Genomic DNA, 72,089 nt, shown 5'->3' with positions numbered 1-72,089 from the left:
GCAGGGAGTCGGCAAGACCGCAACCTTTGGCGGCCCTTAACAGTACCTTGTTGATCTTGGTGGTATCTGCCGAAGAAAAGCATGAAATCGTTAGTTAAATTTTTACAACTGAAATCAGAGCAACAGAAATAAACATTTGAAATAACGGACAAGTGTTCTTACTCGGCGTGCCTCTGCGTGTGGCTATTTCAAACTGACCGTATTCGTGTTCGGGGAATTGGAAATTTCCTCGAACTTCGACGTAGTCAGAGGCCCACTTCTCCGAGTCGTACATGCCCTCGGGAATGATCTTTTGCATCTTCCTCCGGGAGCAGAGGTAGTATCGAGAGTACCGAACGTTTCTCGACATCATATAATTTTCAAAAAAATGAAAGGCTTCTAGGCGGAACATCTTCACCTCAGCAAGGGCGATTACCGAGTGAATGATGCGGTAGGAATTGACGCTCAGCTGGCACGGAGTGAGATTGAAGCGGTGAAGTATCTCTCTCAAAACTCTGTGCATCGGGAACCGAAGGGCCCCTTCTGTGATTGCCATCAGGGGGACAGTGACATGTTCGTCACCATATATTATTCGGTTCCCTCGGACGGGTGTAATGATAACGTCGTTAGGGATGTCGTAAACGGCTCGGAAGGTGTCCAGGCTCTTTTTATCTTGGAAGCATTCCAAGTAAGGGCAGGGGTCCTTTCCCGTTCGGTCAGGGATCACATCGGGGTCCATCGGAACGATCTTCCTCTTCACCTTCGGCGGATGCGACGAGGATTCCCCAGCAAATCCGGCCCCTTCATTCGCTCGGCTTGACGAAATAAGCGGAGTCCCTAGTCTCGACTCGGCTTCGTCAGCTCCTTCAGCCCCCTCTTCCTCTTCTGCTTCGTCATGAGGACTTTCGGACGACGATTCGCCTATGTCTATAATATCGGGGTCCGGCCCAATTGTTCGGAGAGGAGCCACCATGGCGGGGTAGTCGACTCCTTCTACACCCTCGGGGATCCTTCCGCTTGATCCCGTTCGGTAATTTCGGGCGAAATCTCTTATAGCTTCGGATAACCCTGGATCGGATCTACCAAAACCCGAATCTTCGGAATCCATCGACCGATAAGATTCGCCCGAAGAAGGTGACTTTGCAGACTCCATACCTAGAAACAGATAAGTGCATGGGATAAGACCGTTAGCGATTTGCATGGCCAAGAATCTAAGTGCCTACGTTCGTTGTTCTGTGTCGTTAGGAGAGATATCACCTCTGTTCGGTTGTTTCCCGAGCGATTCCCCTCGGAAGAAATTCCGAAGGAAAGGCTCATACCGATCAGGGAAACGATGGGGAACCCTACGCGTTCCCAATGGGGAAACAGAGATTGAGAAGCTTCACAGGGCTTGTAAAGCTTCTTAAAGACTGCCCCTTTAAAAAAAAAAAAAAAAAAAAAAAAAACCTCACGCTTGAAGATGCCCTCGTGTTCGGAAGAACACAATTTCAAGGTGTTCATACGTTCGGAAGAACACATGAACACCTGGGTTTCAGGCGGTTGTCTCAGTCCAGACCAAAAGGAAAAAATCGACCAAAAAAGGGGGGAAAACATTCGAAAAAACACTCAAAATGCATCAAGAAACGGAGGGGCTCAAGAAATACCTGAGAAATCAAGAGAAATCTGTGATCAAAAGCCTTCAAATATGCAGATTTCTGGCGATTTCAGTCTGGAATGGTGCTTGAACAGTGAAACGATCGAGAGTCAGAGAGAGAGTAACCTTCTCTCTCCTTCCCTCTTCCCTTTTATACTGGGTGTAGCATTCGAAGCGGTATCTCACCCTGACCGTCGGATTTGGGCGGGAGACTGATGTGTCGCTCGATGAAGGACGCGTGGCAGGTATGAAGCGTGCCGTACCAGCACCCAATGAAATCTCGACACCTGGCATCGATTCAAATCGACGGTTACAGAAGCATTTAATGAAAGGCTGCGCGCGCGTCTCGAAGCGTTTCAAATAGTTTCTGCCCGTTCAACTTTGACGGTTCGTCTGGTCGATCGCTCTTCGGACTGATGGTTCTTCGGTTTTACGTCTTCGTTCGGCCAGGTTCTTATTCAACTCCTCTTTCATTTTCGAGCAAGAAAAGAAGGAGTTGAGGGGCTATTGTAGGGGGCCGAAATATCCGAAGGTTCACCAGGTCAAAAAGGGGCGATGAGGGTTCACACGTTGTTTGACCCATCATCCAAGCTATCACGGTTCGCCTTCAAATAAGTCTGGACGTCGGCTGGGCCGAAAGATAGACAGAACCACGAGTACTTCACCGAACAATTATAAGCAACATCCGAACGTACGACACATAAGTTCGCTCGGGGCTTTATCAAGCGCACGGATACGAACTTCCGTTTGTTCGGCCAGGGTGTGCCTCGGCCGGGATATCATACGCTCGGATAATTCGTATGCTGGACGTGGGTCCCGCCGAACCTAGACGATTGTGGAACCTTCCATAAATATCTACTGATATTTAGGCTGTCCTTTCTTACATTCGAAGTGACATCTCTGAACGATGTGACCCTCCTGACATCAGCCCATGTGGCTCTGAAAGACTAGGGAAGTGGTGTTCATTAACTGGCCCTGCTAGAAAGGCGCCAACCGAGCAGAACGCGACACGTGGAAAGTGTGGCCAACTTGCTCAGCACTTCACCTCTTTGCCTATAAATAGAGAAGCATGACCACTGAGAAAGATATAAAAAAATCTAGTAAAAAAGAACACTTCTCTCTCCTACATATTGTTCTTACTAAACTTTTTCTTCCCATCTACTGACTTGATCATCGGAGTTTCAAACCGGAGGAACAACCCCCTCCGGTTTTGCAGGTACATCAAGACCGGCCACACCAGAAGGAGCACGAAGGAATCACGCCCCCACACTAATCTCATGAGACAATTAATACTATATTTGGTAACTCAAAATGAGTAGGGATTACTCGTCCTTAGGACTAGCAAGCCGAGGATCAGGGGTTATTAGGAATATCTTGGGGGAGATGGTATTAGTAGTCCAAACCCAATCCATTTTTATTACAAATTTCTTATCATTATCAATTTTTTCTATTAATTTAATCTCATCATCTAATCTCATCTCAAACAAACATGATATTAATAATCCCACCATCCAATCCCATTTCAAACAAACATACTCATTACTAATATCTTCTCATTACCATTAATCCTTCTCATCACTAATCTCAATCATAATCATAATCCCATCTCCTTACGAATATCACCTATTACTGTTATCAAACAGGGCACTGTCTGTCTAATCCACTCTCATTAATTAGGGGTGTTTCCAGTAGGCCATAAATATTTGAGAAAGAACTCCATAAATATTTGAGAGAGAACTCTTTATTGACAAGTCGTTGGTTGGAAACAAACCAATAAATTGTTGCCAAACGTTAAGTTGTTTTCATCAATCCATAAGTTGTAGATGAGTATATAAGTGAAAAATTGTTAAAAAATGTTAAGCTGTTTCCACTAATCAATACTCTCTAGTCCTTTCGTCCCAAAATGTTTGTCCGACCTGCAAAACGAGTACTTAAAAATACTGCGTTTCTTCCCAAAAAATTCAAACTTCTTTCATAAATTTAAAGAACTCATCGATATCTAGTAGTAAATTGTTGAAAAAAGTTGGAGTATTTCTTGCAAAAATTGTATTTTTTTACGTCATCGTTTTGCGGATCGAACAAACATTATGGGATGGAGGGAGTAATTTATTACCAAATGTCAAGTTGTTTCCACTAACTAATAATGATGTAGGACAAATGGCCGAGATATTTGTAGAACAATTGGACCGTACCAAATCAAAGAAGAAATAATTAATTATTGAGTATTTTATTTGAAAACTTTTTATTTAGGCATAATATTAGGAGATCTTATGTACTGTCTGTTTTGCACGTTTCTAATTTTGCTATTTCCTAGTTTTTTTGCACGTTTCTAACTTTCCTATTTCCTAGTTTTGTTAAGATCTTATTTTCTTTCTTCTTCTAGTCTTGGTTTCTAAGTAATTATTTTGCTTAGGGTTTAGGAGTTCTCTCTATTTTCCTTGTGCGTAAGGTGTACTCGTGGATTCGAGTGTTTATTTCATTTGGATTAGAACGCAACTATTTTTTTCGTGAATTCCACTGCTTTAAATAACTTGTTACTTAGTATGAACAATAAGCTAAAATGTCACAACTTCTTGACCAAAATTATTAGTGGAATTAAACATGGCCTTTATTGTCATACAATTGAATTAATTTACAACACATCCAATTGGATTAATCATATATACGATATCTCGATCCATCGTTCGTTCCCGCCTCATCCTAGTACTATGTTAATGAGCTCCGTCCAGGGTCTAATCATTACCATGTGCGGTCAATAATTTTCGTACGTAGGCCACATGCGAGCATGCAAACATAGACCAATCACATCCGTAGCATTTAGCCTCATAATCATATGTGACGGATATCATCAACATACTCATAGAATCCAATAATAGAACACTGGATCCAATAAAAAGAACAATGTCAAAAACACTACGAGACAGGGACAATGAAGGAAATCCTCGGCTTATATATAACTGGACATATTCTACTTTTTCCATAGGAATGGGCCATATCATGGAATCTTCATATGTTTTCATCAATTTGTCCAAAAAGTATGGGACCCACACCCGTGTGAACTTTGTCTCGGGAAAGTCTAAACACATAAATTTGCACGCATCTTGTGGGCATGTGAGCATAGTTATAATTGTGTTCATAAACTTGTGTGTATCACAGCGATAATGTTTCGAAAATTGTGAGACTAATATTTCGTTGTGCACCACCGAAAGTGGTAGTTTAGTGGGTAGGGTGCCCTTCATTCTCAGGTGAGATTTGGTTTCGAGTTTTGCTAGTGGCAAGAGGGTATGAGGGTAAACATTTATACCGACTTGTATCTAGGTGGTGTTGTGCTGACAGCTCATGCTCTCGGATGTACAGTAGCTATGGCTCGAACGGACATTTCACAGCGGGTAGGAAGCCCATATGATCACGCCCAATGGGGGTTGCTATGCTGGTCGCCCCCTCCCACCCCTTTTGAGGATTAAAAAAAAAAAAAAATCGTTGTCCAATGACTTTAGCACCTGAATTCCTGTGTTGAATCAATTGGGGCTAGATGGACTTTTTCCTTTCTTTCTTAGTTTTTCCCTGGATGGGCTTATTTCTTTTGTTGGTTGAGTTGTTGATCTTGATTATCTCATGGACTATCGCAATTGATGTAGCGTTCCGAATTTGTACTTTGTACTTCATGCATGATGTAAATGATATCTTCTATTGAATGACAAAAAAAAAATCTGTATTAATGCATTATTCCAATTCCTAAAATTCCACATGAGCTATAATAATCTCACTTTTGTTTCCTGGTAATTAGTTGGTCCCAATAGGAGTTATTTCACGTTCATTGTCGCGTGTAATCCATGATGTATCTAATTTGGGTACCAAAATTCTGGTCATACCCGAAGAATTCAACAATTTGGTTTATTTTTTTCCGTCCGTTCAGAAAATTTTAAGGTACCGGTGAAGGTCCTAGCTGCCAAGCCTGCCATTGTCATTTTGAGCAATAGTTCTAGGCCTTTTTCCACATATTCTCATATGCTATTTTTTTTTGTAACACAAGTTAAATTATCCTTTTTGTATCAAAAAATGAATAATTTATTCTGATTATTTGTGATTCTTACACAAGCACTGATTTTGCCTGTTGAATGGACGGAAAAAATAAAACAATACCCAGTTTCTTACCCAGAAATTGGGTATAATTGTTTGCTAGGTAAATTAAAGAGATTTTGTTATCTCGAACAAAATATATATACAACGAGAAAAAAGAAGAAGGATGAACATAAAAGCAACAAGGTAAGAGAGATACACGCAATCGTAGGGAACACGCCGCCTTACCGGTCACCACTGCTAAGCCAACAACTAAAGTTTACAAGATGCCAACCCAAAACACTGAAAGATTCGCTTTATTTTTTGAGAACTTAATTATTCGGAACCCTATAAATGAATATTTTCAATCACCAAATTGGGAACAGGTAGGCTCAGTTAGTCGGTCAAACGAGCTCCCAACAATCTCTCTATAATCAGATCACCAATCGAAGAGCACCCATTCCCATTCTCTGAAGGAAAATTAATGATGGTTTGGATCTGTGTTCAGATATGTAAGTTCTAAAAGGCAAAAGTGATTTTTCATCAATTTTTTTCCTTTCAATTAATCAATTTTTTCCGCCACTAAGTCAGAAACCGATATACTTTTCAACATTTTTCTTGCGTAGCATCCATTCCTTAATTAATTTCTCTCAGGATGTCAAAGATATCATTTATCAATCCTTTTCTTCCACTCTATAAACTCTTCTATCATCAAGTTTGAAACGGGCAAAAACTGTGAAAATGCTGGCTACTTTGTCATAAGAAAGTGAATTTCATGGTTAGCGCGCTACTTGCATGTCCTATCGGGGGAGGTGTGTTTTGTGGCCTGTGGGTGACTTTTGTGGGTTTTGGGCGTGGTGTTTGATTTTGGGATTTTATGTCATGGGTTGGCTACTTGTCAACTTTGGGGTTGTCATTTTTCTTTTAGATCTTGGCGGCATATGAGTTTTAGAGTTAGAAGTAAAAGTAGAGGTGTCAAACAGGCCAGACTGGCACGACAAGACACGGGCACAACACGTTCAAATGTGGCATGGGTACAGCACGGGCATGGTTAATAATTTACCACCCAAAATTTAGCGACCTTGCTCCCCTTGTTAATAATTCCTAAATAAAGCACACAATCCATGATTTCGATACTTTTGAATTTAGGGCATTATGTATTATAGAGTTCCAAATAGTAAGTGGCGGCTAATTTTTGAATTAGACATCTCATTTCGCCGATGTAATGACATTGTTCTAATATGTGAAATGAAAAATTGAGAATGAAATGATACTCGAAATGTCTTAGAGTGATTAAAAGTATATTTATGAACTACAATTAACAAGACAAAATGTAAAATATGCATTTTTAAGTTTTGAATTAAAAAAAAGAAAAGAAATTCAGTGGGGGCTCGTTCTCCCGCTTGTCTCATACTACATCCGCCACTGGGTAGGATTGGTTCTTAGGGATAGTTAAGTTGCACGTAAATTCATCTAGACACTCTGAACTAAAAAAAAAAAACTAGAATCTTAATATTATTAAGGGTTGTTGATCAGTGATCACAAGGGTTCAACGTGGCATTTTTGTACAGTTTGTTTAGCCTAGGAGCCGACCATCTATGGGTTTTGTTTGTTTGTAGATCGTGTAATTTTTAAGGACACCCCTTCAACTATCACATTTTGTCAATATGTCCCACTTATGTTTAAAACTCATCAACCTCACCCCCTTATCTATCAAAACTCATCAATTACACCCCTTTCCGTCCAATTTTGTTAAGAAATGTTAACATTTTAGACAGCAAAGAAGTAACTTGGACGAAAGAAAAACCCTAAAATGCCCTTGCCTATCTCTCATCTCCTATCCCCTCCAAACCCAAATTTCAACCCAAATCCCCTCCAAAACAAGCACCACCTCCGGGGAAATGAAATTTCAGTTGACAAATATCACCATCGAAAAAAGAACTGAGGTAGAGCATCAACAACATTATCTCATTTAATTGTTCCATAAAATAGCTCCCCCGTGGCAGGAAAAAAAAATTAGTGCAAACTAAGCTTTCCCTCATTCCAACTTGAACACACCATCTGTTCTCATCGAGAATGATGGCGCGGTACGATCGAATGGCCCATGAGAACTCCATGCGACTCCGATCAAGATGGGTCTTGCACCGATCTCTTCGTCTCTTCGAGCCGCACAAGACTTACGGATCATATCAATTTTTTGGAACAGATTTGAGTTGCTGCAAATTTTGGTCTGAACCGGAAAGAACAGTGCATCAAATTCACTATACATGCGCCTACTATGGACAGCGCGTGATGGCTTATGGGACCTCCATCCGCGATGGTTCAATTGGCCTTCAAATCGTCTGGCTGAGAGGAACAAGCATCTTTATCCGTCTCTCTCTCTCTCTCTGGGTGCTTGACGATTTTCTAGTTCTAAATTAATGAGTTGTCTCAAGCGTAGGGCAGAGACCGACGTAGTACAATATTCGGTAAGTTCGGAATCGAATCCACAGAGACAGTAATATGTGCTAACTAAAGACTCGGGTTGTTATAATTTAAATGGTCTCTTAGGTAGCCTTCCCTTGTCATTTTGATTGAGATTAACTAAACTAAAGAAATTGATTGTATTTTCAAATAATTAAATGAGATACGGTCGTAGGGTTCATAGCACTCGCAATCAGTCCAGATTAACCTGCTCCATTCGGTGTTCTTAAAAACGTTTAACTTTAGATTGAAAAAGATACCCCGCAAGATGCGAGACCCTATAGTCGCCGTTTATCCATGCGCAGCAGAGAATGAGTTTTGCACTCCTATTCTCCCGTTCACATGGGCTCCGATAATACCCGGATTTGTCTACGGGAAGTATTTCTCCAATCTAAAATTGTCTTTTTAATTATTTGAAGAAAAAGGAGCAGCGCCCGAACTGACCACAGTGTGCTAATCACCCCGTGACCCTACCTAAACGTCTATTCACTGATCATTAAATAAGAAATAAAAGAAACCCTAAATTGAAACATACTTTTATTACGCGAGTTGAAAAACAAACAAGAAATATAAATTAATTTAATACCAGTGAATAACTTTTATGAAGAACAAAAATTAAAACGAGATACCAGAGTGCGAGTAATTGAACAAAATTTCAATAACTTGGTGGAAAGAAAAACTCATAACAAAAACAATATTCACAGCAGCAGCCTCTGTTCGTCGCTTCCTTCACGGCCGAACTGTGTTTCACAGCAAAAACCCTTATGTCCACTTATAAGCATTGCCGTGCAAAAGTTTCCTAAATAAACAATGATTCTATGTGAACCAAAACTCTCCAATTCCTTAGTATACATGGCCCACTAATGAATGCTTGAAGGAATTAACTACAATTAAACATCAGACCCAATTTTACCGTGCACAATTAGCCATTACCCCAATGCCAATTAACTTGGTCAATGTCTAGGCTTAATTGAGACGTACACAAACAAGTTGTAGACGATCAATTCCCATCTTTGTGGCAACACTCTGTAAGACCATCGAAATTGCATGTTTTTGCACCCATCGGTCTCTAAGACCTACAAACACCACAAAACAGTAAAATATATCAATTAACAATGTAAAACAGACCAGTAAAGCTTAGATTAAGTTGATTAAATGAGTGCTTTTCAGCACCTATCACTGGGCTTAAAGTAAAACTTCACCAATTGCAAAACCAGGTACACCTAGGTCAAAATCGAAGACGATTGGATTATTGGGTGTACAATTAATGAGCTCTCCTCCACGGGACAACAATGGCAACGCATCGACTGTTGACGAAGCCGCCGACCTTCTCTTGAGCGATTTTCCGTCGCTGCGTTACCCATGTATGTTGAGGCCGCGGACAACGCCGATGCGATGGCCCCGTTGTTCTTGTGGAAGCAGATGTGGCCGGGGCGATTGAGGGTACTAGCTCGCTGCTATGGTTGATCAGAGAGAGAGAGAGAGGTTGCGTTGAAAAAAAATTAAAGTCGAAAACCTAAATTTAACATTACAATGGGTATATTTGTGTTTTCACTCATTTCCGTCCAAGTTTTTAACGGATTTACCTCAAAGGGGTGATGTTGATGAGTATTGATTGTTGAGGGGGTGAGGTTGATGAGTTTTAAACGTGAGGGGGTGATGATAACAAAACGTGATAGTTGAATGAGTGTCTTTGGATATAACCCTAATCTTAATTGGTGGTGTCATATTTGTTTTTTTATAACCATGTGTTTAGAGTAGTATGCACGCACCTCAATTAATTCCCGGGGGTCTTAAATACATGATCGGGTAAATTCTCTAGTAGCCCTAAAGGTAGTGATAATACATGAGAATTAAATTTTAAACATGAGACTTTATGAGGAGCAAAACCTTAAATCTTAAGTCTTGACCACGACAACGGTAAGTAATGGGGTGGAGCCCTGCCCCCAAAATTAGTGCGGAAACTTTAAAAACAACATATATTTGTATCACCATGTAAAATTTCCTATCGAAATTAATTAATCCGGCCTCCCTTGAGTTAGTGGCGTCAATTCCTCTTGGACACCTCAAGCTGATCCTTCAAGTTTATGATTGATGTTTATGGTGCGTTAAATCATTTTGAAGATAACATCTCAAGAATTCATTCAAAACGTATGACTAATAAGCTCATGAATCTACCTGCTCATTGAATTTCTTGAGTGTACGTTCACAACAACTTCAAGTTTATGTGTGGCTCGAAACAATCCAGAGGAAGGACCGAGCTATCTCAACTCAAAGAATTACTAGCTAGATTTCCCATCGCGGATAGACCAAATTCATACAAGTAAAAACCTAGAACGTCATCACTGACGAATTCATGGAGTGTTGCAATCATTGGATACATTTTTTTCCAATTATTATAGCAACTTTTCGTTGATATATGCTTTCTACAACTACCTTCCATTTTTCTTTCCAGCCGTCTAGATTGGGGTTAAGTTCCCCTCGATACCCTTATTCTCCATACCTCACCAAATGAAACTATATTCTCCATACCTCACCTAACGAAACTATATTTGCACCATCTTGGACCCAAAAAAAGAAACTATCCAAACCGTTCATCTAATAGCTCTTGCCTTCTAGAATACGTACGTGTTAGTTCCACCATAAAACACAGCCTTTCATTGTTCTTTTAATTCAATTGGACTATATATTTCGAAACAAACACAGATCATATCCCGGGTTTTGGGGGTGCGCGCAATTGTAATCCAACGACCTAACTTTTTTTTTTGATTTTGTAAAAAGAGACGGAGGGAGTATATATCCAACTCTTTTCTAGATTGTCTTGCATCATTAATTTTTTTTTTCAAATGTACGATTTATTCATTAATATATTTCTCTTCTAATCTATCTCAACTTCAAAAGCCATATAATTGCTCCATGGTAAGTTTCAAACCGACTCCGGTACGTTATTATCACAATCAGGACGGAGTCTTATTCTGGACCCAAAGCTAATTAATTAAGTACTACTGTGTTACCAATATTTCACGGACTGGCGAGAGTGGGGTGGTGAAAGGGTCAGTTGGTTTACTTTGTTTTGGACAAATTCAAATTGATCATAATTTCAATTTCCAACTGCAAATACAGATATATAGCTTACACAAGTTGTGACCTCAGATATTTAATTTTTCGCCAAGCCCTTGAAGAACACAAGAATAAGAAAGGGCAAAGTTCACTTCATCTCTTGTGGTTATCACCATGTGCAGATACCTGTGGTTTTAAAAATGTGTGAATAGACCCCCTGCCATCATGTTTTCCATCCATATTAACGGAGGTGTATCTCACATGCTTCTAAAATGTAATTTAAGTCGTTCATAATGTATTAAATAAAAAAAATAGAGTATCTTTGTAAAAAAATCATCTCGATCATGCATCAATAACCCAATAATCTAATTTTTAGTAAATTCAAATTTGAAATTTTAATTTCATAACAAAATCAATTCGACCATGAGCTTTTCATTTTTTGATTGACTTGAATTTTGGCATAGATGTAGTACCCATCAAAATTTACAATATCAATGGTTTGGATTTAAGTTTTGGTATAGGGGATGGTGTGGTTATATTTAAAAAAGAAGAAGAATCAAGGGACATGATAAGGCTATATCGGTCTTTTAATGTTGTGTTCGTTAATATTGTTGGAAAACATGACATCAGAGGGTTTATCCGCACATGTCGATAACCACAGGGGGTCAAAGTGGACTTTGCCCTATAAGAAATTACATGAAATTGGAAACAATTCCACAATCACTAGCTATAAGCCCAACTCAATTACTAGTCCAAACTGTGTGAGAAATAATTTGAAACAAATCAACAATCAGTATAAGTCCACCCAACTACTAGCCACATTAATTAGGGAAGAAATAACCCCGACGAATATGAAGGGAACTTCTGATCTCCTAGTGAAATATAAGAGTTTATTCACCAACTGAGTTAGCTCCAATTGATTTTGACCCGTACTATTAAATGGAGTTTTGAATTAACTTAATTTTTTTAAGTTGGTTTTCTTCGTTGTGATTAATTCTGCGTAGGTTTTTCTCAAAGCATTTGACTTTTTAAATTTGTCTCAGAAAAACAAATTTGAATTTGACTTTTTTTCGTTGTGATTAATTCTATGTAGGTTTTTCGCTGTGCTAATAATTCCAACGGAAAAGTCTATGCCTACCGCTCATTTTCACCACTTCTTCCCACCTCACTCAATCTCACAGTTCAAAAGCGTTTTGGACTGTTTGGATTTTAAAAGACTCTTCCAGAAAAGAGTTAAACTCGTTTTTTGTTAATAATCCGTACCATTAATTGCCGAGACGGACAGCGAAATTGGGATAGCGGTGAAAGCGAGCGGGTGGGGATGGCAGAATGGAAACACAAACTAGAAAGAGACAGAGACTGTGGTAGCGACGGGACAATGCATGTAGAAGAAAAGGAAAACCCAAACAAATAAAACGGTGGTAATTAAAGTGGGAAAAAGCAAGCACCGAAATGTATTACTAGTACTGCTATGTGGTCAAAAATGCCTGCTTTTTAATCACATCTGCATTTTTTTCTTCTATTCGTCTTTCAAAGGTCTCATCTCATACGTCAACCCAAGTTTACTCGCTACTACGTACTACGTGTGATTTTTCAACGTCAAATGAAAGGTCCCTTTTAAGCAGTACAGTTTTTAATGATCCAAAATTTGTCACTTATTTTCAAGGGCAACTTTAGACCGATCGACCTTTTTGGACCACTGCATGCGCAAATAGTCTACTAATTCTTCCTTTTTGTTACGCCAGCGTGTTTCGGTCAGTTACACGTAGCTTGAATTTTTTTTAGGCATCACTTATGCTAATGTTTTTCATAATTTTGAAAATTTTGTACTATAGAACTAATTAAAATCTATTAAACAAGATTCATATTATATATTTTTCAAGATCCCAACTAAAAGATATAGACAAAAGACATAAAAGAGACATACAGAATAATGGACAATGAAAATGGAACGGAGGGAGTAATATTTTTTAGGAGCGATCCCAATTAAAATAGGAACGAAATTCCGTACGACATTGCCCCAACACATAAGAGATTTTGACCTTGTAGTTACATGCCAGACCATATTTAGCACTACATTTATAAAAGTTTTGTAAGCTCCAAAAAGCCGAGTCCTTTGGGTTGGCAATTTTATTGACAAAACACACATTTATATTTATCCCGTTTATCGAGTTGTAATTTTAATTTACTTTTATTTTTTTTCTTTATAAAGAGTCTGTTTAGGGTTCGTGTGAAGGAATCAATTTGATTTGCATTGCGTTTGAGTGCAGTAGTCATTAGTCAAGTGGCCGGTTTTTGGTTTAGGAAGGAAATATGGAGAGATTATGATTTAGAAAGAAATATGGACAGATTGTATGTGGTTTGGAAAGACTAGGATCATGAGGAAAAGAAAAGTGGGAATAAGAAAGCAAATATTGACGGAAGGGAATTTTGCTGAAGCAAAATATTTTCGAGTGCTGCTATCCGTACCGACAGATTTCCCACCGAAATCGTACCGACGGCCTCGCCGGGTAGTCTCCGGCCACCGGACGGCCGATCCGAACCATCCAATAATTCTAAAAAAAAAAAACCAAGGGGCCGTACGAGAGAAACAACGGCATCCGATGTGTGTAGAGTGTTGGATCAAGCACTCTTTTTTTCATATATACACGAAAAAAAGAGTACTTGATCCAACACTCTACACACATCGGATGCCGTTGTTTTTTGCGTAAGGCCCTTTGGTTTTTTTTTTAGAATTATTGGACGGTTCGGATCGGCCGTCCGGTGGCCGGAGACGGCCCGGCGAGGCCGTCGGTACGATTTCGGTGGAAAAATCCGTCGGTACCTATATATTTTCCGAATATTTTCAGCTATCTCTATATATACGCATCAGTTAGTTCATAATTACTGGTGACGTCATCCTCCCTCTCCCAAAGGCGAAAAAGACCTAGAAACATGTCTAGGGTTATTTGAGAATGTTTCTCCGTTTGTGCTTGGAATACAGATACAAGTTATTTCATCAACAACTACAAGATTGAGAGAAGACCTAAGGAGAATTCCTAGGCAATAAAAAGTCCTTCAGCGGATTTTTAGGAGGCAAACAGAAGGCTTGTGAATTTAAGACAACAGCAATCAAAGCAATGGGTGTGGTGAACGATGATTCAACAAGTAGAAATTAGAGCAATTGGTGAGAATTCATAATCGTAGGTAAATTTGCTTGTAACTACACATTGAGTATTTGTGGTTGTGGGGCGTTTTGGAAGGTGGAGGTTGGAGGATTTGCGGTTTGGCTGGAGTTTTGGGTGTTGCTGTCCAGTGGTTTTTATGGGCTGTGGTGGTGGCAGGAGTGGTCCAGTGGAGTCTTTAGGTTGGCTAAGTTTTAGGGTTTTTGTCTTTTTTTTGCAGGTGTAGGTTTTTGTTTGGACTGTGAGGTTTGGGTGTTTGGGCGGGGTTGGTTACTTTCCAACCCGGGCCGTTTTTGGATTGCCCTGGCTTGGACTCAGCCTATTGGGTCTAGATCAATTGGGAAAATGACGGTTCACGACGTGTTTTGATAATTAATACCCGACAAGAACAAGCTAAGAATATTTGTTAATACTAAAAATGTCATTGGCGGGTATTAATTATCAAAACACGTCATTGGCCGTCATTTTCCCATCAATTTTCCTCCGTATTGTTAGAAGATGAGGATCATAGATGGCCAGGCCGGTGTATCCATGACCCTATTAGTTTTGTACTTCGTGTTATGAGCTAACAAAATTTTATTTTTGCTGATAAAAAAAAACTACACGTTGAGTATAATATCTTGATTCATTCCCGTGATTTTTTTCCTATTTAAGGATTTTCCACGTATATCTCGTGTTCCTTTATTTATTGCTTTTTGTTGTGCGATTGGGTTGATATATCTAGGCGAGCTACTGTTTTTCAAGTTTGATATTGTATATACTCTTTACGGGCACTCACATGTGGGTATGTAATAGGGTCCATAAGGTGATATACAAAAATATCTATATAGATATACATATATAGATATACATGTTTTTATATATCTTGTACGTATGTATTTTCATGTCCATGACTCTTGAGGTGAAATCGTTAGTGTCATCTATTTGTCCAAGCCACATTTTTCCCGCTCCGTTAAGGTTCTTCTTTTTAAGTACTTATTTTCCGTTTTATGAGATATGTTATTCTCTCACAATACATTATTTTTAATTCAAAAAACCAGTACTTATTTTTGTTAACGGAACGGAGGTGCCAATCCCGCATTCAAATTAGTACCAAGTTACTCAAATAAAATCTAAACCAACCACTTTATTTTCATGTAAACCATCTACTTCCTCTATCTTATTCATCTCTCTCGGGCAATTAATAAATAAAATACATGTGATTTTATTGCTACAGAGGAGATCAGTACAATCGCTCAACTTATCCGAACTAAGCAACCGGGATTCGAACATGGTCCAAGCAGGGTTTCCCCTCAAGTTGACGCTCCATATAATCTTTATACGTCATCGGCAAATATGCGGCCCGATGGCCGGTTTCACCCCCTATCAGCTCCGGTGCAGGGCTAACCACCGTATCGAGCGACGGTCCAAGTGGTGAGGCTATCGATATCCTCGTAGCTTTGTTGTTGACGACTGCTCTGTGCTTGATGCTCTTGTACCTCCCATTGCTCAGTATCTAATTCATAACAAAACTCAAAATGTATGAGCTACATAAAAACAAGTAGCTTATGATGACCGGTATTGAGCACGTGCTGAGCTTGTGCCCGATGCAGCGATCGATGCTAATTTTGATTCTTTGAACTAGTACATACGAAAGAGATCGAATTTTACCTCGAGGTGATCGCCAGTGTTAACCAAGAAGGAGTTGGGAAGGGGATGCACATTAAACCACTCTCCATTGTGCTGAATTTGCAGGCCTCCTATATCGTTCTCAATGAGGAGGGTTAAAAGGCCATGATCGGTATGTGCCGGGATACCCATTGCGATTTCTGGCTGCGGACAAACCGGATAGAGGTTCGCGGCAAATATTTGCGAACCGGAGTCCAAATTCATTGCCTTCTCTATGTAGGACTCTTCGAATCCTAAGCTCTCTGATACCCCTTTCAGCAGTTCCTTAATCACTTCTCGGGTTCTTTTGCTATATTCTTCTGCAGCCTCGCTACAAAAATTTTAAAAAAAAAAATTTCACAAAACTTTTAACCAATATGTTTTGGTTCAATTCCGAGCTATAAAATGAAAACAAGTCACATTGTATTTCAGTAATGGCAATTATACATAGACAACTGTCAAAAACATAGAAGATAAATTTTTGAGTGCATTCGTAAGAAAGAGTCCAAATAAAAGCTATTAAGTTTTTTCTACAAAGGAAATAAAATGTTCATGTACAACACTTATGTGCACATGCATATTCAGATACAGATATGTCGATCTGTAAATCATCTGATACATATAGGACCGAAAAAATAGTAAGAGGTCCACGTAAATAAAAAAATGTGACCATTGATTGTTGACGCATATGTATTAAATGTACCTTAATTCTGACCATATTTGTACGTGCACAGACTACAATTGTTGCTATCAATGGCAGGCCATACCAGATGTGTTCGGAAATTGCACATGGATTTGCATTAATTTAGGTAACATGTCAATGTGATTTGTACCTGAAACCTTTGGGTTTGTTGGGGAAGTTGAACTGAGGGTGGACATAGCATTTCAAGAAATCCCTCCAGAAGAAGAATTTCTCGACCTTGACATCGACCCCGGTGCCGAACCTTATGGGCTTCCAAATGTCTTTCCCTTCGAATTCCATCTTCTTCTCCATCGGCAGATTGAAGAATTCGTTGCACCCTTCCAGAACTTCCTTCATCAAGCTCTTTGACACGCCATGGTTCACCAGCTAATCCCAGGAAAAAAATAAATAAATCAACTAATGTATGAACATACAAGCGCTACAGAAATGCACATGCAAAAATAGAATAAAATAAAAAAGATCATAAAATATGATTAATGATATACACCAACCACGTTAAAATCATTTGACGTGTTAAGCCAATATTGTTACATGAGTCGATCAAGTTTAATATTGATACCGGTGAAAAGGGTCTACATTCTCAAATGGGACGTAATCAATTATTCTCAATCAATATTAGTGCTTGAGTAGTGAATGTAAATGTCATAATTTATTATGAAGGTGAGCGTAAGCTAGTCTGGACACATGAGTTATAAAAAAAAAATTTATGCATAATACGAACAAAAGTTTATGCGCTTAGATACTGATGAAAATACGTCTGAAGTCGTTACATGTAATGCATGGGACTCTCATTATTCCGCAAGCCAGACGTGCATCGAATGCATTCAGACGCACTGTATATGAACATGTACAAATGGACTTTCTCCAAATTTTTTTTTTTAATTTTCTTGGTTGTAATTCTGAGACCGTAGTACTTCTCGAATAGCTATATGACATACGTAGTTAGAAAACGTGCATTTCATCATATATATATATATATAATGTGTACTAGCTAGTTACCATGAAGAAACCCCATTCTCGGCAGGCTCTGTCCAGATCTTGGATGATTTTGGAGCGTTGATGAGGATCAGCAGATGTGAGCAACGAGAAATCAATGATGGGGAATGTATCTTGATCGGGGTTAGAAGCAGCAGATTCATTAGGATTTGAAGAGTAGGAGTAGTTAGAAGGGATGGACGCGAGGCCAGGAGATTCCACCAGTGCTTGGACGGTCACTCGCTTTGATACTTGAGGAGGAGTTTCAGTTGGGTTTTCGACAAAAGTGTCTGGAGCCATTTGAGAGAGAGAGAGAGAGAGAGATTGTTCTATTGGTAATGGATGAGGGAGAAAGAGAGCGTAAGTGTTATGCTGTGAAGATAATAAGTGTATATCGTTCATGCATATGTATAGGTGTAAGTAATGTTGGAAAATGCACGCGAGTCAGTTATTTTATTGTCCTAGTCTCTAGGAAAGTCTATCTTTTACCTAGTCTTTAGGAGTAAGTTGGAGCTTATTGTACGATTTACTGAGCCTGTTAGCACTTTGTTAGGAATTAACTGTTGGTTATTAGCTCTATAAATGGAGCATGTTATCATGAGTCAATGTATTGAGTTTCAACAATAAAATTCAGCCTCTTGTTTCCAATATTCTATAGTGGTATCAGAGCCACCGAGTGAGAAAAGTGAGATAGAGAGTGGGTATAGCAGCAATTTTATTGCTTTACTTCTACTTCACTTGTTTTTCTGCTATGCAGCAGCATAGGAGAACGATGACTTCAGAAACTTTTGTGCAGCCAGCCATTCCACGCTTTGATGGTCACTATGATCATTGGAGCATGCTCATAGAGAACTTCTCAAGGTCCAAAGAATACTAGACGGTGGTTGTTTTTGGAGTAGCAGAACCAGCCGAAGGTGTTGTGTTGATAGATGCACAAAAGGCAGAGCTTGAAGGGCTGAAGTTGAAAGGTCTAAAAGCAAAGAATTATCTCTTCTAAACTATTGATCACTCAAAAACCATTCTTTCCAAGGACAACGCCAAGCATATTTAGGATTCTATGAAGAAGAAGTACCAAGGATCAGCAAGGGCAAAGAGGTTGCAGCTTTAAGCCTTTCGTTCGGAGTTTGAAATGCTTCGAATGAAATCAGGAGAGTCAGTTACATATTATTTTTCAAGAACGATGACAATCGTCAACAAGATGCGGATCCATGGCAACAAGACCGACGACGTCACTGTTGTTGAAAAGATTCTCGATCCATGGCAACAAAATTTAATTTTGTTGTTTGTTCAATAGAAGAAGCTAATGATGTTGATGAACCTTCAATTGATGAATTACAGAGTTCTTTGTTGGTTCATAAGCAAAAATTTAACCAACAAGAAAAAGAGGAACAAGTATTGAAGGCCTCATTAGAAAATCACTCTACAACAAGTAGAGCTGATAGATGACGAGGTAGGGACAAAGGTCGAGGAGGCAGTGTTACACCACCCCCGTCTTTTCTTATTCCTACTAACTATATTTTCTGTAATAAAAAAAAGGATTTTATAGTTTGGATCCTAATTGATATTTTCTCTCTCTTCACATAGTATAATTGTTGTCGGCACTATTATAGTGTTGGTGTACAAGTCTAAATAGTTTTAGTATTTCGTGTTGTATCGTATTAAATACTTTTATTAAGTGGTTACCTATTATTTAGGGGAGAACGTGGGTCAGTAATATGAAACTAGGGTTATAATAATTAGGTAACATATGACGTTGGGAGAGAGACGCAGTAAGAGAGACGCGGCGGCCAAAACTTGGAAGGAGATTTTCTTTGGATTTCACTTGAGGTAATATTATTCATCTCACATGTCTTCTTTTGAAACACAATCAGGTACATGGATCGAGCACTGGTATTGAGATAGTGCAATGGGTTTTATTTGTGGGTGTGGCGTGATGAGAGAGAGAGAGAGAGTGCGTGTGTGTGTGTGTGCGCGCGCGCGCTCGCTGTGCGTGGTTTGTGCATGTGTTGTGATGGCCGAAGTGGTAATTGGTTAGTGGAGGTGGTGCAAGAAATTGAATTGAGGTGCGATCTAGTGTTGTGATGAGTGATGGCATCTTTTGCTTATAGGATTTTATATATAGAAAATTACTCCCTCCGTCCATATTTAAGTGTCCCGCTTGCTTCGTAACTCCAACTTATTAAAAAAACATCATCATTACACCTCTCACATCAACTTTTATCTCCATTTTTCCTACTTACCCTCTATGGAGACATCATCATTACATTTTTACTCACTAACTTTTCAAAAAAGAATTTACTTTTAGGGGCAAAATGGGAAATATACCCACTTTTACCCACTAACTTTACAAAATGGACACTTATTAAGGGACAACCCAAAATGAAATACTGGACATTAAAAAGGGGACGGAGGGAGTATGTGATTTGGATGTATTGGATGAGAATCAGGTGGTGTACGTTAGAAATATTAAGTTTGGTTTGATTACAATCTGAGGTTGGGTTTTAGTTCTAGAGTTATTTAGTTATTTCTTTATTGGTAGACCTAATTAGCCTATATAGTTATCTCTATAGTTGATATAGCTAGTAATTATGTAATTCATTTTTCACAGGTTAGCCTTATTTCGTATTGTTCCATTGCAGTACGTTTGGATTTAGGTAAGTAGTTAAGTATGTTACTGATAGGTGCATAAATGTACTCATTTAGGCACCCTTATTTATACTTGTCGGTCGTTAGTTGCGCTTAATTGGAATTATTATTATCTTTTTGGTCATTCATGTCGAATTATTAATTTGCAAGGAAAGGATGATAACAACTATTATTTAGGCTGTCGGGTGCATAAAGCGCAAAGTCGAATTCTCTATGATCAAACAAAGTCCATGATCGAATTAACTCCAGTGGGCCGAAGTTCGTACCCGAAGAAACTACAAGATGCCGATCAAACTATGGGCATTTAATACTTATATTTGGGCATATAATTCATTATATTTTGGGAAAATGACGGCCAATGACATGTTTTGATAATTAATACCCGCCAAGGACATTTTCAGTATTAACAAATGTTCTTAACTTGTTCTTAGCGGATATTAATTATCAAAACACGTTCTGGATCATTATTTTTCCTTATTTTTTTGGTGGGCCCCAAGGCTTTTTGTATGACTAAAGGTTAATCAGATTCTTAAATCAATTTTGGGGAGTATGGGTGGCAGGCCCGCTTGTGATTTATAAAAAGAAGAAGGAAGGATTTTGCAAGGAATCTGTTTTCACGATATCACAGGACGAAAAGGCAGAGGAGGAAAGCTGCGTAGAAAGCTTCGAAGTTCGAACCTCAGCTACATGGAGGTCTCGCGACCCACGGCAGGAAACAGACCAATATTGCTTCAGTTGTTTTTCTTTTCAAATTTTGAAGCTTTGTTCGATTATTCGTACTTCGATAACTCGTATTGATTTTCATTATTTATCAAAGTTGTTCGTTGATTCTTGTTTAACTTTGATCTTTTGTTTATTTTCTATCTCAAGCAATAGAAGCGTCACTACAACACATATGACCTTTTATAGCATAAATGTATAGCGTTCTTTTACTTATGCTATCATAGAGAAGCAAGTATAGCGTTCGGTAGTGAGAAAGGAAGGAAAACCCTCGCGCCCAAATACAACAGCGTTTCATTAAAAGCCTTTGTTCCGCCAAAATTATCGGTGCTAAGATTAGTGCCCAAAATCGCACACCCCCGGTGAAAATTTCAATCGACTTCTCAGTGGCGCTAGAACTCCCAATCTTTTCGTGCAAACTGGTGGAAGATTTCTCAAGTTGGGCGAATTGGTGTTGGCCGATAATGGATCGATCGTGGTATTCTAGGGTTAATCGTGAGTAGTAGGTAATCCCCCCAATCTTTTCTACTTCGTTTATCCCCTGCGTGTTTTCCCGACTTTGCTAGGGTTCTCCTACTACAGGTTTTCATTCAACAAATCAAGTGGGTTCTTCTCCTCATCGAGAGATTTTGCCTGAACAGGTAGTGACATTCAGAAGCACGCCTTCCTTTGCTACTTTCATCTTCGTGTTCCAGTAAGAGAACAAATAACTCTTGATTTCGATTCTAGGATTTTATGATTCGTGGGCCCAGAAATAGTTTAGAACTAATTTATAGTTTCAGTTGTGTATGTATGTATGTATATCTTGCCCCATTAGTTTTAGGGCTAATTTTAACTGTTTGATCTTCTAGTTTCTTCATCTTACATCCATGCTATAAAAAATCAGTTGGTTATTAATGTTCATTTGTCCTTCGTCAATTTATAAAACATCAGTTGGTTCATATCTTAATGATTTCTTGTTCTAGGGTTTTGATTTGTGTGGTGGAATTGAGGATTACGTTTCATGGGTTCAGATACGTTCGTCGAGATTACATTGGTTTATGTATTTGTAGAGATTCCGTAGTTCCCTAGTCTGCTAGGTGTCTTCTACCAGTTTCCATCTGAGGAATTCTTGATTGGATTGTGGGGTTAGTATGTAAAAGGTAGGTGACAAAGTATCTTGTCCTCTCCCATAGGAATCAAGTGGGCTCTTCTCTTTCATCGACGTATTCCACCGGGAGAGTTTTTCATTTGTGTGGTGGAATTTGGGGTTTTATGATTTTAACTTTTAAGGCTAATTAATTTGATGTTGGAATTTTGATTTCAAATCAGTCAGATTCGAACGGACGAATAGAACTTACAATTGCCAATGTGGTGTCGAGAACGAAGTTCATTGAAGTTTTGTGTTTGCAAGGCTAAATTGAAAAATTAGATTTGTCACTTTGTGGGTCACTGAGGTGTATAGGAAGGCTCTTTTTCTCTTGTTTATGTGAAGGCTTGATAATCTGACCTTGAGAGACCAAGGAATCATCTAATGAGCATAAGGGAAACACTATTTGATGGTCTCTTGTGTTGTGTGAATTATTTTGTTTGATGGCCACTCGTGTAAAATTAACAAATGCTTGAAATGGTTAGTGAACTTAATAGTACTATCCCTTTTATCTTTCAGCCAAAAAAAGAAGAAGAAAAAGTGAGAAGTGTGTGGGACCACATCGTTGTCACCAATTGAAACATGAAAACCTTCCCTTTTTCAGCTGGGTTTTTGCATTTCACCTCAAATGAGTTTATGAGAGTTTGACAACCACGCTCGATGGCCACGTTACCTTATTCGTAGTGTATACAAATCTCCTAATGCTTGTTGATGACCAAAATGTGCTTGTATGTACTAAGTTATTGTATGTGCTGAATGATTATCTGCATCTATGCTTATATATACATGAGATGAGTAATAGACTTTTTATCTCAGTCCGTAGTCCTTGTTTGGTCTTGACAACATGGTTCATTGAATGGCTTTTTTGGTTGAAAATTTGTTGCTGGAATTGTAAAATAAGTAGCAGAGACTATAACTTAAGTGCAGGAACTTGATGGTAAATGCTAAAAATGGTTTTGTTACTGGAAATATAGGTGAACGGCTGGAATTAATACGATATTCTAGTTGCTGGAACAGGGAAATTAGTTGCTGAATTTCGTGTAGGGAAGTTGGAACGGTTATTTTGGGGAGCCTAAAGGTATTTGCTTGTTAAAAGGTTAGAAAGATATATTCTAGGTTGGATTTATAGAGCATGATATGAGTATGCCAAGTGCAGGATGATGGTGAAAGCTATATCTTAATTCCACTACCACATCGTGATGAACCGAATATTCTTGTGAATGGCATTGTGGAGCTAAATAACATGTTGTCTTTTGCAGGGCATTGCAATTTGACAGTTCTACTGTTGGCTTTTGCAGGGCACATTAATTCTGTCCTATTTTTTTTGGGCCATGTCAATCTTTGTTTATTCTACTATATACAGGTCAAACAATTGTAAGGCCATGGCTTCTTGTTTATTTTACTATATATTGCGATAGTCACCTTAATCATTTAATTTGGTTTTTGGTAATACAATTATGCGAAGGAATTGAAAAAAGTTGACTGATCCATGCACCATATTCATCTTCAACTAATCTGTTGTTTTTTTTTTTTTTTTGGTTATGGTCCATTCACCAAATGCACCAAATTCTCATTGATTTTTGACTTTCTCTTGTAGCTTTCACATTACTGTATAATGTATACTGAGTGTCCATCACCGTTTACCCTAAAGCCCAAACAACACATCAGCTGGGGTCAAATACTTAATAAAGAGCTAGGGATTTACCCCCATAGTCAGTTTTTAGTCCATCTTTGCTTTTGTATGAGCAAACTGATTTTGTCATAATCCTAGTGTAACATTACCAGTGGATTTATGCTAGTTATACTTCTTGAATGTAAAAGTTCAGCAAATTGTGGTCTATTGGTCGTTATTGCCTTAAATGGATAGGTGTTTGACTCTTTGTTGCCTGTAGTGTATAGCTGATTTTGATTTTCTTTCTTTGGTTCACCATTTGAAGTCTGTTTTTGGTTTACCTTGCATCTTTGTTCCACTTTAATTAATATTACACTGTTACCTTTCCTTGATTATTCCTTGAAGCTGAAATGGCAAGGAGACAAGCTTTGTTTCCTGGAGACTCTGAGTTCCAACAGCTGCTTCACGTATTCAGGTATATTTGTTAAGTGTTGGCTAGTTACTTGCTTTCCTACAGTAGAAACCCTGGTAGGCAGCCAGGCTGGTGTCCTGGCTTATATTTCTCTTAGATTTTGGTTATGGTCCTGAAGCAATTTGGTTCGGGCCTATGCTATGCTATTTATCCAAGTCATCCAGTGGTCCGGGCCTATGCTATGCTATTTATTGTGTTATTCTAGAACTGATTGGTACATAACATGTGGGTTGAAGTTATGTGGAGCAAAGGGTGTTTCCATTGTCGCTAGCGGTTTATTGGATTATGAGAATCAATGTATAGCAATTCGTAATGAAATTCAAGTCCAATAGCATCTGCTTTCGGTTGCACTTGTTTTTGTGGTCTTAAGTAGCATAGACATTGAGATCGGGGGGACACAAACAATAACAGAAGAGTTGATTTCTGCTCACATCTATCCCAATATTTTTTGAGTATTTGGTGTCCTGTAATTCGTCATGCACTGTAAGGACAGGTTGAGTGGGAGAGGGAGAGTTGATGTTCATTTACAAAGTTTTGGGTAGAAAAGGAAGCGGAAGGTCATCAGATAAAACTTTTTCTGAAATTTCTGTGGATGGAAGATACATCAATATAAGAGTCAGTAAGATGATGGTGGTTCACTTCTCTTTGATATTAGACACACAAATGGTCATTATTACAGCTTTTGTTTCATAGCATTACCTTCATTACAGTAGTAGCCACAGATTGCACTTGCACAATAGTGCATTCTGAATCCATTTCCGATTACCATTTACAAACGGGCTCTTGACCTCTTGTACATGCATTGTTGAAGGATGATGGGAACACCAACGGATAAGCAGTGGCCAGGAGTCAGTTCTCTACAGGACTGGCATGTGTATCCCCAGTGGGAGCCTCAGAACTTGGCATGTGCCGTTCCAGCATTGGAACCTGAGGGTCTCGATCTTTTATCGATAACGACTTAATGCTTGAATTTCGCTTCTTTTAGGTGCTTTATATCCATAAGAAGCTGGGACTTGCTATTCTTTTGCTTAGTATTGTTATAAATTTCTTTTTTATATATTAGTATAGATAGATTATAGTCATGCCTTGAAATATGAAATATGATGAGATTTTTAGTATTGTTATAAATTTCTGGCTAAGTGTTGAAGTGAAAGTCTCCAATGAAAACCACTAGTTTGATTCTTCTTTTGTGGTGACTAGTATGATTTTACGAGAAGCAGTTCAGTGTGTGTTTACTCTCTTTTCATTTGAGAAGTTTTATATGGAATCCCATACTCGACTAGAAATCCGTCAGAATACTCTTACATGATTCTAGTACTGTGGTTTCTTCCATTTTGGAAATGATTTTTGGAGCAGTTTATCTCAATTATTTTGGTTTCTGTGTTAACTGGATCAAATGTGGGCTACTGCCACCTCTTATTACTGATGAGATCATCTTTGCAATGTTGATAATTTCAGGAAGTACTAGCTGCCGATGTCACAGATCATATCTTTGCAATTGTTTTCTTCGGACTTCTACTACGTGCTACATCTTTTCGGGGATGATTTTTGCTGGTACAACTTCTAATACAACTTCAACCTACGGGCATGTTTCTCATATTTTGGAGGGTTTCTAGTAGCCCATTTATGTGGTTGGCTTTGGGAGCAGAAAGGGTATAACCTCGGCAAAGAAGCAAGCTTCAAGTAAAGAAAATCTGCGGAATGAGATGGTTGGCCAAGTGCATGATTACATTTTCAGGAAAATAGAATTACATTAGTTATTTTTTAATGAGTCCAATTAGTTGGGCTCTTTTATGTAGTTTTTTGTTGGGAAATTGTTTCCCAAGCTAATGTAATGAATCTTTATTGTATATTGACATTTGGATATAGTTGGTGTTGAATGGAATAAATCATTTTTGTTTCTTAAATAAAATTACCATGATTTTATTTGCAAATGCTAATACATTGGTATTTATTGAATTTTTCAAAAACTGCAAAAAATTGGCTAATATAGCGTTCCTAAGACGTTGTAGAAACTTAACATTCAATAGTGTTCTTAAAACGCTGTAAAAACTTTACATTTTATAGCGTTCTTCAAATGCTGTAGAAACTCTACATTCTATAGCGTTCAAAAAACGCTGTCTTATGTCTAAGACTTTTAACAACATTGGCTAGTACAGCGTTTGGAAAAACGTTGTATATATCATTTAATAGCGTTTTTCAAACGCTGTAAAATGTGATTTTTCTTGTAGTGCGTGTTTTAAACTAGGTTGTCTTTCGTTTCTTACTTAATATTGAGTGAATAGTCATATAGGTAGAGTCGCGAGGTGATTAGCACACTGTGGCTAAATCGGACACGTTCTGCTCCTATATCAAAATAATAATGAAAATGCAATTTTAGGTTAGTAAAGTACGTTCGTTAGACGAACCCGGATATCGTCGGAGCCTATGTGAACGGGAGAATGAGGGACCAATACTTATTTTCCGCTGCGCATGGGTAAACAGCGACCATTAAGGTTCGCATCTTTCAGGGTAGCTTTTTCTTTCTAAGGTCAAACGTTTTGAAGAACACTAAATGAAATAGATAAGTCCGAGACTGGTTACGAGTGCTATGAACCCTACGACCATACATTCTTTTTAATTATTTGAAAAAACCAAACAATTTCCTAGGTTTATTAATCTCAGCATCGAACGACAAAGGGTGACTACCTAAGAGCCAATTTAAATACAAACAACCCGAGTTTTTGAGTCAGTACACATCACCGTCTCTGTGGATTAGACTCCGATCTTACCAGATATTGTGCTACGTTGGTTTCAGCCCTACGCTTGAGGCAACCCATTATTTTAGGTCTAGGAATCCGTCAAACATTTTTGCGTATTTTCGAAAGATCTCTGTGTCCCTTAGAAGTATTTCCTTCAGAAATTTATATGAATGTTATTCGGAGACTCAAAACTGTTTATAAGTTCTATAAATTGGCATGCGATGAATTTTCTGATATCAATTGTTAATATTATTTTTGGGTGAGAACTTGGTGAATATTAATGGAAACATTTATTTCGGAAGTCCAGGAAAATTATTCTTCTTCGTGTTGGTGATCTTGGCCATTGGGAAAAAAATCGTGTTAGGCCGGTGATCCTAATACTCAATGACTTTCTTTCGCCGAATCGTCTTAGGGAAAAATACCACAGGTTGCTAACCCTAGTGACTCTAAGTTTGATAATATTGGATCCAATTTTGGTGAAATTTATTTTGGCCATGGTACTGCTTGATTGTGGTTTCCTATTATTGACGGAGTTCATGTTGTGATCACCTCTATGATTCTTTATTGGTTAAATGCTTTATTGATTAATTTATTATTTTGCTGGACACCACGTATGCCAAATTATGTTTAATGGTAAATTATTTTCATCATCGCTTTCAACTTTATTTAATATACATACTTGTTATTCACTGAGCTCGTCAGTTGACAGATTTTTATCCAACTTCTTGTTCAGACAAGTTGAGAAGTTAGGTAAGGACTTTAGCGGTATCTCGAGAATTTCTTTTTATTGACCTCCATAGGATATTGCATTTAGTATAGAGATTTTAATCATCGCTTCCGCACTTTTTATAACTAGCTTTCGAGTAAAATGGGATTACTATATTGGTGGTGGTAAATTTTTATTGACCGGTTCATGGGATGGTTTTGTCCCATATTTATGATTGAGATTTATTTGGCTATGGATTTATTTAATAAAAAAAATCATTATTGTTCGACAACTTATTTTACTCTAGGCTACATGTTTCATGAGTTGGCCTTATGGTATGTAATGACCCGATTTAGAAGGATTAACATAATCAGTCTTAATGAAAGCTTAATATCAACCTTAATGAAATTCATTCCATAAACGCAAGACAATGTCAACTAAGTAGATTACAACCGGCTTCCAAAATAAAATTTACAAGAGAACTTTACAAGATGAGTTGCATTCACAAATGTTACTACAACTCTCCAAAAATTTATGTCAAAATATGTACTATGCCAAGAGGACACCAAGTCGACCCTCGTCCTCGCTCCTACAGCCTGTCAGACCAGTAGTGGACCAAAACTCTACTTCAATTACCTGAAAGGATTGTAAGTGTTACTACTTCATTCAAACGGAAAGCATAAAATAATTTACACGAACAAACGTGGATCGAGTTATGCTTTTAATCATAATTAGCAAGAAACATATTATTTTTCACAAACCATTAAGTAAGCAACAATATTTTAAGAAACCATAGGGTTGCTTCCCTCGCAATTAGGAGTTATGACGGTACCGTGACCCTGTGAACAGAGTAATTCCAACAATTTAAACCCTGTTTGTATACAGTAAACGGACAATTTATACCCTTCTTGTGTACATCAAGAAGAAAATAATTCCAACCAATAATACAACTATGGCATGCTCTTGAAATAAAATCATGTTTTAAGCAACTTGATCCATATCCACAACCGTAAAAAATTCCCATCATTTGCAAAAAATATAAGTTTATTTTTAGCTAGCATCTTCAATGAAATAGCACACTCATCTTAGAGATCTAAAAAACAAAAGCAAAAAGCCTTCTTCTCAACCTTGAGGTGGAGACTCGCCCCCAGATCCTAGAATATGGATGACACTACACTTAGTATAATTTATACTCCAACTCATGTTAAAATGCAAGTAAAATGCATCAATAAGTCTAGCATATGATCTTTTTTTTACTCTCCATCCATAGTATGATACTGCATGAGACCAATGCAATAAAAATGATGGGTGATGTGCTTCAATGCTCAAAAGATGATTTAATGAGATTTGATATAAGAATCCCCAAGAATAAGGCTTAGGCCCCGTTCCAGAACACCTTCTTAAAAAATAAGTACTTATTTCACATTTTCAAACTAAAAAATAATGTAAATGAAAAATAATTTTTCAATTATTTTTGCATTGTATTAAAGATCTCAATGAGATCTATCAAACAAGATCCATATTGCATATTTTTAGATTTTAATAAGTCTATAATTTTTGAGCTTGAAATTGCCTTCTTAAAAAATAAGAACTTAAAACGCGTTCTGGAACGGGGCCTAAGTCCATGACCAACATGTACTATTCTGACCGTATCCAAAACATAATTGTGAATTGAAGAATGGCACTTTAACCATTGAAAAGTAAACTTCTTCCTCTTCGAATCGACAGATCATTCATAAAAAACGGAGTTCGGGTAACCTTACTACGGCCTCGCGATTATAACTTAACAAATACTAAAACTGGTGCAGAGACAGATTTTGGGTCAACTTTAACAGCAAATCTGTTATTGCTCAGGCATAACCACAGCGCACGAGTTGCATCGTTGGAAAGATCTATAAGTCTAATTTTCAGCAAAGCAAGCGGAATGTGTTTTCGAGTCTCAAGCTAGGAGATATGACTGTTTTTTCAACTAGTGTCGGTGCAGACTGCTCAGTTCCGAATTTGAGTGATGCTAGGTTAAAAATTTCTATAGAGCTCAATACTTTGAACTAGATCCTGAAATTTTTACTGTAGATAGAAGACTAATAGAGGAACTCTCAGAAAAATTCCCAGAAATTTCAGAACTTTCGAACTATCTCAATAAAATTCCCCAAAATCAGACAAACATGAATTTTCCAATTCTGCAGAATTCTAAACCAAGTAATTTCTGTTCTAAACCACTTTAACTACACAAAATCCATTCTCATATAACTTAATTAGGATTTAAACTACATGAATATGCAGGTATATATATGTTTGATCAATACCCAAAACATATATTAGGTATAAGATAGGGTTTATCTTCAATTAATTTCCCCAATTCTTTCCCCTTCTTCTTCTTCTTCTTCTTCTTCTTCTTCTCTCTCTCTCTCTCTCTCTCTCTCTCTCTACGTGATACAAAAGAAAATGGTGGAGGGGTAGAATGGTGTAGAATACCGTAGAAGGTTTATTAGGGAATAATTATCCCATGAGGTTGGGTGTATGGGTTCTAATAGGTCAAAACTCATCTTAACCCTTCATTCTCCCTACCAAGACCAATCCCTTTTTAATTAACTTAATTAAACCCTCAAATTAAATCTTGTATCGCTAAACAATTAATGAATAATAACACAACACATGTATCAAATAGCATGACCTATGCAACATAAAGTTAAATGTCGTATGCGATGCACATGCATGCTTGAAACGGGTCACTTCTTATTTTTGGGGTGTGATAATTGTGGTATCAAAGCCATGTTTCAAGGAAAAAAAAATATTTTCATTCTTCTACAAATTTGCAATATCTGCATTTAGTGGAGGTTCAAGTCTCCAGAGTCCTACAACCATTTGTGAGAACGTTTGTTATTTGAAGCATATCGGTACCCACATAGTATTAAGGAGTTAATAGTCATTGGGTGACACAATTGCGGTAACGTTATTTTTTTGTAGATTTTGGATAGTGTATTGGATAAGATTATAGCAAGTGAATTTATTTATTATTGGGATCGATCATCATACATATTTTACAAGTACCTTGGTGACTGAATGGAGTTGGACTATAATGTTATTGAATCTGAAGAATTAATATTGGTGGTAATATACTTGGAGATTGACTTAAGAATGTAACTTAGAAGACTGCTACAAGTTGGTATGGACAATGGGCTTGTTGAATTGTGGGAGTGTGTAGTAAGATTTTCTTATTTTGTAATGCTCTATACATTGTAGATAGCCAGATACTCTTGAATTGTTATTCTTTGATTGATCCTTTGTTCCTATCCTTAGTATCTTAGTAGAGATTTGGTTACTTTATGTTAAGAGAAGTCAATAATTTTGTTTATCTAAGAAAATACCAAATCAGTTTGTTGAAATTTATTAGGAGATGGATAAAGGTAAGATTGGTGAGGATTCCAATATTTCATCGTTTCATCAGATATAAAAAAAAACCTCAGATGATCCAAGTGAATATAAAGTGGGAGTAGTTAATTGTTGAATTGTGGGTTTGTCTAATTGTAGTAGTAGTAGTTCTATTTTAAGAGCTTGGCAATGGAAAGGTTTTGGTGAGATTACGAGTGTTTTTTTTTTTTTTGTAGTGGACATGCAATGGGCTATGACTATATCAGATGTAAGTGCTTGGGTTTGTAAAATTATATATGAAAGGAGATTGCTATAGTTTATTTGTTGATTGGAGAATAAAGTTATGGAATGCACCAGTGGTGATTTGAGAGTTTAATGCATTATGTATCGCTGTCGTGAAATTGTGGGAAGGTTTGGAAGGAGAAAATTTGTGTGGGCAAACTTATGTGATTAGAGTTATGGAGTTTTACCGACTTGATCATTAGTAGTTTTGAGGTTCTTGATTTTTTGCGATGAGAGGTTAAACTCTTTCTTTTGGTGATAATTTAAAGACTTGGTTTGAAGTGACGAGAGAAAATTTTAATGCAAGATTCGGTGGTATTATATTTTGGGTTAGTGCATGGAGTTAGTTTTCAATATGCGATGTGAATTTCAAAAAAAAAAAAATTGAGGTGGTAATGTGTATTATATGTTCTTTTGGCAAGTGAGACTAGGGGTTAGTTAGTTCGATTATTAGCTTTGAAAAGCATTGTTGAATTTGGGTAATTAATAAAGGCTGTAGATATATATTTTTTAAATTCGGTTGAGTGAGATTCTGTTTCGCAATGTCATTGATGGCTTGAATTTTGGTTGAGGTGAGAAATTAGATTGCATTTATTGAAGAATTCCGGTCTTACAGTTCTTTTTGGATATGTGGAATAAACAACGATATTTGTGAGGTGTTCTATTCTCCTCAAATACGACACCGTTCTACATAACTAAAGTGCGTTCAAGTTGCCAACTACCCTAAAAAGGCCCCGTTCCACTTTATTTTTATAACTTTTTTTTTTAAAAAGAAGGTAATTTTAAACTCAAATATAATAAAAATGAAAAATATTTTTTTTAAATTTTTTGTACCGTTTAAAAGATCTCAGTGAGATCTATCAAATAAAACCTATATTGGTAGGAAATTTATTTGCGTAAATACATGATTTTTGAGCTTGAAATCACATTTCTTTTCTAAAAATTCCTTTTTTAGAAAGTAGAACACCCCTTAACTCAATTTAACGGGGCACTTTTCAGCCGGTGCCTCGTCAGATACCTAATAAGTCATTCCTTTGTAAAATGCCCCAAGAATAGTGTAGCAAGAGGTCTATTTTGTTGTAGTGTACGTTAAGTTGAAATGCAATGCCAATATGTAAAAAATTAGCGCGGAAACTTTAAAAACAACATATTTGTATCACCATGTAAAATTTCCTATCGAAATTAACCCGGCGCCTATACTGAATTCCTGGTTTTCGTCCCTGCACTAGGCCAACCCCTTGGGTTAGTGGCGTCAATTCCTCTTGGACACCTCAAGCTGATCCTTTGAGTTTATGATTGATAGTTATGGTGCGTTAAATCATTTTGAAGATAACATTTCTCATGAAGCAGTAAAACTCATTCAAAACGTATGACTGATGTAGCTCATGAATCTACCTGCTCATTGAATTTCTTGAGCGTACGTTCACAACAACTTCAAGTTTATGCATGTGTGGCTTCAAAGAATTACTAGATTTCCCGTCGCAGACAGACCAAATCCATACAAGTAAAAACCTGGAACGTCATCGCAGACGAATTTACGGCGTGTCGCAAGCATTGGATACGTTTTTTTCCAATTATTATAGCCACTTTTCGTTGATGCTTTGTACAACTACCTTCCATTTTCCTTTTCAACGTCACCAAACGAAACTATATCGGCACTATCTTGGACCCAAAAAAAGAAACCATCCAAACCATTCATCTAGTAGCTCTTGCCTTCTAGAATACGTACGTGTTAGTTCCACCATAAAACACGGCCTTTTATTGTTCTTTTAAGTCAATTGAACTATATATTTCGAAATAAACGAAGATCATATCCCTGGTTTTGGTGTGCGCGCAATTGTAATCCAACGACCTAACTTTTTTTCTTGATTTTGTAAAAAGAGACCGAGGGAGTATATGTCCAACTCTTTTCTAGATTGTCTTGCATCATTCAAATTTTTTTTTTTTCAAATCTACGATTTATTCCTTTAATATATTTCCCTTCTAATCTACTACAACTATTCAACTTCAACAGCCACATAATTACTCCATGGTAAGTTTCAAACCGACTCCCATTACGTTATTATCACAATCAGGACGGAGTCTTATTCTGGACCCATAGCTAATTAAGTACTCTACTGTGTTACCTATATTTCACGGCGAGAGTGGGGCGGCGGTTCGGTGAAAGGGCCAGTTGGTTTACTTTGTTTTGGACAAAAATTCAAATGGATCATAATTTCAATTTCCCACTGCAAATACAGATATAGCTTACACAAGTTGTGACCTCAGATATTTATTTTTTTGTCAAGCCCTAGATCGAAGAATACAAGTATAAGAAATTAAATGAAACTGGAAACAATTCCACAATTACTAATTCCAACGGTGTGAGAAATAATTCGAAACAAATCAACAATTAGTACAAGTCCACCCAACTACTAGCCGCATTAATTAGGAGAAGAAAATAATCTCAACAAATACGAAGGGAACTTTTGATCTCATAGTGAGATATAAGAATTTCTTGACCAATTGAGTTAGCAGTTAGCCCCCAGTTGGTTTTGACCTGTACTATTAAATGGAGCTTTGAACTTGTTGTAACTTAATTTTTTTAAGTTGCTTTTCTTCGTTGTGATTAATTCTGCGTAGGTTTTGCTCAAAGCATTTGACTTTTTAAATTTGTCACGGAAAAACAAATTTGAATTTGACTTTTTTTATTCTACGTAGGTTTTTCGCTGTGCTAATAATGTCAACGAAAAGTCTATGCCTACCGCTCATTTTCACCACTTCTTCACACCACTCTCAATCTCACCGTTCAAAAGCGTTTTGGACAGTTTGGATTTTAAAAGACTCTTCTAGAAAAGAGTTAAACTCATTTTTTGTTAATAATCTGTACCATTGATCGCCGAGACGGACGGCGAAATTAGGAAAGTTGTGAAAGCGAGCGGTGGGGATAGCAGAATGGGAACAGAAACTAGAAAGAGTCAAAGAGACTGTGGTATAGGGACGGGACAATGCATCCTCTCTTTTTTTATTTTTCTTTTTTATCGAAGATGGACAATACATCTAGAAGAAAAGGAAAACCCAACAAATAAAAAAAACCCTGGGAATTGAAGTGGGAAAAAGCAAGCATGAAAATGTCTATTCGTTTTGCAAATTAAAGGTCTCATTTCACACGTCAACCCAAGTTTAGCCGCTGCTACTACGTGTGATTTTTCAACTTCAAATGAAAGGACCCTTTTAAGCAGTACTGTTTTTATTGATCCAAAATTTGTCACTTAATTTTCAAGGGCAACTTAAGACCGACCTTTGGACCACTACATGCGCAAATAGTCTACTAATTCTTCCTTCTTGTTACGTCAGTGTGTTTCGGCCAGTTTACACGTAGCTCGAATTTTTTTAAGCATCACTTATAATGTTTTTTAAAATTTTTAAAATTTTGTCTTATAGAACTAATCGAAATCTATAAAATAAGATCCATATTGCATATTTTTTAAGATCCATACTAAAAGATATAGACAAAAGACATAAAAGAGACAACCAGAATAATGGATAATGAAAATGGGACGGAGGGAGTAATATTTTTTAGGAGCGATCCCAATTAAAATAGGAACAAAATTCCGTACAATATTGCGCCAACACATAAGAGATTTTGACCTTGTAGTTACACGCCAAACCATATTTAGCACTATATTTATAAAAGTTTTGTAAACTCCAAAAGGCCGAGTCCAGCTTTGGTTGGCAATTCCATTGACAAAACACACATTTGTATTTATCTCGTTTATCTAGTTGTAATTTTAATTTACTTTTATTTTTCTTTATAGAGAGTCTGTTTAGGGTTCATGGGAAGGAATCAATTTGATTTGTATTGCGTTTGAGTGCGGTAGTCATTAGTCAAGTGGGTTTTTGATTTAGGAAGGAAATATGGAGAGATTATGAATTAGAAAGAAATATGGACAGATTGAATGTGGTTTGGAAAGACTAGGATCATGGGGAAAAGAAAAGTGGGAATAAGGAAGCAATAAAATAATAAATATTGACGGAAGGGAACCAAAATATTGGTGACGCTATCCTCCCTCTCCCAAAGGCGAAAAAGACCTAGATACATATATAGATATACATGTTTTTATATATCATGTATGTACGTATTTTCATGTCCATGACTCATGAGGTGAAATCGTTAATGTCATCTATTTGTCCAAGCCACATTTTTTCCGTTTCGCTAAGGCTCTTATTTTTTAAGTACTTATTTTCCGTTTTATGAGACACGGCATTTTCTCACAATACATTATCTTTAATTTAAAAAATAAGTACTTATTTTTGTTAGCGGAACCTACCAATCCCACATTCAAATTACCAAGCTACTCAAATAAAATCTAAACCAACCACTTTATTTTCATATAATATAAACGGTACAGAATCTGTAAATTACCATCTACTTCCTCTGTCTTATTCTTCTATCTCGTGCTAAAAAATAAAAATACATGTGATTTTATTGCTACAGAGGAGATCAGTACAATCGCTCAACATATCCGAACTAAGCACCTGGGATTCGAACATGGTCCAAGCAGGGTTTCCCGTCAAGTTGACGCTCCATATATTCTTTATACGTCATCGGCAAGTACGCAGCCGGACGGCCGGTTTCACCCCCTATCAGCTCCGGTGCAGGGCTAACCACCTTGTCGAGCGACGGTCCAAGTGGTGAGGCTATCGATATCCTTGTAGCTTTGTTGTTCACGACTGCTCTGTGCTTGATACTCTTGTACCTCCCATTGCTCAGTATCTAATTCACAACAAAAGCCAAATATATGAGCCACATAAAAACAAAGAAGCTTATGATGAACGGTATTGAGCATGTGCCCGATGCAACGATCGATGCTACTATTGAACAAGTATATACGAAAGAGATCGAATTTTACCTCGAGGTGATCGCCAGTATTAACCAGGAAAGAGTTGGGAAGTGGATGCACATTGAACCACTCTCCATTGTGCTGAATTTGCAGGCCTCCGATATCGTTCTCAATGAGGAGCGTTAAAAGGCCATGATCGGTATGTGCAGGGATGCCCATTGCAGTTTCTGGCTGCGGACAAACCGGATAGAGGTTCGCGGCAAACAATTGCGAACCGGAGTCCAAATTCATTGCCTTCTCTATGTAGGACTCTTCGAATCCTAAGCTCTCTGATACCCCTTTCAGGAGTTCCTTAATCACATCTCGGGTTCTTTTGCTATATTCTTCTGCAACCTCGCTACAAAAATATAAAAATAAAAATTCACAGAATTTTAACCAATATGTTTTGGTTCAATTCCGAGCTCGAAAATGAAAAACAAGTGACATTGTATTTCAGTAATTGCAATTATACATAGACAAAAGTTGTTTTGAGTGCATTGGTAAGAAAGAGTCAAAAAGTTATTAAGTTTTTTCTACAAAGGAAATAAAATGTTCATGTACAACACTTATGTGCACATGCATATTCAGATTTAGATATGTTTGTAAATCATCCGACACATATAGGACCGACAAAATAGTGACAGGTCCACATAAATACAAATGTGACCATCAATGACGCACATGTATTAAATGTGCCTTAATTCTGACCATATTCGTGCACTGACTACAAATGTTGCTATCAATGGCAGCAGACCATACCAGATGTGTTTAGAAATTGCTCATGGATTTGCATTAATTTAGGTAACATGTCAATGTGATTTGTACCTGAAACCTTTGGGTTTGTTGGGGAAGTTGAAGTGAGGGTGGACATAGCACTTCAAGAAATCCCTCCAGAAGAAGAATTTCTCGACCTTGACATCGACCCCGGTGCCGAACCTTATGGGCTTCCAAATGTCTTTCCCTTCGAATTCCATCTTCTCCTCCATCGGCAGATTGAAGAATTCATTGCACCCTTCCAGTACTTGCTTCATCAAGCTCTTTGACACACCATGGTTCACCAGCTAACCCCGGAAAAAAAAAAATTGAAATCAATAAATGTATGAACATACAAGCGCTGCAGAAATGCACATGCAAAAATAGAATAAAATAAAAAGGATCATAAAATATGATTAATGATATACACCAACCACGTTAAAATCATTTGATGTACGTGTTAAGCCAATATTGTTATATGAGTCGATCAAGTTTGATATTGATACCGGTGAAAAGGGTCTACATTCTCAAATGGGACGTAATCAATTATTCTCAATCGATATTAGTGAACCTAAGCACATAACCTATGGTTTAGATTTACTTGAGTTGTGAACGTAAACGCCGTAATTTATTATGGAGGTGAGCATAAACTAGCCTGGTTACTTGAGTTATAAAAATATATATTTTTTATGCACGGGCAGTTCTGGGAACAATTAATTAGACACTTAAAAAATACTTCATAGTTTCTGATCAAATTTTAATGATTTGAGCTTCTCAATGTCATCAGAACGTGATTTTAAGGGTATCCGTAAGAAATCGGCAAAAAAATTGACCATCAAGGTCTTGATTTGAACAGTTCTGAACAATTTTTTATTGAACAGTTCATATAAAAATTGCTCAAATAAAGCCTTTTTCGGTCTTTTTTTTTGTTAGATTCTCGTGGACACCCTTAAAATCACATTCTGCACATATTGAACGGTTCGGATCATAAAAATTTGATCGGAAACTATGAGATTGAGATTTGGGATGTTTTTTTAGGTGTTTAATTGGTTGTCCGCGGAACCACCCAGTTTTATGCATAATACGTACAAAAGTTTATGTGCTTAGATACTGATACAAATACGTCTAAAGTCGTTCGTTGTAATGCATGGGAGTCTCATTATTCCGTGAGCTGCACGTGCATCGAATGCATTCAGACGGTCTGTATATGAACATGTACAAATGGACTTTCTCTAATTTATTTATTTTTAAATTTTCTTGGTTGTAATTCTGAGACCGTAGTACTTCTCGAATAGCTATATGACATACGTAGTTAGAAAACGTGCATTTCATCATATATATAACGTGTACTAGCTAGTTACCATGAAGAAACCCCATTCTCGGCAGGCTCTGTCCAGATCTTGGATGATTTTGGAGCGTTGATGAGGATCAGCAGATGTGAGCAACGAGAAATCAATGATGGGGAATGTATCTTCATCGGGGTTAGAAGCAGCAGATTCATTAGGATTCGAAAAGTAGGAGTAGTTAGAAGGGATGGACGCGAGACCAGGAGATTCCACCAGTGCTTGGACGGTCACTCGCTTTGATACTTGAAGAGGAGTTTCAGTTGGGTTTTCGACAAAATGTGAAGTTGCTGTAGCCATTTGATAGAGAGAGAGAGAGAGAGAGAGAGAGAGAGAGAGAATTGGTAATGGATGTTAGAGAGAAGGAGAGTGCAAGTGTTGTTATGCTGTGAAGATAAGTGTATATCGTTCCATGCATATATATATATAGGTGTAGCCGTGTAGGTAGAGGTAGTCTGGCATGCAGATGAGTACTTTCCCAGATTAAATACTCCTACTCCATTGGATTTTCACCTAATGTAATTAAAAGGTGCACGTCAGGAGAATTTTGTAGCGTGAGCACATTATTTTAAGCTGTCGATTGCATGACCATATTTTCTCCATTCGTTCACGAAATGTTTTTATTGACCTCAGCGTAATTACTTCTAGATAGACGTGTATTGAATAGGTCTCTAACACTAGACTGGAAGAAAGCAAACCCGTAAAACTCACGCTTTTAACCCCCGAGTAGTTCTAGGACCCCCTTCTCACACACCCAAATACACACCCACACATACAAGTGTGTGGGGGGCCCACACACTTGTATGTGTGGGTGTGTATTTGAATGTGTGAGAAGGATGTGGTTGTAGAATTATTGTTTAACCCCCTGGGAATTGCTTGTGGTTGTTCTAGACTAGGTAATACTCCGACACCTTTCCTGCACGCGCGGGATGGTTTGTGGGATCTCAAGATGTATTGTCGGTGCCATTAAATGGAGAATTTTTTTTGGCTCTGGGGGGGTATATTTCATGTGATATGTGCTCGGCACATTCGAGTCTTCTAATGTATTTTTGGATAACTCGGATTGAAATCCTCTCTTTCTTCTTACTCTAACAATTTTTTCTCTCATTTTTCTCTTTTCAAATCCGAGCCATCCAAAAATGCAATGGACGGCTCAGATACGCCGAACAAACAACACGTGGTACCCACGTAGCATTAAAAATTTTTCCCATTAAATAGCAAAAAACAACGCGGAAAAAAAAATTAAAAAAAAACCAAAAACAATGGATACCATGTAGCGGTTTCCATCCGGTAGATGTACACTATCTTCCCTCAATTTTTAAGGAGGTCAAATTCTACACAGCCCCTCCGTGTAGAATGGGATGAGTGGCAAACGAATTTACTTGCTCATGCTCTCCTCCTTCTAGGATTATGTAGAGTAAAAACTTAATTATGAGTGCCCTAAAAATAAAAATTAATTATCATCCTTTAGGATAAAATGATTAAAAAAATAAGATATTTGCAGCAGTTTAAAAATTAAGTACTCAATTTTCAATCCGTTTGAATCGGTGTGAAAATTTGTTTTTTTCAATCCTTTTATCCTAAAGATCATAATTTATTTTTTTCTCTAGCGTCTCATAATAAGTATCTACTCTTCATTTAAGACCCTGTAGAGCAGATACTGAATTATGAGAGATTAGAGACAAAATTTAATCATGACCTCTTTAGGATAAAATGGTCAGAAAAATAAGATCTTCGCAGCGGTTTAAACATATTGAAAATTGAAACACTTAATTTTTTTAGACTGATATGGCGAAAAAAATAAAATATTTTGATTTTTAATCCGTTTGAACCGATGTGAAAGTTTTTATTTTTTTATCATTTTATTTAAAAGATCATAATTAACTTTTATCTCTACAATTTTTATAACCAAAATTTTGCCCCATAGGATCCTAAAAAAGAGAGGGCATGAGCAAGTAACCACTAAGGTATGCTGTCATCACGAGGTCCACCATAAATTTTAAATGGGCATTAAGTTGACGTGTCAGTTGTAAATTCATTTGCGCTCATCTCATTCTACACGGAGGAGCCGTGTAGAATTTAAGGTATGCCGTCATCACGAGGTCCACCACATATTTTCCTCTCTAGAAATTGATGGCGTCAATATTGCCATCGGTACCCAAAATTCTAGAAGTGCCACTTGATCCCTTTTATGGAGATGGTACAATAAAAGAGAGACAATTAGTAACAGAGGAGCCGTGAATAAATAGTTTATGGAAGTGGCAGTCGTCCAAAAAACTTTGGACTCGCGGAATTCTGCTCCGTAAACACTTTTTTGTAAGAAAATCTTACTTCAACAATTCATTAGATATCGATGAGTTTTTTTAATTTATAATTTTTTTTTGAAGTTTTTCTTGAAAAAAATGCATTATTTTAAAGTTCTCGTCTTGCGGACCAGATAAACATTTTGGGGCGGGATAGTATTTATTGCAAAACATCTCTACTTCTAGATCACCGTTCTCTAGTCTAGTCTAACATTGGCATTCGGAACAACCTCGTTGAGTTAAGAACCTTAAATTTGTTCTCCTCCATCTTTATACCGTTGTCACGGTTTTCAACCAACCTGGCCTTGGTCGAAACGAAAATGACAAGAAGAAAACTATTTTTTTAATTTTAAAACCTTCACAGAGACAACATATAAATTGGTCTCCATACTCTGATCAAGTCTCTTTGACCGGCCGGCCTCGAGTCAAAAATATTGAACTAGCAGTAGCCCTCGTGCGATTCATTTTACACACCCAGGTTCATACATATATAGAGAGAGACAGTGAAACGAGTAATTATTCAACAGTTCAGGAGTACCCCACAAAAATTTGTGGTTGTAAAATGGTCCAAAACACCACGTGGTGGTATCCCGGAACTAACTTGTTTTTTGGTGGAGAGAAAAATGTAAAACATATACAGAGGCATGTCGAGAGAGATGAGTACTGCCCGGCCAGATAATTCTGTCCCACGTAATGAGAGTATATTACTCCCTTCGTCCGAATTTGTTTGTCCTCTTTTTTACTTATGTATGTTCCAAATTAACTGTCCAATTTCAAAATCAATGGATTAGATCATGTAAATTTTCAAATCAAAGGATATGATTTGGTTTCATTAATAAATTGAAAACCCGAGTTTGGATAAACAAATCGGGGCGGAAGGAGTATTATTGTAACTAATTGTCGATCAGGAGAATTATGTAGTCGACATTGACTAAATATTGCTTTGACAATGCATATGTAATCCCGAACGTGTAGACTACGTTGTAGGTTCTCCCGAGGGTCCCTTTCCAGATTTTCCTTCCACTTGGTTCATGCATGCATTGCTCGGTTCAAAAATTCTAGAATTCCCAATTTTTCACTTTTTCCTCCCCTAGGTAATTAGGAAAATACTAACAACCAACACCTGGGCTTAATCGGGGTCTCTGCTAGTGGACGGTGAGATTTGTTCTTCAAAATCCCCGGGTACAGGGGAAAAAAAACATGGTTTATATGGTACTACTTTGAAATAGTTGAGGTTCATATTCCACCATTTGGTCGCGATTGTCTAATTAATCAACATTCTATCTACCAATTGTGGGACAATCACAATATGTGCCATGTGCTGTGTGAGCAAAAGGAGGCAATGACTAGTATTTTATACACAATTAAGGAGAGTCCACGCTGTGTTCATATTTTTATTTGGAACGACAAGTATTTTTTTTTTAAATTCTGGTATTTTATAAGGGCTACCACAAGTACGTAATTCTATAACAACATATCACTGCCAAATTAATCATGCAACCAAGTTAACACATTGGCTTTGATTGTGCATATGGGTCGTCTACTCTGATGTCCGATGGACAACTACCATCCAAAATCGATGCGTGAAATCCTTTTTTTGTTTTTGTTTAAGACAAGTGAGGATAATTGGGTGAATTAATTATCCAAATAGGAGATATCCAACGTTCCTGAATCACCATTCAAAATTACCATCCAAAATTAATTATTCAACGTTCCTGAATCACCGCCACTTGGAACCCTAGGTCCTTCTACCATGCATCACAAGTCGGATGTGGAGTATCAACGTTTGGTGGTGGAGATCTACCCCTGGGGCACTAAGTCGTGGTGCCTCTATGCAGCGAATAATTTTTCTTAATTAAAAGAGATATTAAGGAAAAAGTTTGCTCTTGGGGCTCGTGGAGATTTCCTTTTGTTGGTTTTCTTCCCACGGGATATGCCCATTTAATTTGTTCCTTATTAAAGATGTCGGAAATTATCAAACAAATGGAAAAACAAAGAAATTAAAAGTAGTATATTGGTTGGGTCCCATCTTCTATCCTCATATCTGAAAACCATTATGGTCCTATGGAGTTATTAAAAATTGGTTGGTTCATAAATCAGTTTTCAGTGGTTGAAACGTTCAGCAACAGCTTGCAGAATTCAGAAAGGAAGAGCCTTCTTCTTTCTTTCTTTTGAAGAGTCAATTTCATTTAAGACAAAGCCAACGCATTACATCAGAATCCAGTAAGAATTGAAAATTGGGCGGAGTACAACCGAAGAGAAAATACAATTCCTACTAAGACAATTACTAGCGAGGCAGTGCGCAACTTTGTTGTTCTCTCTACAACACCAAACAAAGGACCAATTCCTAGAGCTAGCCCACTCTGATGGGTACCTTATCTCCATTTGAGCAATTGCAATGGTCCTGGTATCAGAACTAATTCTGGTTGTAATATTATTATTTTATTTATCAGCAAATAAGATTTTATTCAAATTGGACAAAATGGTACATCGAAGCAGCTACAACTCTAGATACAAGAAAGATTTGAATCATATACAGAGAAGGCCAGAAAGAAAATGAAAAAGAAATAAGAAAATACATCCAATTAGAAATTATTGTTTGTATGTGAGGTTGAGTGATTGTGAACTTGTTCAAAAATAGCCAATTCGCAGCCCCCGACCCCTGTGGATTTACCCAATTGCACGGAACCAACTATGTTCGTTTTGGATCTCAAAACCCAACTCCAATAAATTTTCATTTTTAATTATTACTCTCATTTCTCTATCGGTCTCTCTCCACTCATTACTCCAAAAAACTTACCTTAAATTTCTTGCGTTCTATCTGTGATTGATCTCGTTTCGTGTCCTGTTTTGATGTGCTATGTGAAATTGGAATCTGAAAAACCAAGATCGGATCACCTCGCGATTTACTAAATAAGGAACGTACATAATCCAACAAGTGCATGTATCTGTTTATATATAGAATTACGTAATCCAATAAAGTTAATTAATTTCAAACCGACCCCCATTATTCTCACTATCAGGACCAAAGCTAACTTAAAACGAGGAGGTGAAAGGGCCAGTTGGTTCACTTTGTTTAATTGGGAAGGACAAAAATCAAACTGATCATAATTTCAACCGGAAATACAGGTGCGTCCGTAAGGACCGTAACCATTAAAAGTTATCTGCGCCCAATACAAGAGTAGTACCAAAGGCAGCACCTTCTGCTTCAATAATGAAAAATGGAAAATTGGCTAGGGAGATTTCATGCGCTTAGAAATTAATGCTGACATAAAGGGCGTCGACAGGAAAATCGTTTCGATCCAATCCATTCTTGGGGGGATTTTTTTATTTGAATGGCAAAGAAAAGTTTTGTTAACCAGAGATTAAAAGGATAAAAAATACAAGACACCATAACGTACGAAACAATCGTGATGTCCCCATGCTATTAAACCAACTTATGATCAATTTAAAGCTCCCCTTAACAAAACAGTTGGTTTATTGCGCTGTGATTAATGATTTTACGTTTTTTGTCAAAGTATTTCATAATATTCCCTTCAAAAAGATAAATAAATAAATTTTAGTTCAAACTTCTAGAGAATTCAGAATAGTAAAAGATATATTAAAGGATTATTTATTGCTTGTTTTGTATTTAGTCAATTTTTTTGTGAAAAAAAAAATCACATTTTTTGTTTTGTCTTTCTCATCATCAAATTACAGGAATAATTCAAAAAATTGACCTATAACTAACGAAAATTCAAATAAATAGAATTCATAATAAATAAATTAAGCCAAACCTAACCTAACGGTGCACAATGAAAGCTAGAAGATCATAATCAAATCCGCTGACTAAAGATCTGTCGATGTGGAAATCACTATAACTTTTTTGTATACTCCTTTTGGCTTTTTTTGCATGCATTTCAATTTTCAGTATCACTCTTATAGCTGACGTTTCCATTATTTATTTTATTTGCAGGGCCGGCCTTGGGCGTAGGCCCACCAATCGACTGCCTAGGGCTTCCAATTTTTGGTCCAGTTATAATGCTCCAAAATATGGGAATATACTAAATATTATTTATGTATAACATTCTATAAACAGGGTAATGTAGCATGGTGGCAAGTACTCTGTTCTCCAACCGGTCGCAAGTTCAATCCCTACTTCTTCTAATATTTTTGCGAACAAATGTTCTAGTTGTACAAAAAGATGCTTTCAAACAGCAACCTAGGGTAATTTTGTTTCTCGTATCGAACAATTTATATTATACAGAAAACATGAGAGACCCCATTTTCTAATCTCGTTCAGGGCCTTGAAAATCTCAAAAGGGCCCGTTCTGTTTATTTGGCCAGCAAATTACTAATGATATATACTACGCCCTAGCTCTGTCCCAAAATGGATAAAAGAAGATCTATATTGTATATTTTTAAGATCCATTTTGAAAAATATAAAAAATTGAAATTAGAACGGATATCAAAAATTGACATCCAATTTGGAACGGAAAGAGTACTATGTTGCGTCTGTGAACAGAAAACAATGCATCTAGAAGTAGAAAGGGGAACAAAACCCTGGGAAGTGGGACACTCATTAAGATCACAATGAAAGGAACCTTTAAAAAAGATTTACTTTATCTAGGGCCCACAACTACACGACATCAAACGATTACTATTAAACTCCTCAATTTTTTCAGGAAAATTAATTTATTTCGTGTCGTTCCTCCTAGGACACAATCACATGGGTCCTCAATAATGTCCCTTGTCGAAAAGAAAACCGAGTGGCGGAGCATCAAAGTCATTGAATTCTCTTATTGGTCACTTTAAGGGAAACAGTAATATCCGACCTTTGGGAGAAATTTTTTAGCGCCGGTGGATACCACGTAGTATCCGTTCAGCACATTCAAATCGTTCGGTGCGATTTTAGATGGTTCGGATTTAAATAGAGAAAGATGAAAGGAGTGATAGGAGAGAAAAAGGTTTCAATCTGAGCCGTACAAAAGTACATGGGACGGCTTGGGAGTGCGAGCGGGCATCATATAGAATATGCCCGCTCGGCACTAAAAAAATTCTCGACCTTTGGACCAACAACATTTTTCGGGAGCATATATAGACTTTCCGGATAAGTGATGTCACATATATATTTGTCCAAACAACTTGTTAAGATTGCGCCGGCATTCAAATTAGTACAACGTTACTCAAATAAAATCTAAACCATGCATGCAACCATTTTATTTTCATATAATCATCCAATACACAAGACAAAGTACATGTAATTTTATTATATGGAGGAGAGTAAACTACTACATAGGCTAACTAGCTAGCTCAACATCCGAACTAAGCAACTGGGAGTCGAACACTGTCAGATACGGGTTTCCCCTCGAGTTGGCGATCCATATATTCCTTATACTTCATCGGCAAGAACGCTGCCGGGCGATTTTCGCGCTCCATCAGCTCTGGTGCTGGGCTAACCACCGTATCGAGCGACGGTCCAAGTGGTGAGGCTATCGATATCCTTGTAGCTTTGTTGTTGACAACTGCTCTGTGCTTGATGCTCTTGTACCTCCCGTTGCTCAGTATCTAATTCATAACAAAAACCCAAATATTGTGTGAGCTATATAGAAATATAACCGATTGACCGGCATTGAGCACGTGCTGAGCAAGTACCTGATGTTGCTTTATCTATTAAAAAGAGAGTGAATTTACCTCGAGATGATCACCAGTGTTAACCAAGAAAGAGTTGGGAAGTGGATGCACATTGAACCACTCTCCGTTGTGCTGAATTTGCAGGCCCCCGATATCGTTCTCGATGAGTAGGGTTAAAAGGCCGTGATCGGTATGCGCAGGGATGCCCATTGCAGTTTCTGGTTGCGGACAAACCGGATAGAGGTTCGCTGCAAATATTTGCAAACCGGAGTCCAAATTCATTGCCTTCTCTATGTAGGACCCTTCGAATCCTAAGCTTTCCGATACCCCTCTCAGCAGCTCCTTAATCACTTCTCGGCTTCTTTTGGTATATTCTTGCGCAACGTCGCTGCATAATCAAAATTTCCACACAATTTTAACCAACATGTTTTGGTTTAATTCCGTGCTCTGCTCAAACAACATAGAAGTTACTGTATTTTAGAGTGCATTCATAAGAAAGAGTCCAAACGTTATTAGATATATATATCATCCGATATACGTAGGACCTACAAATTAGTACATAGGACCTACAAATTAGTAAGAGGTCCTCAACGACGCACATGTTTAAATGTACCTCCCAACCGAGAAATTTTTGGGTGCCAGGTGGGTATCACGTGGCTGTGCCCATGTGCTGCCCGAGCAGCCTATCCGGGTCATCCAAAAGTGTGTTGGATGGTTTAGATTGAAACTCTCTCTCTCCTCGCCCCACCACTCTCTCTCTCCTCTTTCTCTCTCTGAACCGTCCAAAACTGAAATGAACGGTCCGGATGCGCCGAGCAGGACGGCATCCAAAAATTTCTCCTCCCAGCCATATTCATGCACTGACTACGAATATTGCCATCAGTGGTGGGCCACACTACTAGATGTGTTCAAATTTTGGACATACGGAGTAGTAAATTTGAATTGATCATGATAGAGAAAAACGTGTTGTACTCCGTTTAATTAGGTAAGACGTCAATGTGATTTGTACCTGAAACCTTTGGGTTTGTTGGGGAAGTTGAACTGAGGGTGGACATAGCACTTCAAGAAATCCCTCCAGGAGAAGAATTTCTCAACCTTGACATCGATGCCGGTGCCGAACCTGATGGGCTGCCAAATGTCTTTACCTTCGAATTCCATCTTCTCCTCCATCGGCAGATTGAAGAATTCGTTGCATCCTTCCAGTACTTCCTTCATCAAGCTCTTTGAAACGCCATGGTTCACCAGCTGATCCCAGAAAAAAAAAAAAGAACAGCAATTAATGTTGATTAGCACTCACAAAGGCTGCAGAAATTACGGAATAAAATAAAAATATTATATATAAAAAAAAATATGTGATTAATAATATACACCACTCACGTTTTAAAATCGTTTGAAATGTCAAGTGAATGCTACATGAGCCAAGTTAGTCAACAGTGCCGATGATTTAGTGCTCACAACACGTCAATCGATTTGACACCCAATTGAACCGTGTAAATAAAGTACTAATTTATATGGAGATTCACTTGCGTGAACGTAAATCACATAAATTATGTACAATGACAGAGATAATTATGTGCACAGAATTGGACAAAAATGTCATCGATATCTTCCAAACCACATATATAGGGCTTCCCATTATTTTGTGGGCACTACTTCGAATGACTTTAAATATTACTTTATCTAGATCTGTACCCACCAACGTTCTCTTATTTATCTCACTAATTTTGTGGTTCAAGTAAGTGTGGGCTACCCCACGAACGCTCTCTTATTTATCTTACTAATTTCGTGGTTCAAGTAAGTGTGTGGTAGACCAGATTTGTCATCTATATCCGCTGACAAGGACGTGCCGGCATTTGGTTCTTTAAGTGCTAGACGTTTTGCCGGCCTGCATTTGCAGTAAGCTCCTGTATCTAGGATTAGTTAGTTTTGATTCTCTGCTTTTCTTTTGATAAATTCTGTAATGTCTTCGAGCTTTGAATAATTTATGGCATTGACCAGTTAAAAAAAAAAAAGTGTGTGGTACTCCGTATTAGACAACGTGCAATTTACGAATTCATCAAATACTATGTATTAGTTACCATGAAGAAACCCCATTCTCGACAGGCTCTGTCGAGATCTTGGATGATTTTGGAGCGTTGATGAGGATCAGCAGATGTAAGCAACGAGAAATCGATGATGGGGAATGTATCTTCATCGGGGTTAGAAGCAGCAGATTCGTTAGGATTCGAAGAGTAGGAATAGTTAGAAGGGATGGACGCGAGACCAGGAGATTCCACCAGTGCTTTGACGCTTATTCTCTTTGATGCTTGAGAAGGAGTTTCAATTGGGTTTTCGACAAAAAGTGAAGTTGCTGGAGCCATTTGAGAGAGAGAGAGAGAGAGAGAGAAAGAGAGAGGGAGAAGTTAGATTGGTAGTGAATGAGAGAGAGAGAGAGAGAGAGAGAGAGAGAGAGAGAGAGAGAGTATGTTTTTTTTTTTTGATCAGCAGAGAGAGAGTATGTTGTTTTGTGGAGAGAAGCGTGTATCCTTGCATGGATATATATAGGCGTAGAGGGATTAAGAGGCCAGAGGAGAATTACCCAAAAAAAGAAGAAGAGGCCAGAGGAGTACTGCTCTAGATAATACTTTTATTGTTTCCTCATAATAGTAGTACGTACACCATACGAACTAGTAATTATTATTGGTTTTGTTTGGTTGGGAGTTTAGTTTAGTTTAGTTTTGATAGTGGGTGGAGAGAGAAATATGATAATAATTGAAAATAGGGATAATGATTGGAGAGAAATAGAGAGAGATGAGAAAGTAATAATTGAAAAAATGGGGTAATGATTCGAGAAAGAAGTAGGGTAATAATTTGAAAACTAAACTAAAACTAAAATGAAATGGGAACCGAACAAAGCCATTATTTTTTTACTTTTATGGGTGTCAAAATATTTATCGACTTGTTAAAATTCCCTTAGTACCCTCTCTTTCAAAAAATTCATACACTATCAGAGGATGTGCACTCCCATTTATTGCAAGCAAAATGAAGGGCATTCTTAGAAAATCAAAACTCTTCAAAGGTAATTATTGTGATCACCAAAGCTTTGATTTCTCTTGTGGTGGCACTCTTATGGTGTTATTTGTCATGTCAAAGGTTCGAGCCATGGTACACACTGACACCCCCAAAAAAATTATTGTGTTCTCGTAATAAGTTAGAATTTTAAAAATGTGCAAACAAATTAAGACGAAAGGAGTAGTAATTTAGTACAATTAATCTTCAAGAGAATTTTGTATTAAACATCCGTCTGTCGAAACTATCAATTACGTTAACAAATATTTGTTCTTTTTTTGACGAAGTGTTTTAGTTGGGGGTCCGATCTCATCTGTCCCAAAAACCTATGTGCCTCTGTATCGGAGGATTTTTCAATCGTTAGATTGTTGTTTTTATGTTTTTAATAGTAGAAAAATCCCTCGCCACAAAGACACAAGGATTTTCGGTACAGAAAATCCGGGCTCGTTTTAGTTAACCGAATGCATTTACTGCTACATGTGTATTGATTAGGTCTCGGATAGGTTAGGTTAAACTTTCCGGATTTCCATCCAATCGATTCATGATGCCATTAAATGTAGTAAGGTTCTAGATGAGCTACCTTTTAGAAAAAAATGTAAAAGTAAAAGCAAAAAGAGTTCTAGAAGAATCACTTGAGAATACACCTTTCTCGTCCCAGAATCCGTGTTGTGGGAGTCGTCGTTGTGTTCTCATCTACGTCTCGCAGTATATATATATATATATATATTGAAATCCATTAATAACTATAGGTAGGATTGCTAAAAGAACTAAACAGCTCGCACTTGGCTCAATTTTGGTTTGTTCAAATTTGTTTAAAAAAATATAAGACAATCTCAATCACATTTTTCAATTTGTTTTATGAATTCAAGCCCAAGTTTGAACATATGAGTGTTTGATTCGATAGGTTCGTGAACAGAAGGATCATTTCATCATAAACACTACAAATATAGTGTTAGATCGATTAAGGGGGTGTTTCTACAAATAAAAAATACTAAAAATTTAACGTATTTTACCATCTCGTTTTTACGAACAAAAAAGTTTCAGTATTTTACCATTTTTTTTCCACTAACAAAAAAGGTGTCAACACAAAAAAAATTGCTACAGTAACTCTGCTTACAAATTTATTAACTTATTTACTACCAAAACACCTAATAACTTCTCAATTACAAATCAAAATCTACAAATTTTTCACTACCGCAAATACCCCCTAATAAATATCCCAAAATATGATATCTGAATCCACCTTTCGTATAGATATTTTTCCCAATTTTACAGTATTACTGCATCTAGATAGGAAACCCCCAATGTGAGATGAAAAATTGAATCTAATGAGCTTCAGCTTCAGCTCAAGCTTGAAAGCAAGAAATTTCACGAGCTTAAGCTCAAACTTGAAAAACTTAAGATTGATTTGCATATTGCATGAGCCAAGCAAAGCTTATAACAAACACAAAACTTCAAAAGTGAGCTAAGTTTGAATAATTAGTCTAAAACAAAAAAATTCTCAAGATCAAATCAAGTTTAAACACATGTAATAAGGAGTCTAGCCAAGTCTAAGCAATTAAAATTGTGCTTAGCTTGTTTAGCCCGATTGGCACTCCTAATTGTGAGGAGCAAAGGTCTAATGGAAAAGCATACTTCATGTTAAAATCAATTCCTCTCCACGTTCCATCTCTCCATACTCCGCTTGTGGTTTCACTCCCAACCCAATGCCAAGGATCGGGATTATCCTCTTGGCGGTTTTTCTTTCGGTTCAAAAATCTGGAGAAATTTTTTTGGGAGTGTTGTTTTTACGCTACTTTTGTGGTCTATTTGGATTGCAAGAAATGATGCTATCTTCAACAACAAAGTTGCTGATCCCCACCAATTGGTTAATTTAATCAAAACAAGGGCAGCCTTGTGGATCAAAGCCAAATTCGATTTTAAGGTGTATACGGTGGAAGATTTTAAAAGGAATTTTGATGGTATTAGAAGGCTCACGATTTAGGTGTACCCTTGGGTGTATCTTTTGATGTAATTTTTCTTCAATTTTGTTTTTCCTTGGGGTTGTGGTGAACTTTCTGGTTCTCCCTTCCCTTTTACTCGATGTACCCTTTCAAGTTTAATAAAAAATTTCCTTTGCCGAGAAAAAAAAAAAAGGATCGGAATTGTTTATGTCACAGAATCTGCAATTATCTACATCTAAGAAAATCAGATTCATTATACATTTATAAATAAAAAACAAACAAATCGTATTTTGTTTCTTGAAATGAAAAGTTTTGTGACTATATAAACTTAAACCGTCCAATGTTTATTGGCTCGGGAGTGGTAGATGGAGTATGGAGTACGAAGGCATTTGTGTGACTATATCTCAGTTTGGTAATTGGAAGGTGCTATTTGTTCTACATACGTTTAGAACAAAAATACGGAATGCCGGTGAAAAAGAAAGACTGCTGATTATGCCACTTTCTTTTTTGTTAACGCCACTCTCCTGAAAGGGTATTTTTGCACACAAAAATACACTTCCAGGGAAATGGCGTTAACAAAAAAGTAAGTGGCAAAATCATTTTCCAAAAAAAAAAAGGAACAATTATACGGCACAGAACAATGCAAGGAGAACATTTTGTGATCTTAAGATCATGCGTTTATCTCAGCAAAACTCAGAATGTGTTTGTGAACGTGCAACTTTATTTCTTTATTTTTCTGACCGTGCCAAGCACCAACGGGTGAATTGAGAGTACTCCTCCACCCGTCTGGACAGCGTGATTACGACATTCTTTCCGAGTGGGTTGAAACCTTGACCGTTGCTCTGTACCCACTAGTTCATCGATAGAGACGGATCTAGGTGTGAGCCTATGGAGGTCAGGGCCCCTATGTTGTTTCGGGTTTTTTTTTTTTAATTTTATATATCAATATCAGTTACGAGTAGTTTTTTGTTTGTTAAGAACACCTATATATGTTATTTTGTCTTGAGTGTTATTTAGACATTTAATCTTTTAAAAATGAGTTCGTTTTGAGTCCCAAAACCCAATTTCTCTCTATGCGCAACGGTCTCCCATAAGTTTTTTGTTCAATTATTTATCTCATTCCTCATCTGTCTCTCTCCACTTACTATCCAAAAAACCTTCCTCAAAATCTAAACCAAACAAACCATTAGATTTCCGAATCTCAAAATTTCAAAATCTTGTTCATAATTCGGCACCCGTATTTAAAAAATCCTGATTCCGTCCCTGTTCATTGGGTAGGGTAGATTGTCGATGCATTTTTTGTCCCAAAATTTTCAGGTAAACTGTTATCATGATTCCATGAGATCAGCCACCGATTAATTTCTTCTAGAAATTGCTGCGTCAATTATGCCAATAATACCCACGATTCTAGAAGCAGTACCACTTGAAAAAGTGGGAATCGCAACGAAAACAATGACCCCACGCGTTGCTGAAGTGATCCAATTCCGAAAGTATTTCTCTTTACACCGCCTATTTACTTTCTCAAATTTTTCCTGAGGGAATCTTACTTTGTGGAAATTAATTTTGACACTCTATTTTTAATTATTGACTTTTCACTTTTTGTTTTTTTTAAATTTGAAATTAAAATAATATTCTTTTATGCGTGAAAATGTGGATGAATACGAACAAAAGAAAGGATAATTTGATAATTTCCCTTAGAATAAAGAAAGAAAAAAATGGAATGTCAATGGCTAATTTAGAGTGCTAAAATCACTTTCCTTCATTCAGTGTGAACATGAAACATACATGAAAATCAAGTTCGGCAATGCACCTTAATTTAGATATTACACTCCACTTTTCATTTTTTTTCCTATTTGAAATTATAATAATATCCTCCTATTCTGTTAGCATTCATCCACTTTCTCACACATGAAAAGATATTGTTGTAATCTCTTCCGATCTTTTTCTTGGGTGGTTTTTTTAATTTCTCGCACTGTTTGGTTAAGGACGGGGGACAGCTTCTAGTCTCTACAGGGATTGAGAGGGTTAAAATAAATTTTCTAGACTTAAAAAAAAAAAACAATAATTCATTATCATGTGTCAGTTGATTTTCCTTTATTATTTGTTGCACAGACAGTACATGAAAATTCACTTAAATTTGTGAGTAAGTTGATAGTATGTACCAACAAAAATAAAATAAACGCATCCCAACCGTTCATACTAAAAAATGACCATCAATGTGAAAGCGCAACGTCGCGAATTCTTGCCCGTGTTCTGCCGAGCATTTGATGAGTATAAAGATCCCTTTGATGGGGAAAGTGGACATGCACATGGCAGTGCCTGGTGCAACAAGAGAATTAGTGGTGTAATCGGCTAATGATTTGCACTGAAAATATCCAAATGGATAGACGTGGACATCGATCTCTGCTCCTGCGAGCAATCAAGGTTCACCCACTGATAAATCGAGAATTTCTGTTGAATATGAATTGTTTCTCCATAGAATTAATTGTAGAATACAGTCATACATATATAGGACAGAGAAGCCACTAACTAGGAAAGGATAAGTATGGAATGTAGAATAATAATTCAATAATTATGGGACTAATCATAATCCTAATTGATTGTTGCCGTGATCTTTCCGTGATATCCGCTAATACCCACCTTGGTTCACCTGCAATGGTTTCTCCTCTGTAAAAATCAAGAACCAAAGGAGGAAAAAGGGTCCCCGACCACACAACTCTCACATCAGCTCGCTAGTTTATCTCTCAATTCCTTATTCCGGTATTCGTAGTCTAGTACTATTTCCTTTTCTGCAACTTCGTAGTTGTAACCTTTATTTCGTTAATGGAAATCCTTAGCATCTTCCATTTCTACGGTTTTCTTTTCCACATCGCTTGTGAAAATTTGAAGTCCACTTCATTGTGCAAAGGACCCACAATTTCTTGTTCGAAATCAGATTTTCGTGCACACGCATCAATTTTCACAACGGACCAACCGTAGTCCGGGCACGTCCGCGCATTTTCTCGATCGCCCGCCAACTTGCGTTGGGGCTCTTTTTCTCCTACTTCTTGGAGAAAAGCGTGTCAACACCCAACTTGATTTTTACACAAATAAAAAACATATTAAGTATTGTATCATAAACAATTTCTATACATTTATGTCATTGAAGAAGTAAATTTTTGGAGTCGTCCTAGTTAGGAATGATAAAAACTTTATATCCAACACAAAAATTTAAGCTTATTAGGTGGATTAATTGGTTCCAACATTATATTAAGGGATCATTCATTCTATACTCAAACAATGTAAGATTGTGTTTTCTTAACCTCACGTGCAGCTCGTTTTGAGGTATGTTGCATGTACTGTAACATCTTTTGTGTTTATCACTGTGCCCTTTTTTGTGGGGTGTGAAATGTAAATTTCTTCTTAAAAATGTAGGGTGAAATGGGCGCTGATACCATATAGAAACTATATATCTAACCTCAAAACATAAATTTACTACGTGAAAGAGATTTCAATATTATATCAAGTGATCACTGATTGAAAACAAAACTATGTTCATTTGCATATGCAAGGTCCCTATATTGGTTTGGCTTCTTTTGGGAATTAGAAATCCTACAGGGACACTCCCTGTAGTGCACTCTGCTCGGCACATCCAAATCGTTCATGAGTACGTGTTTTCAACAGTTTGGATTTACTCTTCCCTTGAACAAATTATTTTTAAATTCGGACTGTTGAAAGTATTTTTGAACGACTATAATTGTGCCCTACAGGGTGCCCGAATCCCTTCTTTTGAACCTTTGTCCGTTTGCGGAATTATTTATTAGCTTATCGCATATCTTGTTTATTATTTTAGGAGAGACTCCAGTCAAAAAGTCACAGAAAGTAGGAGAAAATGTGGGAAAATTAGCTTAGAAAATACTCCTAACCAAAAAAAGGGTGAAGACAAGATCTCTGCATCACCAACGTTAGAACCTTCCGAGGAGGAGGCTTGACAGGTGAAGCGACTAATCTACCCACCGACAACGTGACTGCTACTTTAGCTTCTTTTTTTTATCTTAACTAGAAAAATACTGGCACGATTAAATAGTTAGAAAATACATTCTGTGGTGTCGGTCCGTAGTCCGTACGGAACTTTGTTTTGGTTTTAATTGGGGCCCCACAAATGAGTGGTAGTATTAGTTCTAGCCCTAACATTAGTCGAGGTACATATAAACTAGTCCAAACACCTGAGTTATTAAGAAGTAGTCCATACTTTGATCAACGGGTTTGGTGAGGTGTTAATTACTTAATTTATGTGCACTTTTTTTTTATATGAAAATGGTAGATCGAAGATTCATTGATGAACATTCAAAAGAACTGAATACATCGAAGAAGACAGTTATCTCTCCCGAATGAGTCAATAACAAGTCAAAAGGCCTAACTTCTCTGATGCCAAAACCTTGTGACACTGATCTTGCTAATGAACGTGCAACCGCAATAGCCGATCAATAGGCAATAGATCGAGCAGATCCCATGAACACCAAACCAACCAACACCCAAAAAAAAAAAATCCAAAAGCCAACACCAGATCTTGGAAAACCAAAGTCCGGAGTAGAGGTAACCGAACTGAAAGAAACCTCACTGGAGAAAAGAAATAGAAAATGGCGAACAAAAAAAACAGATCCACCAACCAAGAACCAAATCGCAAGCTATTACAAGAAACCTCGCAATCATCATCCACGAACCATCCTTATAAGGGGAAATTACGGGCGTTGATATACACATGTGCGAGGAAAAAAAAAAATATTGCAAGCAATATATAATGTTTAACAGTATCCTTTTGAGAAAAAAATTATAGGTATTTTTTTTTATGCATTATTCACGTCTTAATTACTGCACGTTGGTCCGTGCTTAACTGTATCCTTTTGGGTCTCTCTCTTTTTTTTGGTAGTCAATAAAAAAAATAATGTTGCTATCTTTCCAAGCAATGTTTGGTCCTTGAAAGGTCAAATTTCCGAACGTTAGTCCAGGATGAGATCAGTGGGGTCTAGTGGCGGCGACCGCCACGACAAAAATTTTAGAAAATGCAATTATTATATTTAAAAAAAAATTATGCCCAACTTATATAGTCTCGCCATTACTAGATTTTTTTAGTATACATGTCGCCACTGCTTGAGTAAAATCCTGGTTCCGTCCTTGCCTTTAGTCCCATCTACTCTTTTAATTTAAGGTTGTCAAAAGACTCAAAACCATTTCATTGATTTTCATTTTTCAGCAGTCATTTCCTTCTAGATTCACCATTGAAGTACTACTGAATTCGTCGAATGAATAATTTTAAACTGGTGTCATCCATATATTTTCACTGGTTTATTTTTACGTCACGTCGTTCGTTTCGATGAGAAAAATAAAAAATATATATAAAGCCATAGACCAAAGTTTTAAAAAATGCATGTAAGATAGCACCAAAAAGACACTAAAAGATTGTAGTACTATATATTTTTCTTCTTTTCTGAATTCTTTTAAACTTTGGTTTGTTTTTTTAAATTTTTCCAATTCCTTCATCTCGTCAAGACAAATGATTAATTCAATAATAAAAAAAAATAGCCCCAATCTATTCCAAAAAAACTTTGTCCAAAAGACAAAAAATTTAGCCCAAAAGGCGCGCAGATATAGCTTTGTTACAAAAATATGCAGGTGTACGTAATTTCTTGGAGTCTTCATTTGTTATATTTCCTAACCCAGAATCGGAAAACGTGATCGATTGGCACTTCTAGAGTTTTTTCAAACTTTGCATTGCATGAAGTAGAAGGAAATCTGGAAAGGGACCCGCGAGCAGGAGAGCTGCCTGCTACCTACGTAGGTTCGTGATTACACACATGAAATTAATTCATTGAATTATTCAACATGTCATGTAAACATGAACTAAGATATATATATATATATATATATATATATATATATATATATATATATATATATATATATATATATATATATATATATATATATAAAACTGTCAAAGCAAGTAGTCAATGCTGACTACATAATTCTCCTGACAATTAACTAGCTAGCTACGACATATTATATATTAAGTCAGAGAAGAAGGTTTTATCTGATGGTTCAGTCAAAGGCAAGAAAATTCAAAAAAAATTAAAAATTATTTTCTTGCGATCTGACCCTTAGAATTGAACCCTGATCAATTGTGTGAGAAGCAATCGCCACCCTTCCAGACACCATAGTCATCTCTCTCTACATGCCTCTATATATGTACGTGCTTGCTGTGTATATATGCATATTTCTATCAACCTAAGAATAGAGACCTGTTTATTCTTTCATTTGCAGGTTTTTCCCGCACTTGAATGGGCAATTAATGTGATAAATTCTTGATGTAAAATGACAAAATAAAGGAAAAAATAAGGCTGCTGATTTTGCCACCAAAAATACACTTGCAGAGGGGTGGCGTTAACAAAAAAGGGAGTGACAAAATCATTTCTCAAAAATAATAATGTAAATTTTAATTACCTAAAATTTAATGGAAGTAGTCGATCTCCTGAAATTTGTAGGCGGCGGAAGAAGTTTCTTCCCTACCATGCATTGCAAGTCATCTAGCTCTAACAATTTTTCTGCAGGGGGCTAAAGTCAGATACTTTTGACTTCTCTAGAAGAATCAAATTAATCAAACTTGAAAATTAATTACGCAGCGTAACACTTTCTTTTTCTTCTTCTTCTTCTTCTTCTTTTTTTTTTGTCAAACAGAAGTGATTAGATTACGTTACGCTAGGAAAACAGAGTCATAAAGACTAATTAGTAGCATAATACAGACGATGAGTTCAAGGGAATCAAGTTCCACCACTAGATCCCAATGTGCCCCACACCCATAGCATCAAGTATCACAAATTCCCTAGCAGCAAAAGGGACGCCTACTAGTAACTATCAGCTCCTCCTCTTGCTGAGACCCAAGACGAGCCAAACAATCTACGGTTTGATTTGCTTGACGAAAGATATGGGATATGGTAGAGTTGGTTCTTGCGTAACACTTTTAGCTGAAAATAATTTCGTTCAAGGAATTCAACTTTGTTCAGCTAACAAAAAACCGACGAATGACTAATTCAAAAAAAGATAGCCCAATCTAGTAAAAATTGATAGTAGAAAAATACGTACCAAAAAAAACTTTTGTCCAAAGGACCAAATTAAAAATTTTAGCCCAAAAGGCATATATAGCTTAGTTACAAAAATTTGCAGGTGTACGTACTTTAGGATTTCAACTTTTACACGAGAACTAACACATGGAGTGGAGTAATCTACAAACTAGAAAGTAGTCAAGCATGTGATGCATGCAACTTTATTTATTGAGATCAATTCGTGTGGACCAGGCTGCTGTTTTTCTCTTCGTAAATATAATTAGTATTAAATACTCGTAAGTAGTACTCCATCCGTCCATTTTTAAATATCCTACTTCGTAACTTCAACTTATTAAAAAAATATCATCATTATATCTTTCACATCAACTTTTTTCTCCACTTTTCCTACTTACCCATCATCATTACACTTTTTACTCACTAACTTTTCAAAATGGAATCTACTTTTAAGGACAAAATAGATAATGTATCAACTTTTACCCACTAACTTTACCAAATGGATACTTATTAAGGGACAGCCCAAAATGGAATACTGGATTATAATAAGGGGACGGAGGGAGTAGTACTTTTCTTGTACTAATTAGCAGATAAATGGGTCCATAGATAATGCAGAACACACCATGCACGTTTTCGTGCCATAATTTGCTTAAATATAATTAATGATCCTTAACCAGAGTTTTAAAATATCGATCCCTAGATATGACCTAATTAAAAGTTTTATGTTACATTAATATAATTGGTGCGGTAAGTTCTCGGAGTGTTCGTTTGCTATAATTTCCTTAATTACCTAGAATAAGAAAAAGTGATCAATTGGCACTTCTAGAGTTAGTTTTTTCAAACTTAACTTTGCATTGCTTGAATGAATGAGTTGAAGTAGAAAGAAATCTGGACAGGGACCCGCGAGCAGGAGAGCTGCCTGCTACCTACGTAGGTTCGGGATTACACACATGAAATTAATTCATTGAATTATTCAACATGTCATGTAAACATGAACTAAGATATATATATATAACTGTCAAAGCAAGTAGTCAATGCTGACTACACAATTCTCCTGACTATTAACTACGACATGTTATTAAGTGACGTACAAGACGGTTTTATTATCTGGTGGTCTAGTCAAAGGCACGAGAATTCAAAAAAAAAAAAAATACTTTCTTACAACTCGACCCCTAGAAATATTGAATCCTGATCGATTGTGTGGGGGAGGAAACTCGATCACCACCCGACCAGACACCATGCAGGTCATCTCTCTCTACATGCCTCTATATGTGTATATGCATATGCATGCATGTGTATGCATATTTCTATCAACCTAAGAATATAGACCTGTTTATTCTTCCATTCGCAGGTTTTTCCGCGCTTGAATGAACGATGTGATAAATTCTTAGTGTAAAATGACAAAATGAAATACGATAAGGAAAAATAAATAAGAATGTAAATTTCAATTACCTAAAAAAAATTAATGCAAGTAGTTTCCTGAAATTTTTAGGCGGAAGAAGAAGTTTTCCCTCCTACCAGGCATGCAAGGCATCAATTAATTTTACTGCAGGGGGGCTAAAGTCGGATACTTAATTTTGTCTTCTCTAGAAGAATCAAATGAATCAAACTAAAAAATTAATTACGTAGCGTAACACTTTGATCAGTTGAGCATAATTTCTTTCCTCGAATTCAACTTTGGTCGATCAGCTGACAAAACACCGACTACGAATTCCCTCAAAAGTCATTGAAAACGTCTTGAAGAAGTTCAAAATGAATGTCGTACGCGTAGGCTTCGGATCCTCTGGCCTGTCATGCCCTTCTTTGTGTGCCACTTACATAAAAAGCAAAAAAAAATACATTGAAAGTTCCAATTTACTCTTCTTTAACTCTGTTAACTACTAAAAGAAATTAATTAACTGGAGCTAGCTCAATCGGTCGGGATTCTCGCATCTCACTCGGAGATTAGAAGTTTGAATATTCCTACTTGCGTGTGGGTGCTCTTCTCTTAGAGGAGGGACTTTTTCTTTTTTTCTTTGTTTCTGCCCTAGTTTTGTTTCTTGTATTGGTTGAGTTATTGGGTTTGATTTTTCCGTACGTGGACTTTTATAATTGATGTACTGACCCGAGTTTGTACTTTGTACTTCATATATGATGTAAATGTAAATGATCTCTTCTATCGAATGAAAAAAAAAAAAAAAAACCTAAAAGAAAGTGCACTTCTTAGTCCTTAATTTACACGCGTTCTTCAAATCTCTTCAAGAAAATCAAAATTTTCAGAAAATTTGATCCACAAAATCTCATTTGAATCCACAATTTGAACCTGGCAGCAAAACTGAATTGGGTTAATCCACAATTTCCAAAATCTCATTTGAACCTGGCAGCAACTAAAACTGAATTGGGTTCCAAGTTCACAAACTAATAAATAAGTTTGGTATATATATAGATATTTAAAATTTGACTATGATTTGGTTTTTGCAAGATTTGCTGGAGCAATAGTACATTTCATATCTAAACCTTCAATTGTTAATTATTTGAGAAATTTCCTTGAGTTCCTTTCAAATTTTTATCTTCCAAATTAGTCCAATTAATTCATTTGTTCTGTAAGACCTTTTAAAAAATTGTCAAAATCCAAACCATCCCGGCCCGGCCTATAGTGCATTTTCTTCTTCGTGGTTGAAAATTCTAGAAATCAAGGCATGTGTAGCCATTCTATTATCCCTAATTAAAGTATTTTACTACTACTGGACTAGATAAAAAAGAGTTATGCTACTAACATAATTTTTTGTAAACCAATGTGCAAAATATGTTCGTATCGTTGTCTAATTGGCTATTGAATAAGATGTGTCATTTTGCAATAATACATAAGTTCATTTCTGCATCATCCTATTCTGCGCAATGTTGTCCTAATAGACATTTTCGAATAAAAATCTTGTACGCAATTCCTTATGGTGGCCACCGGAGTGAGTTTCTGGAGGTATTCCCAAGTTCGGCCCATTTATTGAATGGATAAAACTGCAACCCAAATCCAATTATGGCCCTTCAATATGAATTGCAAATCCTAATAAAAGCAGGCCTGGTTGGATGGGCTGGGCCCTATCCCATGTCAACCTACTAACTGGGTTTCGATTTACAGTAATAGTACTACTCCACTAAATTTCTAACACCCGGTCCGTTAAATGATACCCACCCGTTTTCACTCCTAGCGGACTAGGGTGGACATCTCATGTCAAATTCGTGTCTCGTAATAGAACACCCGATCAGTTAAATGATGGGAGCTGCTACACACACAGCAAATTGTGCACAGATTTCGTTGTGGGGTCCATTACGGGTTTCACATAAATCATCCGAGCCGTTCATTAAATGTAAAATATTTTTCAAGGATCTCCGTAAAAAATAAGATCAATCCGATATCTATAGGTGCTTCATCCAACCATCTAACTTTTCATTCAGATTTTCGGATAATGAAAGTTATATGGTTGGATCGAGCACCTGTAGGTATCGGATTAAGCTTATTTTTAATGGGGGCCCTTAAAAAATATTTTACATTTAATAAACGGTTCGGATGATTTGTGTGAGACCCGTGATGAACCCTACAACAAAACTATGCACAATTTGTGCACAGATTACTGTGTGTATAGACTTTCTGTTAAATGATACCCACCCGTTTCCATTCCTAGCCGACTAGGGTGAGCAATGAGCATCTCATATCGTATTACCAAATCCATTAAACGAAACCTACTTGTTTTCACTCCTAGCGGACTAAGGGTGGGCATCTCATGTCGTGTAATTTTGGGTTCGTGTCAAAATGCCAACAAGTTTTTGGGTGTAAATTGGGTATTATGTGACGGTACCCAGAACGCATTTGAGTGTCTAAACGTATTTTTGACGGCCTAGATCCGAGTTTTCTTTTTTACTCAGCCGACTACTCTCTCTCCGCCACTAAATCATGACCGTTTAAAATACATTTGAACGGCTTGAATACGTGCTCAGATACCACATAGAGTATACCCATTTGCACCCAAAAATTTCTCCAAAACTCCTGTTACCGTAAATCGAAACCCGAACCACCAATATCTGCCGCCAACCGCCACCCGATGAGCGAAACATTCACACTTGGTAACGTCGTAAAGCATACACGCATGACTCTGTGAAGAAACCAAAGGTAAAAGGTCACCGTTGTCGACCGAGCAATCCTCTCTCTCTGGAATCAGAGGCGAAAGCTGCGCGATTATCAGTGACGGGTACAGCTACTTTTGTCCATATATGTTTTCATGTTGAATACATATTTTCTTTCCCCGTTTTTTGTGTGGGAAGTTGGTTTCTGGAGAAAATGTTGATTCAAGATCTAGTCTTGTTATAATTTTAACGAGTTAATTGCTTGGATTTCACTGTATTCATGAATCATGGTAGTACCTGGTCAACAAAAACCTATTTTGTTTTCTTAGAGCATCTCCAATGCCCTCCTAAAATGGCTCCTAGTTAGGCTCAAAATTACAGTAGTAATTATTTCTTCATTGTAGTACTCCAATGGACTCTGCACATTAGCTGCTAAGATAGTGTTAAAGCATCCAACTCCAAACTAATTGGCAAAGAGTGGAGAGGCCGTCCAGGCTCATATACTAGTTTTGGAGGAGATAATTAACCGATGTGGGACAAATCCCAACAGATAGGCTCTCAAGGTTGGCTGTTGGTTGAGGATAAAAAATAAAATAAAATAAAACGTTGGTTGTTGGTGCCCTAAGTTTAGGGAGGGAGTCGGGAGTCAAGAGAAGAGAAAAAAAGAGAGAAAGAGAAGAGAGTGCGGGGAATGGGGGACTCGTTTACTTCTTCTTCTTTTTTACATTAATAAACTCGAGGACTCACTTTATGAGCCAATTTTAGAGAGTCCATTGGAGTACCCTCCCACTCCTAAATTAGCAAATCCTTACACACAAAATTGGACCCCACTTTTGGTTATGTGTCAAATTTAGGACTCATTTTAGGAGCCAATTTTAGGGAGTGCACCAAAGATGCCAGGCTGTTTTGGCTGGTTCTAGTCATTTCTCAACTATGTTGACGGCAAAGTTTTAAATGACGGTTAGCGTGTAGTCACCCCAAAACTTTTGAATCATGTCTGGCGCCAAAGCACGTAAAGAGGTTGTAGCAGTCAAGTATCACCCATAGCGGCCGTGAAGCAGGCTACAGGTCAAATACGAAGTGATATGTGTTGGGTATCAGCCTATGCAGGTGCAAATTTTTGGTAGCACCAGTTTGTCATATTGTGTCGGTATCCAAGACCGAGTAGCCGATACTTAAACCAAGAATGAAATGGAGACCACCAATAGGCTGAATGTGTTAAAAGATACTATGGTACTGTCTGAAAGATGAATTGGACTGCATTCACATTTGCAAAAAGATAAAATGAATTGGACTAAATAATAAGGCAGAAATTTAACTACTTGTTGCTTCTGTAACATGAAAACCCCCCCTCATATTTTGGACACCTGTTAGGTAATGGAGGTTTAGGGTTCAAAAATACTGAGAATTTAAGTGTAAAGACAACAGAATAGCATTGTATGTAACTAAAAGAGAAAATGCAGAAGCATAGTGAATTCAAGAGGAGGAGAAGGCGTATAACAAGAAGGAGGGAACTAGGATGTTAAGAAATGATATATTTTTGCAGACAGCAGCACGACTGAGTAATCACTCTTTGTCAAGCTGATTGGACGGTTCCTTTATTTTATTGTTCCTATTGCATGGTCGAGTTCACATTTCATCACCCAGGAGAGGCTAGAGATGGTTTATCAGTAGACACATTAGTATGATCTATATACAAGATGGCATGGCCAATCATACTATAGCCTTTTTAGCCCTTATACTTTGAATGAGTGGATCCATGTTTATGGTAATAGCTGTGAAATTTTACACTTAACTGTAATAACTTGCATAGAAAGCATTGCTCACAACCTAGTTTACTTGCTTGCTGGTATTGGCAATTAGATTGCCGAAAGTACTGTTTCTTCTTGTCCATTTAAATCTGGGTTATTGAAGCATAACTATGTTCATATGACAACAAAATGATTTCTTGCCTCTTTGTGCTCATGTGTTAAAACTTAAAGGATCACAGCTCACCCAACCACCTGACCTTGATGCCCTAATTCTCCATGTCAAGGTTTTTGATACTGGGTTGTTTATAACCCTTATGTGTGTTCTTTCACTTTATTCTTAATTTCTTGTGGGGTGGACATGGTATTTATCGCCTTTTGTCTCATCCCGAATGATCATGATATGATTAGGAGGGAATTGAATTCCAGTACTGCATTTAAGTAGATGTATAGATGGGGCTCTATGAAGCACCGACACCTCTAGAGGTTGACGTATTGCAGCGTCGGACACGGGGACACGTATGGGACACACCATGTGGCGTGTTCCATAATTTAATTTAAATTTTTGGGAGGGACACGGCTAGGGACATGGGGGGGACACCGATGGGGACGCTGCAGGGGTCAAAGTGTAATTTTAAAAAAAATGGGGTCAAACTGTAATTTTTCAATTGGGTAGTATTGAACTTATGAATGTCTTGTTTTGTTTGAAATGGTATTGGAACCATGGATTTTTCGTTTTGTCCACATTTTGCCATTTAAACTTGGAAAAAAATTGAAAATAAATAAATAAATAAATAAATATACACGTGGCGTGTCTCTCGCCATGTCCATGTCCCCATTTTTTTAAAATTTCGTTGTCCCCGTGTCCGTGCATCATAGATTATTGGGGCTTCTTCAGCTGCCAATGGGCAGACCTCTATTCGAGTCCTTCGGCTTGCCGGAGCAAGTTGTTCTTCCCCCACCCACCTTTAGTCTTCATTTAGAGTTCTGAGTCTTTTGACTCTGGCAAAAAGTAATCTTATGAACATGAAAATGTGAACATATAGCATGATTCTTGTAAGCCCCCAAACTCTGGGGATGTTGTGTATTTTATCATTCAATTTGTTTGTCTTGCAGTTTATATGTTGATCACATAGCAATAATTTGGGGTCTTTTGGTATACAAATTTTTATTGAATAGACAAATTTGTATTGAATAGACAAAAACGTTCCAAGTTGATTAGAGCCCTTTTTTGCTTCTGCATATTGGTGGTAAGAGAATTTAAAGCAGACTCATTTCTGGAGGGACATTGCTGGCAATAAGTTACTCACTCTGTATGTCCCTGTTGGACATGGATTTCTGAGTTTGTATATCAATACAAGCTTAATCTGGCTGAGCGTCACTCACTGAAAATAGCAAAACGGAACTATATCGTAACTTATTGAACTACCATGCATGTGCTGCTGTGATGGGAGATTATATTTGGTTTTTTAGATATCTTCGCACATGAGATTAGCAGCTTTAGACGTTCAAGTGTGGATTTCAAACTGCTAGTAATTGTTTTCACAGAAGTAATGGTTTTGCTTCTTGGGAGCTTGATCTCTTGTTTGCATTTATATTTCTAGCCCTTCTTCTTTTTATCCCATGTTTCCTTCTAGTCTTTTCTCTCATCTAAGGGAGTGACTCCGCCTTCCTATTGCCAGATCACTCTTCCAGATATGCCATCATCCAATGTGGTTGTGGATGATGGACAAGATGCTTAACCAGGGTATCTGCGCGAGAGAAAAGGTCTTGGTTCTCTCTGTCTCTCTCGAGATTTTGTTTTGCAAGTACATGGTCATGGAGGAATCTTTAGCTGCTTAAAGAAAACATGTACCTATGGTAGTATTTTTTCTTTCGATTTAAAAATTTCAGATCCATCATCCCTGTACCTTGACATTCACCTACTATCTTCTTGGGATTTGTATGAATTTCAAGATTCCATGCCAAGTTTTCTTAAAATGCATCCTTATATAGTACTTTAACCTGGGATTATCTTCACCCCATATTAGAGCCAGAAATTTGAAAAACTATACATGTATGTTTTACCGACCCCAATTGGTTGGGACACAAGGCTCGATTTGGTTTTGTTATACATGTATGTTCTGATGAATTCATATGTATTCTGGCGATTCCCTGTATACCATAGCATTTTGAATTGCTACTGTATCCCTCCTTGCTAAAGGCCAGGAAGCACGTACACTTCTCCAGACACTCACTTATCCCACACTTAATCCGAAGGACACCAATAAGAAAGAAAATCCATGCTTGGGTTCTCTCTCTTTTATGCTGTAAACCTTGAAAGCAATCCATGGCGTTCAAGTGTTGCACTTGGTGTCTTCATAGTTGCAAGTATGTAAGAAACCTGCCATATCATCTTGAATTGCAAGTTAGATATACTTTGAACCTTTGATACTCACAAATCTAGAAATATAAAAATTATGGTTTCTATTTTTACAAGTATCCGATGTTTTAGGTCATGTATCCTAACTTAAACTTGTGACACATCTTGCATAGAATGAGAGCGAAATTGTTAGGCATAAAAAAAAAAGTGTAGAATTTTACTACCTTACTGGCTTACTCTTTAGAGAGAAAGATATAATAGGATTAAAATAGGATTACTTTTTCTTCAATTTTTTGAATATTCTTGTTGTGTCATACAATTGTTCAGCAAAATTAGATCAATCATTAAAAAAGTAACCAAGTAAGTAAACTTGTGACATTTGCATACTATTCTTGCGATTATGCAATGCAATTCTGAGAAATAGAAAAATACTTTTTTAATCTATCTTGCCGTACCCGTTGTATCCACCACACCCATATCATATTTCTCAAAATTTTCTCGCATCCATATCCGTGTCGTGTCGCATTTGTATCCCGTGTTAGTATCCATGCTTCCTATGTTTTCGTTGGCATCATCTGGCATCCTTCAACATCAGGCAAATTATCCTTGAATCGAACATCAAGAAATCTAATGGTTGTAAACTGTAATTGCTTGGATGAAACTTCTCACATTCTCTAAGAATTGCACGTGTGGAAGTAGGGTTCATTAGCATCAACGTTTTTCAAAAACTCTAGCAAAACTGACTAAATTTATATCGCCACTTCTTATCTTTGCAGTTCGCATCTAACTCTCCAAAATAGTCATGAATCTCTAACACAATTTCCATATCTTAATTGCAAGTCTTCATCTTTTTTTCATTGTAGTACCCTGTTGTAACGTTGTTGTATTTCTCATGATATTGTCAATAATCTACTCTACCGATCGGCAAAAGAAGAGGGATAAACAGAAAGAAGTTGAACTATTGTTTTACAATAAATGCAAGATCATGACAGTATCGCTTCTGAGATCAAAATTTTAATTACACTTCATTGATTCTCTTTCAGAATCTGAAACTGCACAAGCACAAGAACAATCATGCTACATGGTTTGCTGATTAACCACTTTTGGATCAGCCCCACTTTCCTTCTGTTTGAACTGAATACTATTATACAGGTTCATCATCATATGACTTTATTACAACATTACAAAGTTTTGGAACTCTCATGTTTGTTGAGAGTTCCTGAGACATCTTGATTTTGCAGATATCTCATTTTCACTTCAAACCTGATACCAAAAAGATGATCAAAAAGCTTCATCAAGAAAGGGTTGAATTCTAGCCTTGGAAATACCTTGGAAACTAACCCTTCCCACTGCAGGACAGTGATCTCTCCATTGAAATTGGCCCTTTTTGTGGAGACCTCTCAATTGAAGAACCACCAACAAATTTTAGTATACTACGATTGGCATCTACACTATCAGGAACGATGGGAACGATGTCGACGCTCGATTCATTCGTTTTTCTCGTTTGGGAACCTGAACTCCCACCAATTTCTCCTTGATAAGCATTAGTCATTGAAGCATAAACAGAATCCATAGACATTGATCTCCTCTTTGGTTGATGAACCGCATCTTCCTCAGGAGTCTCAAGACTCTTCTCCCTATTCTCCACTTCTCTTTCACCTTCCTCAATTCCCATCAATTCCTCATCTTCTCTTTCCCTCCTGAATTCACCTCCAATCTCAGAAACCACAACTTGGTCTTCCTCCCGAACCCTCGGATTATCAACACTCTGCCCCGGTAACACCGTTGGAATCCCGACGGCGTTACCAACGATTCCGGCACGGCACAACGGGCAATTGGTGTGTGATCTAAGCCAGGTGTCAATACAAGGTATGTGGAATGCATGATTACACTTGGGCAATAGCCTAAGAATCTCATCCTCCTGAAACTCATTCAAACAAACAGAGCACTCTGTTACCTCCACAAGACCATCCCCTCTCTTGTACTTGCAAATCGCGATAGAATTGATCACAGACGATTGCAACCCAACAGTCCTGATGTACCATACAGGGTGGTCCACCACAGGCCCACGATCTTGATCAAGAAACTGATCATGGGTCTCTTCTTGTTGCACTTCTGGTGGTCTCCTCCTCCTCCTCCTATCCATTAAGTCAACCCAATTTTTGTAGGACTTGTAAAGGGTGTAACAAAAAAAGAGAAAGCAAATTGCGACTAGAAATGATAGGGAGACGAGGAGGGGGAGAGGGAGTCTTAGGATCTTGTATTGGGATGAGGTTGGCGGCGGCAGCGGCGGTGACGGCGGAGGAATAAAGAGGGTGATTGGATGGATACAGATAGAGGGACACCTATAGAAGCATGTTTTTGGGCAGATGCCTTCTGGGTTTTTTGTGCTACAGAAGAATAATTCATCACACTGGTTTATGTCTAGTGTTTCAGAAGCTGAAATCAGCTTCCTGTGGTTGAAGGCCATGCCTCATGAGAGAGAGAGAGAGAGAGAGAGAGAGAGAGAGAGGAGAGGTGTTTTGATGGGGAGGAGGAAGCAGGATTCGGTTTCTTGTGTCTGAGAGCTGTCTTTGTTGACTTTTTGTTGTCGGTAGCGGGTTTGGATTGAGGCCGCGCCCGTGTCCGGCCCAAACCGGAGTCACTCAACCTTGAAATGTAAAATGTTGTTCTGAATCTCTGATTATCCCAATGTGGGCTTCAAGCCCGGTCGTGGGCGTTTGTGATTCAAGACTATGGATAACTTCTGAAACCTTTATGAACTACCACGTTAATCCTTGCTGATGTATATAATATTGGCAAATAAAAAAAGAGTACATGCACAATCTGTTTCAAAAAAAAATAACTCCTCCCTTCGTCCTTTTTTAAGTGTCCTGCTTCGTAACTCCAACTCATTAAAAAGACATTATCATTATACATTTCACATTAACTTTTTCCTTCACTTTCTCTACTTATCTATTATTATTATCATTACACTTTATTTACTAACTTTTCAAAATGGAATCTACTTTTAGAGATAAAATAAACAATGCATCAATTTTACAAAATTGACACTTATTAAGGGACAATCAAAAATAGAATACTGGATTCTAAATAAGGGACGGAGGGAGTAGTACGCAAATAAAAAATTTTAAAGAATATATTCTTTCAAAAAAATTAATTTTGCCTCAAGTTGCTTGAATTTTGTTGACAAACTATTTTGGCCCTTTACTCAAGGTCGGAATACAAGAGAGTCTTGCTAACTTCCGCCCATAGGCAGAGGATAATATACCAATAAATTTAAATGAGTTCAGGTATCAATATATATCTTATAGATATTAACACGCTTTTAACAAATGAGAATAAATTTTATCCACTGTCAATGTAAAACCCATTTTTCTACCATCACCTATTATGGGCTCTACCGAGTGTCTATTGTCGTGATCTGAACCGTTCATATTTTAAGATCTGCAATAAAGTAAAAAATCAACTTGATTAGAAGTCAATAGATATATCAAAATTTGGATTTTGGTTTATAAATGGATGATCTGATCTGTCAATAATAATAAAGATAAACTATCAATTTTACAAAGCAAAATTCAATTTTTGATACTCCTATCGATGTCTGATCAAGTTTATTTTTTGCATGAATACACTACTATGTGGAGTTTAAAAGATGAACGATTCAGATCAACAATAAACACATAGTAGGATCGAAAAATATGGTGGTGAAAAAGTGGAGTTTTCCACCGCCGGTGGAAAGAATTTAATCTCTTCACAAATATTATTACACTTTTCTCGGGTATCAATACACCTTTTATATATTATCCTCCACCTTTGGACAGAGGCTAGTGGATCGTTCATATTTTAAGCCCCGCAATATAGTATTTTCAAGCAAAAAATCAACTTGATCAGAAGTAGATAAATATATCAAAATTTGGATTTTGGTTTATAAAATGGACGATCTGATTTCTGTCAATAATAATAAAGATAAACTATCCATTTGACAAAGCAAAATTTAATTTTTGATACTCCTATCAATGTCTGATCAAGTTTATTGTTTTCATGGATACACACTACTAGGTGGGGTTTAAAAGATGAACGATTCAGATCAACAATAAACACACGGTAGGACCGAAAAAGGTGGTGGTAGAAAAGTGAGTTTTTCCACATCCGATGGAAAAAATTTAATCTCTTCACAAATATTATTACACATTTTTTAGGTATCAATGCACCTTTTATATATTATCCACCATCCTTTGGACGGAGGCTAGCATTTTCCATACAAGTAATATTCAAGGTTGTTCTCGTATACGGACCCCAAAAAATGTCGGCATTTTCTATTAGTTTGATTATTCGAGAAACTGGTTAAGCGGTAACAGCGAGGATAGTAGAACATTTTTAATTTCATCTTTAAACAAGAATAGAATAGATCTAGAGTGAGAACCCACATTGGGTTGGGTGGAGTAGGAGGAGGTTTGGTCAACAAAAAGAAGCTCAAAATTTATTATACACAACTATTCTATTCTATTCTATTGATCTATTCTATGGTCCAATGACATTAAATATTTTTGTGTGTGCATGAAAAATATGTATATACTCTTTCACTAGAAAGCAAGAGATTTGACCATGTGACCCACAGGCTATGAATACAAAACCAATCCACTGCTGGAAGGTCCTTTCCTAGTCTCTTTCCTCTTCTTTAGTAAAGTTAGCGTGGGAGTTAGTTAGCCCAAAGGGGGTTCAAAAGTTGTTTATAACTCTGAACCCTAAACGTCTCTAACGAGGCACAAACTTTGTCTCTCTTGTTAGAGGATCAGGAGATAGTCCTGGTTTCTAGATTGTTAGTATTATCTATCTGGTCAAAGTTTTTATTTTAGTGATTGGGATTGTTTCCCAAAATCATTTCGTATCGCTTTTTCGTGAATCACAACCCTGCTTGATTGGATTTTTACAGTTGTAAGGAAGTTGGTAGAATCCCTTGTATATGTTTTTGCGACGGATCCGGATAAGATCCGGATCCGATCTAACACTATTTGAGCAACCAAGCCAATTCTTATTACTCCAAAAAGTTTGAAAATTATGTGACATGCTGCAGATTTATCCAATTCGATGTACTAGTTACTAATCTAATCCAAGATGCTATAATTCACCTTCGTTTAACTACAACTCAGGGGGCGTGCTATGCAGTGTGTGCTGTGCAATCTTAACCGTCGAAAAGTGTTTTGGATGGTCCAGATGCAAATAAAACTTTTTTGGGAAAAAATTAAACTCTTAATTTAAATCTGGATTATTGATTATCGAGATGGACGGTCCGAATGCTGCGCAGCACACACTGCACAGCATGCCCCGGGTCCATTTAACTACACACTACTTAATCCCTAAGAGCATCTGCACCACTCTTGCTACTCCTCTTGTTACGCTACAGTGGCGAGCATTTCTTGGAAAGTCAGCAGCATCAGCCTCTTGACTTTGATCGTTACTTTGCAAAGATCTAACTTTGCTACAGTTCGTCGCTACAGGAGGCGAGAAACTATTCATAAGTTATTTCAATATTTTATTGTTTTAATTGTAATCTTG

At 37.2% G+C, this 72,089-nt stretch overlaps 5 protein-coding genes and 2 long non-coding RNA genes across 8 annotated transcripts in view; 2 read left to right on the top strand and 5 right to left on the bottom strand.

Moving 5' to 3' along the window:
* Positions 1-464, bottom strand: part of LOC131307113 (uncharacterized) — a 1,867-nt gene extending 1,403 nt beyond the window's left edge. The window contains exon 1 of the mRNA XM_058333523.1: positions 1-464. This exon is cut by the window's left edge and continues 680 nt beyond it. The gene's annotated coding sequence lies outside the window, so the exon portion shown is untranslated.
* A 14,995-nt stretch (positions 465-15,459) lies between these two features.
* Positions 15,460-18,052, bottom strand: LOC131308930 (2-oxoglutarate-dependent dioxygenase 19-like). The gene is made up of 4 exons (XM_058335973.1): positions 17,708-18,052; positions 16,839-17,074; positions 16,009-16,336; positions 15,460-15,853 (listed from the first exon to the last, which is right to left on the bottom strand). Exons 1-4 carry the CDS (start codon positions 17,981-17,983, stop codon positions 15,608-15,610), a joined length of 1,086 nt encoding a protein of 361 aa, XP_058191956.1. The 5' UTR covers positions 17,984-18,052; the 3' UTR covers positions 15,460-15,607.
* A 3,164-nt stretch (positions 18,053-21,216) lies between these two features.
* Positions 21,217-26,194, top strand: LOC131308929 (uncharacterized). 2 transcript variants are annotated; one of them, XR_009194605.1, is made up of 5 exons: positions 21,217-21,555; positions 21,632-21,743; positions 23,153-23,256; positions 24,196-24,265; positions 25,074-26,194. It is a non-coding gene; the product is annotated as an uncharacterized LOC131308929 (long non-coding RNA). The 2 variants fall into 2 exon arrangements; XR_009194606.1 differs by having other exon boundaries at positions 21,217-21,743.
* Positions 26,195-35,713: 9,519 nt separating this feature from the next.
* On the bottom strand, positions 35,714-38,662 carry LOC131308926 (2-oxoglutarate-dependent dioxygenase 19-like). The gene is made up of 4 exons (XM_058335971.1): positions 38,340-38,662; positions 37,051-37,286; positions 36,256-36,583; positions 35,714-36,119 (listed from the first exon to the last, which is right to left on the bottom strand). The coding sequence occupies exons 1-4, from the start codon at positions 38,619-38,621 to the stop codon at positions 35,874-35,876; spliced, it is 1,092 nt and encodes a 363-aa protein (XP_058191954.1). The 5' UTR covers positions 38,622-38,662; the 3' UTR covers positions 35,714-35,873.
* Positions 38,663-45,808: 7,146 nt separating this feature from the next.
* Positions 45,809-48,747, bottom strand: LOC131308927 (2-oxoglutarate-dependent dioxygenase 19-like). Its single transcript, XM_058335972.1, has 4 exons — positions 48,316-48,747; positions 47,247-47,482; positions 46,298-46,625; positions 45,809-46,171 (listed from the first exon to the last, which is right to left on the bottom strand). The coding sequence occupies exons 1-4, from the start codon at positions 48,595-48,597 to the stop codon at positions 45,929-45,931; spliced, it is 1,089 nt and encodes a 362-aa protein (XP_058191955.1). The 5' UTR covers positions 48,598-48,747; the 3' UTR covers positions 45,809-45,928.
* A 13,583-nt stretch (positions 48,748-62,330) lies between these two features.
* LOC131308928 (uncharacterized) lies at positions 62,331-66,355 on the top strand. Its single transcript, XR_009194604.1, has 2 exons — positions 62,331-62,545; positions 65,851-66,355. It is a non-coding gene; the product is annotated as an uncharacterized LOC131308928 (long non-coding RNA).
* A 1,124-nt stretch (positions 66,356-67,479) lies between these two features.
* LOC131308925 (RING-H2 finger protein ATL54-like) lies at positions 67,480-69,083 on the bottom strand. Its single transcript, XM_058335970.1, has one exon. The coding sequence runs from the start codon at positions 68,998-69,000 to the stop codon at positions 67,867-67,869; it is 1,134 nt and encodes a 377-aa protein (XP_058191953.1). The 5' UTR covers positions 69,001-69,083; the 3' UTR covers positions 67,480-67,866.
* Between the last annotated feature and the right edge of the window lie 3,006 nt (positions 69,084-72,089).

This window comes from Rhododendron vialii, chromosome 11a (assembly GCF_030253575.1).
Source record: "Rhododendron vialii isolate Sample 1 chromosome 11a, ASM3025357v1".
Lineage (NCBI taxonomy): Eukaryota > Viridiplantae > Streptophyta > Magnoliopsida > Ericales > Ericaceae > Rhododendron > Rhododendron vialii.
This window is presented reverse-complemented; position numbering and strand designations above follow the sequence as displayed.

Coding starts and splice junctions, on each gene's coding strand:
- LOC131308926 (XM_058335971.1), bottom strand. CDS start 38,621: ATGGCTACAGCAACTTCACATTTTGTCGAAAACCCAACTGAAACTCCT. Junction 37,287..38,339: donor GAGAATGGGGTTTCTTCATG/GTAACTAGCTAG, acceptor TTCCGGGGTTAG/CTGGTGAACCATGGTGTGTC. Junction 36,120..36,255: donor ATACTGGCGATCACCTCGAG/GTAAAATTCGAT, acceptor GTTGTGAATTAG/ATACTGAGCAATGGGAGGTA.
- LOC131308927 (XM_058335972.1), bottom strand. CDS start 48,597: ATGGCTCCAGCAACTTCACTTTTTGTCGAAAACCCAATTGAAACTCCT. Junction 47,483..48,315: donor GAGAATGGGGTTTCTTCATG/GTAACTAATACA, acceptor TTCTGGGATCAG/CTGGTGAACCATGGCGTTTC. Junction 46,172..46,297: donor ACACTGGTGATCATCTCGAG/GTAAATTCACTC, acceptor GTTATGAATTAG/ATACTGAGCAACGGGAGGTA.
- LOC131308925 (XM_058335970.1), bottom strand. CDS start 69,000: ATGGCCTTCAACCACAGGAAGCTGATTTCAGCTTCTGAAACACTAGAC.
- LOC131308930 (XM_058335973.1), bottom strand. CDS start 17,983: ATGGCTCCAGACACTTTTGTCGAAAACCCAACTGAAACTCCTCCTCAA. Junction 16,337..16,838: donor AACAAACCCAAAGGTTTCAG/GTACAAATCACA, acceptor AAATTTTTGTAG/CGAGGCTGCAGAAGAATATA. Junction 15,854..16,008: donor ACACTGGCGATCACCTCGAG/GTAAAATTCGAT, acceptor GTTATGAATTAG/ATACTGAGCAATGGGAGGTA.